Genomic DNA, 60,948 nt, shown 5'->3' with positions numbered 1-60,948 from the left:
GTGGCAGAGTCTCCCTTTGCTCAGTGGTTTTGCAGGCTGTGAGATACCTTTTCAGAGAGACATTGGGGCCTTTCTGAGTTGTTGCCTGGGAGCATTTGTGAATGCAGGGGAGCCTGCCTGCGCTGGGAGCTCGTCCAGAATCACCTGGTGTGCTTCACGCCCGCAGCGCTGCCCGCGCAGGGGACAATCCGAGCTCCCTCCGTCTGCTGCCGGCGCTGGGGCAGCCGCTGAGCGCTCCAGGCAGCCTCTCCTCACCCGAGCCGGGACCCAGGGCCCCCGGGGGCTGCGGGACGCTCCCGCCACTCCCGCACCCCCGGCCCGTCCACCCTCTGTCCCCGGGCTGAGCCGCGCCTGCGGGACGAGGATGGAAGGAGCCGCGGGGTCTCGCCGGCATCCACCTGCCTCCCCCCGGGGGAGAACACGGCCCTGCCCGGCGGCCGCCCCCAGCCCTGCCCTGCCCGGCCCTGCGGGGAGGACGCGGAGCCGCGGCCGTCTATAAAAGGCCCCTGGGCCGGGAGGGAGGGGAGCGGCGCGGCGGGACGGGGCGCGGGCAGCGGCACCATGGCTCAGTCCGTGTGGGGCTACGACAGCGACAACGGTGAGCGGGCTCGGGGCACCGGGGGGCCGGCAGGAGCCCGCCTGAGCAGGGGCGACGTTTCTTTGTCTTTATCCCTCAGGACCCGAGCGCTGGCACGAAAACTACCCGCTGGCCAAGGGCGATAAGCAGTCGCCCATTGAGATCAACAGCAAGGACGTGCAGCACGACTCCTCTCTCTCCTCCTGGCACGCCAGCTATGACCCCGGGGCAGCGAAGACCATCCTGAACAACGGGCGCACCTGCCGCGTCGTCTTCGACGACACTTTTGATCGATCAGGTCGGTTTGGATTTTCTGGGGGGTTGTTAGGAATCAAGGTTTGCAAAGTGCCGGGTATCGAAAAGCATCCTTTAGTATCCAGCCTGGGCAGGCCAGCAGGGAAGTCACTTGGGAACATAAAAAAGGTGCTCCTGGAGTTTATTCTGGTGGGACAGAAAGGCTGTTAGCTGCAGGGGAAACCCTGAAATACAGACTCAGCTGGATGGTGGAGTTCTCTCTCTGTCACCTCCTTCAACATAGATGCCACATCTTCAGGTTTTGTGTAAGGGGCAAGAGTGTTGTCCAGAGGGGTTTAGAATGCTCTGAGGCACTTTGTAAACAAAAAGCTTCTATACACATTTCTACTCACTGTGATCGTGATTTCTTCTGTATGGTAATTCTTTAGGTACCTCAGAGCCTGAAAAAGTTATGAAAATGGCATTTATGCAAACAGCATTTTATAGTTTCTGGAAAACTATGAAATGGCTTTGTTATTTAATTGAGAGTGAGCAATCTCATATCACTAAATTAAATTGTTCAGAACTTGATTGCAGAGGTCTATCTGAGTAGCTCTAGATGCAGATAGGCAACAATTGTCAAAATGAATAATAAATTCACAGTCTCATATAATGCAGACATCTCAAAATCATGCAGTATTGATTGGTCCTTCACCAAGAAGGAAAGCAATCTAATTAATGGAATTAATACAGTTAATTAATGGAATTAATCTAGTTACTTTTCTTTGTATTTCTGTGCATCTGTTTTCATGGCACTTGTATTAAGATTTTGTTTTTTTGTAAGCTATATCACTAAAGAAATATATCCATAGTACATTGAAAGATCATTCTCCTGCTTGTTTATCTTGATGACTCCCGGGTTTCCTTGGATTTCTTTATTTATCATTACAGCTACTTGTTATTGTTCCATGTCTCTCAGATGGAATCTCAACTATTTAGGACCAGGACTGTCTCTAAGTTATGTATTGTTATGGTCCTTTAGTATTTATTACCACAGTGGTAATAAATTTTCTACACAGTGGTCTCATAAATTGCACTTTTATAACCATAGAAACACAGAATGGTCTGGACTGGAAGCATCCATAACGATCATCCAGTTCCAACCACACCCTCATCACCACCTTCCACTAGACCAGGTTACTAAAGGTGCATTCAACCTGGCCTTGAACATTTCCAGGGATGGAATATCCACAGTTTCTTCAGACAACTAGTTCCAGTGCCTCACCAACCTCACAGTAAAAAATTTCTTCCTCATATCCAATGTTAGCATACTCCCTTTCAGTTTGAAGGTGTTCTTCCTTGTCTTGTCACTTCCTGCCCTTGTAATAAGTTTTGTTTATAAGCCAGAATGCTCTTCCAAAAGCTCTGCATAAAATGAATGCCATGACTGAAAGCATGGGAAGGAAATTGGTATTGAACATTTTCACACAGTGGTTCTACTCTATTTTCTTTACAGCTTCCTAAAGGCTGAAATGTTTTAGGCTGCTCAAGAAGTTGCCTGCCCAAGAAACAGTATTGGAGAAAGATCCCAATTTGGCCAAACTAGCGGCCCTTGGTGCAGTGCTTCCTCTAAATCATCTTCCCTCCTTTTCCTCCCTGTCTCTCCCCTCTGTGTCACCTCTGTTGTTTCTTTGGGCATTCAGTGTGTACATCCACTCCTGGTTGCCATTACTTTCTGCAGGTTGCTGGACAGTTCTTGAGGACTCATGTGTTTCATAGGCACGTAACTGATCAGAATCAAATACAATGCTTGACAGTTCTGAAAGACCATGAGGAAGACTTTTGTTGACATTTTATTACCTTCATTTGTTGGCTTCTGCAGTGCTAAGAGATGAGGATAAGTAGTAGTCACTGATTCCATTTTAATTAGAAAAAGAAATATAGTTGAAGATATTTTTTCCAATCACATGGAAAATCTTGAATGTTAAAAAGATTTGGTTTAATGCTAAAGAAATTTGTATACTGTTATGAAGTGCTGTTTTCAAGTGCTTCACAGTATTTTAGCTCTGGAAAGGGCCACCTGTAAGAAATGACTGGTAAATGAGTTTCCAAATCTGACACTGATTCAGCTTCTAAATGTAGGTTGATCACATAAATTCAGCCCCTGCCTCCCATTGATTCCAGTGTGAAATGGCAACCAAGTACTTTTGAGGAGTTGGGCCTTAGATTCTATGCCTTTTTTGTCCTATGTTTGAAAGTTAAATAATAATAATAATAGTAATATTAAAAATATTTTTACATTGAAGGCTTCTACAGAAGGTTTACTCAATATTACTCAATACTGCACTGAGTTATGATTATTTATGTATGAAAAAGTAAAAAAAGTAAGAGGAACTATATGCTTAAGTCTCAACAGTGCTTTTATTCTGGCCCTCCCCTTGATGCTTGTGACACCTGCCAACTAAAAAGAGAAAGTGCAAAGTTAAACCTCTTGCTCTGTGTAGGTATTCCAACTTGTAAGATATCAAGAATTCATTTGAGACCATTGGGCAAAATAGGATTTCAATGTTAACTTTGAACTTCAAAGCTATTGGTAGAAGTTCAAACTTGAATGCTATTTAAACAAGGCCTTCTGGCACAGCAGTTGTGAACTACATTATCAGCTTTCTGTGTAAGGAAACACGACTCATTCCAACCTTAGGTAATGAATGAAAAATACATTTGAGAGCTTATCCTCTAAGCAGTCCCTACTCAAAAGAATCCCCAGGCTGAAAGAGCAGGTGTGATGTTTTGAAAGTCAGAGTTGATGTCAACTGTCAGACTGATGCATGGTCAGCATTATTTGGCTTAGCACAGCAGAAGTAACAGCTTCTTAGTTTCTCTTGTTGGTGGCTCAAGAACAATTTTCTAACTCACTTGACCTAAACTTTATTGTTTTCCCTCACTTTCAAGAAATAGATAATTTTTAAATTTTTTTAAATTTTTTTCTTTAATTTTTTTTTTTTTTTTAAGCAGCTCATTATCTGTAACTGTTGTTACAGATAGTTTACAGGTCAGTTGTCAGACCTGTAAAAGGTATGCCAATCATGGACTGGAGGTACTTTTTGAAGCACCTTTGGGTTAATTTAACAGCCCTAACGCCAATCTTCTTAAGAAAGGCCCTTTCTTGACAAGAATCACCTGTGAATACCCCCCTTCCCTCTCCATACCAGGAACCATAGTATGTCCACTTGCCAGGAGAAGAGAGGCTTGTTGGGAAGCTGGTATTTGATTCTGTGCTTGACTCACAGCAGCTTCCACAGTCTTCACATCAAACAAGAACTCCTAACAGACGTAAACTGGCGAGTGCTGTGGGCTCCTTGCGAGGGACTGGCTCTAGGAGGGGAGCTGCGGAGCGTCCCCGCCGGGTGCGGGCGGGTGCTGCTGCCGTGTCCCCGCAGCGCTCAGAACGGGTGGTCACAGCCGATCAGGGTGCTGATGCCGTGCCCTGCAGTGTTCAGAGCGGGTGGTCACAGCCGATCAGGGCGCTGATGCCGTGCCCTGCAGTGTTCAGAGCGGGTGGTCACAGCCGATCAGGGCGCTGATGGATGCCGTGTCCCCGCAGTGCTCAGAGGGGGCCCGCTCACCGATGCCTACCGCCTGCGCCAGCTGCACCTGCACTGGGGCTCCTCCGACGACCACGGCTCCGAGCACGTCATCGACGGCGTGAAGTACGCGGCAGAGGTGGGACGGATTTTTGTGCTTTGTATAGCAGCATTCACTGCTGACTGGAATTTGACTGATTTTGCATGAGAACGCATTAACCATTCTCCCAACAGCTACTGGTTTTTCTCCGCCTGTGAAGCTCGTGAATGCTGTTTAGCATGCAGTGGGATAAATTGCATCTGCCAACCAATGTATCCCTGCAAGTATCTACTAACACGGATTGCTTTCCCTCGTGCCAGGGTTTTTGCTGGTATCTTAGAATGTTTCAAAAATATTTGCGACAAAGCAATCTGTTATTTCCAAATAGGAAGCTCTGCTGAAATTTTTTTGGCTTTTAGTCATTTCTGGTATAGCTTGAACGAGTTTCAGAAAGAATAGAAAAACACACTAAAAGCGCATTTGATAAGCTGACACTCAAAATTAGATCCATCTTAAAACTGATTCAGAGTATGTTTTAGTTCCTGAACATCTCTGCTTTAAAATAGCTGGGTTTATTTTCAGGAATCACAGAGAACATAATGTTTGGGTTTTGTTGGTTGGGTTTTTTTTTTGATGCAGGGCTGTTGTCCTAGTTTGTTAAAAATCATGAATGCTTTAGGCCCTGAAGACTTCTTCAGATCCTAAATGTAAGTGAATTGACTATTGATCCTAGAGAATTGCTAGCAAAGGCTGCATTCTTGCTACACCTTATCTGAGAATAGGCTCAAAACACATACCTATGCCCACAAAAATCCTGCAGTGGGGTTTCCCTGCCTTCCACCTATACTCTCCAGGTCTGGAGCTTGGAGAAGCTTTGCCCACCTCTCACAGGACAAAACTGAGACAGATATTTTCAGATGTGCACAAACATTGCAGAGGTGACTGTGGGTGATAGCTTAGGATTTTTTTTTCCTGTTCCTTAACCACAGCCAGCCTCTGCTAGTGTTCTGCTTTCTGAGGCCAACGAAAGTGAAAAAAATCTTCTTCCTCAAACTATTTCTTGGCTAGTTCTAGCACAGACTTTTTATGTTACTTTTGTTAGCAGTACTCATGTATTTATTGACAGGAGAAGAAAGCCTGGAATAGATGTACTTTAGCTACATTGAACCAAAGATATATGGTTGCTCCAACTTTATCCTTAGCATTAAAATCCTTATCCTAGAAAGAAAAGAGAACAATAGATTCATTTACATTCAGGATAATTTCTTTTTTGTTGTTATTTTAAATAAACTTTTTTTTAAAAGATTTTCTTCCCTTCCCCCTGTATGACTGTGTTCCAGATGCTCCTTAATCTGAGATTGCACACTGCTGGTTGCAGCATTTGTAGCTATATGCATGAGCTAGAGATTTTCTGGACAGAGATGCAGAAATTTGAAATATATCCTGAAAATACGGCATTATTGAAAGTAGACATGAGAAAGAAATGTCAGATTTTATCCCTACTCCCTTCCAGTACGATGTGCCGAGAGTAGTAAGAGATACAAACCAGTAATGTATGCACTACATACAAGGCAGTGTAAATCCTTGAGCTGACATCTGCATAACCTGAAGATCTAAAAATGTACTTGAGATGAAGTGCATGTCAGTAGGTGCTTTATGCACTGCATGTGTGCATGTCACGTGCTTGGATTAAACTATTTATAGTTGCATTGTCTGATATTGTGTGGTAAACTCCATTTTCTTTGTCCTATGCTTCAATTAAATGCAGAGCAATGCTTTATGGAAAGCATAAGCATATAAAAGCATAGGAACAGCAGTAATACTTACTTGGGTTTTCTTTTTCATGTCCATTCCTTTACTCACTGTGTACTGGAATCTTTTTTTAATTTAATTTAAAGTGAAGATTATGCTTTTGACAATTTCTTGTATTTATAACTGAGGTTTAATTGATTTTTAGTTACATATGGTGCACTGGAATCCAAAACATGGTAATTTTGCTGGAGCTTTAAAACAACCTGATGGCGTAGCTGTTGTGGGCATTTTTCTGAAAGTAAGTGGCAATTATTCAGTCTTTATAATTTTCTCTATTTTTCTTCTTTCTCTACTGCCAGGGGAAAAGTTACCATTGTTTCTGCACTGCAACTCTTCCCTGCGGTGTGCACTGGGTGAGGAGGAGGGTCTGCATAGGCTGTTTCCTCTTGTCTTTTGTCTGCTGGCAGGTGTTGTATCTGCCTGTAAGCAAGGTTATGTTGACTGATTCCCTTCTCTGGTCTCTTGCTGATTCCCACACAATCTAGGAATCAAAACGAGTTCAATGAACATATTCCAAAAAGAAAGAATTGATGGTAAAATAAGATCACTCAACATTCTAACCTTGAAATACAGAAACTTTTAAACAAAACAATACTGTACCACTATTTTCAGATTGATTCTTTATAAACTCAACAGAAAGAAAGTAATCCTTGTATCAAATCTGTATGTGGTCTAAGACATCAAGAAATGCTAACGGGCACACAGCCTAAAAGTGATAAATTACAGAAACTTCAGTCCTTTTAGCTGCAGGTGGGCATTTCAGATTGAACACACCCTCAGGGAATAGGTGTCCTTTTATTGTTTTATCACTAGTAAGTGGCATTTGTACAAGCAAGAGCAAGTGGATGTAATTAATTTTGCTACAGTGTCCCTGGACATACTAGACACAGTGTCATTTTAATTCTATTACACTGTGAGCCAACCTGACCTTTTCTCTTGTGGTTAGTCTAAATTGAAGAGATTCTAAATTATCCAGATTCTCCCCTATGACTATGTCCTTCAATTATTCTTCCTTTGTCATTCCTTTTGGTCTATTTTAGGCTAAAGTTTTATGTTGTAAAACACAACTTACAAAGCACAGCACTATATTCCTATCAGCCATGCTAAGATTGGCCAAAACGTATAGAAAAGTAAGCAGCATCATTGTCTTCTCTGGCCCTCTTTCTCTGTTTCCTTCTTGCTCTTTGGTGAAGGAGCTGCTGTTTTTCTCTGAATTTGTCATGTTCCATTACTGGGTTTTGGGACACTAGTAAAAGAGGATTGAATTATCTTCTGAGGAATTGAAGTTAATCTATTTTGGAACAAGGCATGGTAGTAACAGTCCATCTTACGCATACTGCCTTTACTCTTCTGGGATATCAAAGATTTTGAAAGTGCTAAATGTCATGAACACAAGCAATAAAGTGACCCCATAGCCTGAGGTCATCTAGACAAGACTTTGCCACATGTCTTACATCAAGTCTGATCTGACTGTGTATGTGCTGCAGAATGAAGCATCTGCAGGAACCACAAGCCCTTCAGGCCATCGAGACTTTGCCAAGTGCTCAGACGTCTCACAGTGGCTGTGGGCTGCTTTTGAAGCAGGAGCCAAGGGTTAAGCCCTGGGTAGTGACACTGAGTTGTGCAGTCCATTCCTCAGACAGGCATGATGCCTTGTAGAGTCCTTCAACACATGTTCAAATTGCAAAACTAGCTACTGGAGTCTGCTATTTTGAATGTTCTTTGAATACACACAATTTTCTGTCAGTCTCTGATGGATTCTCTGAGACTGCTGTCGCCTAATGACAGATGGGATGTTCTGAATTTCTTTCAAATACTGTGGAACATGATGAAAAAGATAAAGTTTTGTTCTTTGCATTATAGGTTGGAAACACTCCCAAACCAGAGATGAAGAGAATTCTTGAAGAAATTGAAAACATTAAGACCAAGGTATCAAGACAATTTTTTGTGATATAACATTGCTGGAAAACCACAGAAACAGGAATTAGTAGTTCAGATTCATATTTTGGCATAATTTTGATGCCAAACAGTAGCACCAGAGATGATATATTAAGCTGTGGAGCAGGATACTTTCTTTTGTTTAATTAAATATTTAACTCCTCACTTCTGCAAGTATTCTTGTTGAAGAAAATTTTTTTATCAATCAAACCTCGATGTGTCAATGGTATCTCTTTTGATGGTTTTCTCTCATAATGCCTGTGTCATTTTTTTTTGCCATTTACAAGTAGCAGTTCTGGAAAAAGCAACAGTTGAAGTAAGGCAGAGAAAGATAACTGGATATGCAAAGAATCACTTGTTGTATTTTATCTCTTATTTCTTTTCTGCCATCACAGACATTTTCCAAGATTACTTATTTTTCAGAATAAATTAATGGGTGGTATCACTGGTGTATTTATCACACATGCAGTTTCAGTTGCTCTGATGCATTACAGGCAGAGGAGTTTCTTGGTCACTGTACTGTATTCACTGAAAAAGCACAATTTTGTGAATTTATTTGCAAATTCACATTGAACTTACAGAATTATCTTTTCAGGAAGATATAATTGGAGTCATTCTTTCTGCTCTTAATTTGTGCAAGGATGCATGGAAACAATTTCAGCTTCTGCCACTCACTTTGTTCTGATCTAGAGAAGATTCTCCATGATAGAAGAAGGAAATAGGAATAATATATCTTCCTTCCCAGAGCTGCATCCAAAATATCAATAGAGAAGTGAACTGTATTTCCTCAGTTAGTTTTGGTTGCCCAGAGGAAACAAGGAATACTCATCACAGTCCTGTGGAGTTACTATCCTATTTGGTGGCAGATTTAGCAGGAAATGTTATCTGATGTATGCTTTCTCCCTTGTCTGGTGGTAATCACATCGACTTGTAAGATATTTAGGACCCAGTACTCTTACAGGAAATATTTTAATTTTTTACTAAGTGTAATAGCACCAGCGAAAAGACTGAGAATGTCACCATGAACATATAATTAGAGCACAATCTTGGGAGGAGAGAGGTGCAGATTTAAATTCCTTCAGATAGAAGACAAGGCTGTAATGAATCTGGGATAAATGCCTGGCCACTATACTGTTGGTTAAAAAGGGTAACAGTAACAGCAGTGCCACAGGCTATAACTTTTATCCCAATGTCCCAAAATAAAACACAATTTTCATAATTCTAGACTAGAAAGATGTAAAAATGAATTTGCTTTGATCCCACACAATTCAGTTTGTAATTTCTTTGAATTTATTAAAGTAATCAAAATGTCAGTTATTATTAATTGCTGGGAAAGTTCTTGACAGGAATAAAAGGAGATTGATATCTCCACAAATCTTGGTGTTTAATTACTTCATAGATACTGATGACTTTTGAGATGCATATCTCTGGAGTTACTGCAGAGGATTTTTTTGTTTCCCTAAGGGGAAGGAGGCTCCTTTCCTGCACTTTGATCCTTCAATTCTTTTCCCCAAATCTCGGGACTACTGGACCTACCACGGTTCGTTCACCACACCCCCCTGTGAGGAGTGCATCACTTGGATTCTCCTGAGGGAGCCCATTGAAGTCAGCTCAGACCAGGTAAACTCCAGCCAGCTCTGCTCCTCCTTTACCAGTACTCAGCAGTGTCTCAGTGTGATGATTTGCAAGCCCTGTGTACCCTTGCACTTTTTGGTAGGGCAAGCTTTAGCTGTGGACAGTGAGAAACTGCCTGCAGAATGGACTGTTGGAATGGGCTGTAAAACTGGCCCTGACAGTCAGGTGCTCTTGCAGGACACTTCCTGGAACAACCTCAGCAGTGATGTTCTTGGGATCCAGAAAACCTGCTAAGGCAGAAGTGCCCCTGAGCCACAAAATGCAGCCATCACAGCAGCCTCAGTTCATTCTACATGCTTTATAATTAAGTGGCAAGTGAGACTAATATTTTGCTGATTTCCCGGTTTAAAAAATTGCTGGTCCAGACCTTGACCTCTTAAAAGCTGTCAGTGAGAAAGATCAAACAACCTACAACCTGCAAACCTGAATATTCACACAAATTGATGTACCATTGCATTCACATAGCTCAAATGTGCATTTACAGAGAAAAAAAAAAAAAAAAAGACAATAAAAGAAAAAAAAAGGAAAAAGCCTATCTGGATAAGGTGATGTTTTTAGTTCTTGTGTCAAAAATTTTGGCTATTTATATCACCTTCTGCTTCAGCAATACAAATCAAGGTATATCCTTTCTACTGAAATGGCTGCTTTCAAAATAGATTTGTTTTGCATTTGGATGAAAGGATAACAATTAACAAAGCACCACTGGAATTAAGTTAATTTGAATAACAGCAGCTGAGTGTTGAATTAATGATTCAACTTAATGATCCAGTTGGCGTATCCCTGCCTTACAGATCAAAATACAAACTTCTGCACCAGCTTTTTCTTCCACTGGCTTGGACTGACATAGGTCTGGATCCTCCTTCAGAGATAGCTGTATTTTCACAAGGTATTTGCCTGCAGCTCCAGTAGGGTCACCGTAGGGCCCTATTCTTTTTCCACACTGTGGGCGTGAATCAGAAAAATCCAAAAGAAGGCCAGGCAAGGGTCAGATGATGAACTGTTCTGTGGATGAAGAGTGTGAAGACCCACAGAAACACTGCAAACTCCTGGGCTATAGCAATCTTTACCAGTAATCTCATTATTGTTAGAGACTGCCATTGTCACTGTGTGCTTGTTGCTATATTTTCATCTCAGAGTTTGTTCTGGGCAGTAAGGTCCACAGTGCTTCCACATGGCCACTTGAATTCTTCTTCCTTGCAGATGGCAAAGCTGCGGAGCCTTTCCAAGAACGGTGAGAATGAGCCCGTGAGCCCTCTTGTTGACAACTGGCGCCCGCCGCAGCCTCTGAAGGGCAGGACAGTGAGAGCCTCGTTCAAGTAAAAGCTCGTCTCACTCCACTGAACATGAGTGAGAAAACCCCTACATCACAAAAGTGTAGTTAGTTTTTGCTGTCTACTGCTTTTCCTCTGGATCCAGGTCTGTGTTTCTCAGTTTGAAATTCTGAGTGGTAGAAGTGATTCTGTTTTTAAAGGCAGAAAAATACTGTATGCAAATACTAAGCATAATAAGCAAATGTGAGAAATAATGATTCTTGACCACAAATGCCTCAGCATTTATGGTCACTCCTCTGACTTGTGGTCTTGTAAAAAAATAGGCTCATTTTCAATATTCAAAATTAATTTTGAAGGCAATATAGTAAGGCAAAAAAATGAACCAGTAGTTCAGGAAAGCAGACGTAACAGTAGATGAAGAGGAGAGAAATTCCTGTCTCTACACTGTGATCTTGGTCAGACACACCACCCTCAGAGGAGACATCCAAAGAATAAGCACCCCTTTAACATACCAGATTTTCCCTTCCCTTGTCTTGTTCATAGTTTTTTATCCAAGATTAGATTGGTGTTCTGAGGGTAAAATCAGGCATACTCAGCTTCTGTGTGAAGAAGAAAAGAGACCTTGCTGTCATTTCAGCATTTGCTGCCTTTGCCATATCCTGCTGCTGCCACTGTAGATCTTTTCTTCTTTCACTGCTGCTGTTACTTCACCCATCCAGTGTAGAGTCCTTCTGGTATCGCATTGCTTTGCATTTAGTATATCAGCTTTAGTATTGCTGAGGGGGAAGTGCCTTTCTTCTGCTGCTTTATGTTATCTCCCAGAATGATAGATTCTTGATGCTCTGCCTGCTTTTTATATTTGACACCTTAATGGTTTCAACTATTAGGGATTTTTTTTGCATATGGAAAGGATCTTTCTGGATGATTCATATGTGTCATTTGTCATCCCCACTACTGAAAAATCCAGGTCAAGTCACCTAAGTGTTTATTTGACTCTGTAGCTGGATAAGTGGATTCTGTTTATCTCAGTTCCTTTCTGGGGAGACAAATCAGCTTTCAAATAGGATCCAAGGAAGGAATCACTGGCAGACAGAAACATCTAAATCAACTTCCCCTGTCCTTCATCATGTAAACTCTATCATTTCAGTGTACAAGTACTATCTAGGTTGAACCCACATACAGATAATGTGAATAAAGATCTACATTATATTCAACACCCAGGTAATTATTCAGTATTGGACATAGAGGAGACTGGATGGTCAAAGGTGGTGCATAAATCCTGTGCATAAAGCACATGGAAGCCTCTGGGTTCTCTGTGCTCCTGGAACTCATCAGTAGGTAGCAGTGGGTGTTCTTCTGGAGATATTGCCACAAACATGTTCACAGCAGTGTTTATGAGGGATATGTGAAAGTCTGAAAAAAAAGCCAAGGACTACAAATGGCTGGAATAGGCATTTTCCAGTTCTCCTTAACTATTTCACTTTCCACCTTTAGTAGAAAAATGGTGCTCCAACAGGGAAGTAATGAATGGGCAACACTAGAAAATTCTGCTGCTATTACCAGCACAATTCAGTGAGAATTCAGAAATAAAACTGAGGGCCGATTTTGATCCTTTTTATTCATTTAGAATTGTTCTAAGGATTGCCGAATTCCCATTGAAAGTTAGTATTTTAGTTTATTAGGAATGAATTCTGCTTAGTATAAAGCAGTTTCTTTTTAAAAACTAAGTTCATGTGAGTAGAAGCTAAAGTATTGATTGAATCCCGTTTACAAATGTTTTGGCACTGGCTTAATTTTATCAGAAGATCAGCTTTTGATATTATGAGTGCAGCACTTGCAAGGGTATTGATTTTAGGAGTCCTTTAGATCTTCTTTAAACTCCTGAATATGTAAATCTTCTCAACACATAAAAATGTTACTACAGAAAGCTCATAAGTAACAGTTTTTTTCTACTGTACTGTGTCTTATGTGTAAAATTTCTTCTCATATTCATATGCAGTTGATCTTGGTGATGACAAAATTTTACCAAAAGTAACTGAGATGAGTTTGAGTCTTTCAACCTACAAGCCATTGACTGTGATGTTTTAATCTCTTGTTTTTGAGGCAATAAAACAAGATTAGTTATCTGCACTTGAAATAACTGCTTTTATGTCTTCAGAGAATCAATAAATTGACTTACATAAAAAATAAATTGATTGCTTGTTTTTATGCTAAGTGATGACTGAAAGTATCAAGAACTTAGAAAACCTTGCTGCTCCTTTCTTTGATACATATGCTTGTAATACAAGGGGGACAGACATTTTAGTACTTTTTAGCTACTGGAGTTTAGTACAAGAAGCACATCAGTTACCTGAAATATTACATAATTCTGAAAATTCCTAATTAGTTTATACTCTTGAAGCACACAAACTTGTTAAAGAGTAATTGCCTGCAATATCAGCCAATGAGTGCACTTTGCTTGGTTTGCATGTTTCCTCTACTGTTTCTCAAAGGTAGAATAGGCAGAAGTTTATGAATTACTGAAATAGTTGTTTTGTTTCCAACAAGTAACATTTGATTTGTAGTTGGTAAAAAGGAAAATACAGTCTGAAATTTATATTGCTTCCTCATGCATCTCCTCTAATTCCATTCTGTCTTTGAACTATTACTACACAAAAGCATCAGCCTCACTGCAAATGTGCTTTTAAGTTTTGTTTTTCCCTTGAAGAATAAAGTGCACACAGTTTTGTTCCATTGTCTTTCTGTCTTTGATGAATGACATAGTTCAGCATTGATTACCTTAGTGACAAAATCAGAATATGTGGATTCTAATCCTGCTGCCTCATGTATCTTAGAGAAAAAACAAACAAACAAACAAAAAAACCAAACAGTAAAAATTACCCTAATCATTCTGGGGCACTAAATCCCTACGAATTTAGTGCCTATAAAGTATATATTAACTACAGCAGGGCAGCCATGTGATTCAAATTAACTACCATCTAGTAGGTTTTGACAAATAATTAAACTTTTCCCATTTCCCACACCTCACAAGAGAAATTACTGGAAAAATTAAAAGCCTATTCCTATAGTTACAGAGCTTTTATTAACTGAAACAGGTGTCACCATCTTTCAGTCGTGTTTAAATTCATAACTGAACTGTGAATTCCTGGTATGACCTTCATGTACAACCAGCTATGATTCTGCATTTCTACTACAAAATGATAAGAACATGTATCTTCTTTTTTTCTGTATCTCAAAGATGCTCCTGGATGTCCTTGCTGATGTTTTTCTGCTGAGTAATCAGCGTTGAAGAACATTTATATTGTCAGGGAGTTGGACAAAATGGCACAGTATCTATTTCTTCCCGAGGCATTTTGTCCCATGCCTCAGCAAAGGGAGCAGTTGTATGATGTGTGTTCCACCTTGTCTATCTGCCTTTCATCTCAATGAATTCTGGCATTTATCTTTGTCAATACTGGAGCACAAAACATGTATTCAGGAATTATTTTATTTCCAAGCCCAAGAATTTAATAGAACTTTTTATAACATTCCTCACTCCTCCAAAAGGTAATGCACAACCAACAATGAATTAGAGATCAAATCACACTCAAGCTTGTTTTTTTTTTAAACATATTTTTTAAAGCATCTTCTTTTCAGTTTATGGCTGCTGTACATGTTGATTTGCAAAAAAAAAAAAAAAAAGTGCAATAAAATTAACATATTCAGGGTTATTTATGAGGGAGAGACAGAAAAACTGTAGAGATTTGTGTACATTGAAACACACAGATTTGAATACAGATGGAGAACTTGTGACACTACTGGAAAAATAAGTACAAACTATTGCTATTATAGAAAATTTTAACTATATTTGGACTCGATAGCACAATACTTGCAAGAATGTGCATGAAATTAAATGAGAAAAACACTTGTAGAATCATACGCCTGAGTTGGACCTTAAAGATCATCTAGGTTCAACCCCCATGCCATGGGCATCTTCCACTAGACCATTATTTGGAAAAAAAATACATAGTAGATGGAAAAAATTTCTGTGAAACAGGAGGATGGAGAAGAAAGAAATGCAATTTGTACTGCAAACTAATGAAGTGAACATAAAAGCCCACAGTCTAAATCAATACTGCACTCTCAGTAAGGACAACTGTGAATAACATGAGTGCAAATAAAGAAGGCTTAATAGGAATATATATTTATGTGTGAGAATTAAAATTATCATTAAGCGAGACGGTAAATCGAGTAGGACAGTAGAGCAAACTTCATGCAGATGGAGTTGTCTCTGCTTCAGAAAACAAAAAGATTGGCATAATAAATTGCAACCCTTCTGTTGAGCACTGTTTCACAAGATCTCCCTGGAGATAGCATACTGCCTCTCTTGGGAAAATCCATCAGGAACGTTGGAAGGAATGATGCCATCAGGTATGCAAAAGAAAGGTTTCAGTCACTAATAGACTACACCAGTAATTAGCACAAGCAGGAGCATAACAGAATGTTATCTGCGTGGGAATTCTCAAAGTAAGTCTCACTGATTCTACCACTAATTCTTAAGTCAGAGGTTGACATTAACTCATGCTTCTGCAGTTCTGTCATGCCATCAGCAAGCAGAACATGCAGTAGGTGTTAGGAAAAAAATATGCCTTTGGTAAATTTGATAGCACACTGTCACTCTTTTACTGTTACTAATATCTTGCAGAAGATCTGTCAGAAAACTGTTGAAGAACTTGAAATCCTTCCTGGAGTTAGACCAGTTTCCTCACTGCACTAGACCAGCAAGCCCAGGGACCAGTTGTCTCAGACCTTTATGGTGGAGATAATACATCTTTACTAGACTAAGATTTTTAATTCTTACAATCCCCATGATTTTTTTTTCTTTTTTTTTTAACTGACATTCCCACGATTCATCCTACCTTCACCCCACAGGCAACACAAACATCCCTGCTGAAAACTGAAGTGAAGGATGCTGCTTCTTGCTTGGCTTGAAATGGTCATTTTCCAGAGCCCACACGGTGGAGCCAGTTCTTCAACAATCACCTTCCTGACACCACTTCCAGCTAACAGAAGGCCTGGGCAATGCAAATTCTTCTAGTCCTGCACAAGTAGCTGAGCAATGAAACAAGTGCAGCTTATCCAAGTTCTTCTTGAGCTACAGGATCTGGTGTTTAAATAAATTTTGATTGTAAAGGACTGGTATTTATTTCTATCTTAAAATATTCTGTATTTTGTCTGCATGTTATTCATACAAAATCAATGCATGGAAGCGCTTTTGCTTTTATAGGCTGAGAATAGTCTGGATAAATCCTATTCCTAAAGTCCCAAAGAATCCTATCAACAGGTAAGAGGAGTTACAGGTGAAAATCTCCCACTGCTATGTACTGAATTGGTTGCTGGTTTGAGTAATTATGAGATCAAGACTGCAGGATACGTTACCCTCCACACTAGCAATACCCTGGCTGAATAGCAATTTCAGTCTACATAGCCCTTTTCTCTCTGCACGTCTCAGTCATCCTTCATGGTTATGATAATTTCCACACTGAATTAAAAAACAAAGACATTTTCTTTAAGGTTAGCTTCTTTCAGAGAATAGTGACTTTTTTTCTTAACACTGCAGGGTACCAGCCATTAAGCCCTAATTTAAGAGCTCCCACAATGTTGTGAATTGTCTGTGTAATAAATCTCTGCTGGAGAAAGTGTATAATCATCAAATATTTTTTTTAGTCAGACATCATTGAGCAACAAATGGCAACAGTGTCAGCAGCCTATCTAAATTTACAGCTAAGCAAATGCTACTGACCCTTGAATAAACAGATGAAAGTTGATTTGTTGCCCAATAGTGTGTAAGACCTATAATTGAAACACTGATTTCATTGTCTCTGTTGGGAAAGGTAGGGAATGCAAGTTTAGAAACAATACTTGCCATGCCTAATGTCTTGGAGCATTTTGCTGTAACTTCCAGCACTGAAAAATTCTATGAAAGGGATAGAGTCAGTGTGATCTAAATAAAGCTGTGGCTTTGGGACATTTCTTCTGCCTTTAAGGTAATAATTCTGCCAGGACTTCCATGAAATTACACACCATAAATATGGCATAGTATTAATTAATAGTGAATCTAATTATGTTCTTATACTGGTGTCCATCATCAGATTATTTCAATGCCACTGTAAGAAGTCCCATAAAATGTTTTGAACATTTCCAACCAGATTTCCTGCATGTTCTTCCCATAGCCTCAAACCCCCAAATTCATAATATTTGCTGGGTATCTTCTACAGATATCTTCTCCTCCTCTTAAAGGTGATGGGAGGTATAAGTCCACTGCAGACAATCTTGACTGGCAGTTCTCTGTAAAACTCCTTGCTGGACTCTTTTACCCTGGGTGTGATCTGGGTTATAGTGAGGTTTGCTTTCTGGTTTGTTTCAATCAATTTGATCTTTTAATGGTTAATAACTAATAGTATACAACAATTAAAATTGTATTAGTTAAAGTTAATAAAAGTAAGCATTGCTATTACTCATTTTTGGAATCCTGACAAAAATCTGCTGCTTTTGCTACTTTGCTGAGTTTGGCTGTCCTAGTTATCCTAGTCCTAGTCTCTGTCATCCTAGCTGGAAGCACAGCGTTCCCTTTTCACAGAATCTGACTGAAGGGTTTGCCATTTTTACAGAAGTTTTCGGTGTTTGCTGGTGTTTTTGTTTAAATGCTGAACAAAAAGCAACAGTAGATTAGAGCTCTCTTTTTTTTTCTTCTCACTGTATTGAAATGTCTTTAATCAAGAAATGAAGTCTCATGACTTGGAAAAGATCTCCCTGGAACAACTTCACAATAGCATCTAGGCAACAATATGCATAGAACTATAAAACTTCAAGTTAAACAGTGAATCCATGTCCTGGGTTGAAGTATATTCTATCACCATCTTCAAGAACTGTTGAAACCAGGTGAGGCAGTGCTCCCTGCCTCCTCCACTCTGGCTTATCTTCTGTTAATGGGCCATCAGCACCTTTGCTACACAGCTCACAGATAACCCCCTCCTGGACTACCTCCTGTTAATGGGCCCATCAGGCCTTATCACATGACTCACCATCCCATTGTGAGATGCTCCGCCCAGAGGGAAGAACCAAGCATTCCAGCCTGGATATAAGCTGAGACTCTGAACACCAGAGGGGCGCTTACCCACTGGATTCCCAGAGGACCCGAGCTACCAGACTTTTCTACAGGATCACTGCTTCAGGAAGACCACCTCATCTGGACTGCTTCCATCACTACGCTCAGGTTGTATTCTGACTCTGTCAGTGGTCTTTTGTATTATTGCATTGATTTTATTTTACTTTCTTTCCTTTTTTTCTTTTTTTCCTATTAAATTGTATCTCTGACTTGGAGCCTCTCATTTGTTTTGCCTTCAAACTACTACATTTTTGGCGCCCAACGTGGGGCACAAGGCACTGAGAAAAGTCAGAATTACAATTTTGTATTGAAGAAGACACCTGTTCGCTATGATGCTCAACATGCTTACATGTGTCTTATATCTATCTCTCTATATTTTTCCACAACTGGGGTACTATCTGCCAGTCTTAATGCTCCTGCGTAGACCAGGGTATGGTACTAAAATTGCTTTAGTAGTCTATTATGTCCATTGCTTGATAAACTCTGAGGCAATGAACATTATTCAGAATATACACCCAGTTTTGTTTTCTTGTTCTGGTCTAGGATGCTACATCTGGGGCCTCAACAATCTCACCCAGCCCCTGTGGGGAGGGGTGAAGAATGATTTTTTCCAGCTTTTTAGGCATGACACAGCAGTTTTTGAAAATATGGAATACCCTCTGGATGCCAAGGACAGCATGATGTTGTTGTTAGTCCTGCTTTGTCTTCTCTGCACGGCCCGCACCATGCTTAGAATCAAAACACTACATGGTGTGATACAGCGTGTTCTGAAGGAAGAGGAAGAAGGAAAAAGAAGCAGAGCAACGATATCAGTGTCTACACAGAGTGTCACAGAGATGAAAGGAACCAAAGGCAAGGCAACAGTGTCCTCATCTACACAGACCGTCACAGAGGAGAAAGAAGCCAAAAGTGAGGCAACAGTGTCCACATCTACGCAGACTGTCACAGAGGAGAAAGGGACTAAGGGTGCCATCAGCATCTCCACACAAACCATCACCGAACCTGAACAGCCTAAACCAGTAGCAGTTGCCCCCGTTCAGAAGAAGAAATCAAGGACCAAATCAGTCCGCATAGTGACTGATGAGGGTGCAGCAGGACCTTCACAATCAGCAGAAGAGACAGAGCCAGAAATCGTCACTCGCTCTCTATCCCTGGGTGAGCTGCGTGACCTGCGAAGGGAATTCACCCGCCAGACCAACGAGTCCATCCTGACCTGGCTGCTCCGCATCTGGGACGCTGCAGCCAATGACACCATTCTGGATGGAAGTGAGGCCAGGCAACTGGGATCGTTGTCCCGGGATGTGGTCATTGACCAGGGGATTGGGAAAAGCCAAGAACCTCTCAGCCTCTGGCAGCGACTGCTAACAAGTGTGAAGGATAGATACCTTTGTAAAGAAGACCTCCAAGTGCACCAAGGAAAATGGAACACAATAGAACAAGGTATCCGATGCCTGAAGGAATTGGCTGTGTTGGAAATCATTTTTTCAGAAGATGAGAGATTTCCTAAAAACCCAGATGGTGTCCAGTGCACATCACGGATGTGGTTGAGATTTGCACGGCTTGGACCCGAGATGTACTCACGTTACCTGGCAACACTGCAATGGAGGGAAGGTGAGGACAGGGTAGGTGTCTTGGCTAATAAACTAAGAATTTACGAGGACACTGTCACTGCCCCAGTTCGTACCCATGTCTCATCTGTGGAAACAAGACTGGCTGAGCAAGTCCGGAACTTGATTGAAGAAGGCCATCAGAAACTGAAAAAAGAACTTAAAGAAGAAATTTACCATATCCAGCCAGAGCCAATGAGAGTCTCTGCCATTAGGAGCAGGCGCTCCCCAGCCAGGGAGAGAAGATACACACCCCGAAGTAACCTCTAGTCTTTTCTTCGGGAGCATGGAGAAGACATGAGGAAGTGGGATGAAAAACCCACCTCCTCCTTAGCAGCCCGGGTACGTGAACTGAAAAGAGAAACACCTACCACAAAGAGCCCATCTAGAATCAATGTTGCTCCGGTCTCTCGTGCACAGAACTCCAGACGGTACAGGAATGACGATATGACTGATCCTCTTGAAGGAACCTCAGAAACATATTTACAAGAAGAGAGCAATGTATGCCATGACCAAGAATAGGGGGGCCCTGCCTCTAGCCAGGTAGAGGAAAGGGACAATCAGATCTACTGGACTGTGTGGATCCGATGGCCTAGAACATCTGACCCACAAAGATATACGGCTCTGGTTGATACCGGTGCTCAGTGTACTCTGATGCCATCAAGGTACGTGGGAGCAGAACCCATTTCCATTTCTGAGGTGACAGGAAGATCCCAGGAGCTGACTGTACTGGAAGCTGAAGTAAGTCTAACTGGGAAAGAATGGCAGAAACACCCCATTGTGACTGGTCCAGAGGCCCCATGCATTTTGGGCATAGACTATCTCAGAAATGGGTATTTCAAAGACCCAAGAGGATACCGCTGGGTTTTTGGCATAGCTGCTCTAAAGACAGAAGGCATCAGACAACTGAGTACCTTGCCTGGACTCTCAGACGACCCCTCTGCTGTGGGACTACTGAAAGTTGAAGAACAACAGGTGCCGATCGCCCGAGCAACAGTGCACCGTCGGCAATATCGCACCGACAGAGACTCTGTGGTCCCCATCCATAAGATGATTCGTGAGCTAGAGAGCCAAGGGGTGGTAAGCAAGGCTCGTTCACCCTTTAATAGCCCTATATGGCCCGTGCGTAAGTCCAGTGGAGAATGGAGACTGACAGTAGATTACCGTGGCCTGAATGAAGTCACACCACCACTGAGCGCTGCCGTACCAAACATGTTGGAGCTTCAGTATGAGCTGGAATCCAAGGCAGCAAAATGGTATGCGACCATTGATATTGCAAATGCCTTTTTCTCCATTCCTCTGGCAGCAGAATGCAGGCCTCAGTTTGCCTTCACCTAGAGGGGCGTGCAGTACACCTGGAACCGACTGCCCCAGGGGTGGAAGCACAGTCCCACCATTTGCCATGGACTGATCCAGGCTGCACTGGAAAAGGGTGAGGCTCCAGAACACCTGCAATACATTGACGACATTATCGTGTGGAGAAACACCGCAACAGAAGTCTTTGAGAAAGGAGAAAAGATCATTCAGATTCTCCTGAAGGCCGGCTTCGCCATCAAGAGGAGCAAAGTCAAAGGACCTGCTCGAGAGATCCAGTTCCTGGGAGTGAAGTGGCAAGATGGACGGCGTCAGATTCCCACTGAAGTCATCAATAAGATCACTGCAATGTCTCCACCGACCAACAAGAAGGAAACACAAACTTTCCTAGGTGCCATAGGTTTCTGGAGGATGCACATTCCCGAGTATAGCCAAATTGTGAGCCCTCTCTACCTAGTCACCCGCAAGAAGAACGATTTCCACTGGGGCCCAGAACAGCAGCAAGCTTTCGCCCAGATCAAGCAGGAAATCGCTCATGCGGTAGCCCTTGGCCCAGTCAGGACGGGATCAGAGGTGAAGAATGTGCTTTACTCTGCAGCCGGGAGCCATGGTCTGTCATGAAGCCTTTGGCAGAAGGTGCCGGGTGAGACTCGGGGACGACCACTGGGATTCTGGAGCCGAAGCTACAGAAGATCCGAAGCCAACTACACTCCCACAGAGAAGGAAATCTTAGCCGCCTATGAAGGAGTCCAAGCTGCCTCAGAGGTGATTGGTACTGAAGCACAGCTGCTTCTGGCACCTCGACTACCGGTGCTGGGGTGGATGTTCAAGGGAAAGGTTCCTACCACACATCACGCCACCGACACCACGTAGAGCAAATAGATCGCCCTGATCACGCAGCGCGCCCGTATTAGAAACCTGAATCGCCCTGAAATTCTGGAAATTATAACAAACTAGCCTAAAGGTGAGACCTTTGGATTATCCTCTGAAGAAGAAGAAGAGCAAGTGACACGGGCCGAGGAAGCCCCACCATATAACGAGCTACCAGAGAGTGAGAGACGATATGCCCTTTTCACCGACGGTTCCTGCCGAATTGTAGGTGCTAACCAGAAATAGAAAGCTGCTGTATAGAGCCCCACACGACGAGTTGCACAGGCTACCGAGGGAGAAGGTGGATCGAGTCAAGTCGCAGAGCTTAAAGCTGTCCAGCTGGCTTTAGATATTGCTGAACGAGAGAAGTGGCCAAGGCTCTATCTCTACACTGACTCATGGATGGTAGCTAATGCTCTGTGGGGATGGCTGGACCGCTGGAGAAAAGCCAACTGGCAGCGCAGAGGAAAACCCATCTGGGCTGCTGAGATTTGGCAAAACATCGCCACCCGAGTAGAAAGGCTGACCGTGAAGGTTCGACACGTGGATGCGCATGTACCCAAGAGTCAGGCTAATGAAGAACATCATAACAACGAGCAGGTGGATCGAGCTGCCAAAGTGAAAGTATCTCAAGTTGATCTAGACTGGCAGCACAAAAGAGAATTGTTCCTAGCTCGTTAGGCTCATGATGCCTCTGGTCATCAAGGGAGAGATGCAACATATCGATGGGCTCGTGACCGAGGAGTAGACATTACTATGGACAGCATCTCCCAGGCTATCCATGACTGCGAAACCTGTGCTGCAATCAAACAGGCCAAGCGAGTGAAGCCTCTGTGGTATGGCGGACGATAGTCAAAGTATAGGTATGAAGAAGCCTGGCAAATTGACTACATCACCCTTCCCCAAACCCGCCAAGGCAAGCGCTACGTGCTCACCATGGTGGAAGCAACCACTAGATGGCTGAAGACCTACCCTGTGCCTCATGCTACTGCCCGGAACACCATCTTAGGCCTGGAAAAGCAGGTCCTGTGGAGACATGGCACCCCTGAGAGAATTGAGTCAGACAACAAGACTCATTTCAAGAATGGCCTCATAAGCACTTGGGCCAGAGAACACGGAATCGAATGGATATACCATATCCCATACCATGCACCAGCTGCCGGAAAGGTGGAACGCTGCAATGGACTGCTTAAAACTACCCTTAAGGCACTTAGTAAAGGAACCTTCAAAAATTGAGAACAGAACTTAGCGAAGGCCACCTGGATGGTCAATACCCGAGGGTCCATCAATCGAGCTGGTCCTGCCCAGTCTGAATCCTTGCATACAGTGGATGGAGATAGGGTCCCTGTGGTACACATGAGAGGTATGTTAGAAAAGACTGTTTAGATTAATCCCACCTCGGGCAAGGGCAAACCCATCCGTGGGGTTGTCTTTGCACAAAGACCTGGTTACACTTGGTGAGTGATGCAAAAGGATGGAGACACCCACTGTGTACCACAAGGAGACCTTATTTTAGGTGAGAACTGTGTGTAGGATTTCATTATATATATATATGTGTGTGTGTGTAGTTTAAGGAAGGTATTGATTTGGGATGATGTAGATGGTAATAGAATAAGGGGTGGATAATGTCCTGGGTTGAAGTATATTCTATCACCATCTTCAAGAACTGTTGAAACCAGGTGAGGCAGTGCTCCCTGCCTCCTCCACTCTGGCTTATCTTCTGTTAATGGGCCATCAGCACCTTTGCTACACAGCTCACAGATAACCCCCTCCTGGACTACCTCCTGTTAATGGGCCCATCAGGCCTTATCACATGACTCACCATCCCATTGTGAGATGCTCCGCCCAGAGGGAAGAACCAAGCATTCCAGCCTAGATATAAGCTGAGACTCTGAACACCAGAGGGGCGCTTACCCACTGGATTCCCAGAGGACCCGAGCTACCAGACTTTTCTACAGGATCACTGCTTCAGGAAGACCACCTCATCTGGACTGCTTCCATCACTACGCTCAGGTTGTATTCTGACTCTGTCAGTGGTCTTTTGTATTATTGCATTAATTTTATTTTACTTTCTTTCCTTTTTTTCTTTTTTTCCTATTAAATTGTATCTCTGACTTGGAGCCTCTCATTTGTTTTGCCTTCAAACTACTACAATCCATTACTTGAATTTGTATCTTCACATCGCAGAATGTAGGGTTCCTGATATACCTCTTCAAGTGACTGATCTCTGCACTTGGCAGTATTTACTGTGACCAAGCTGTTGAACAAAAGACACGCACTAAAATTTGTTGCCTGGATGGACTTCATGAATGTGGGTGCACATATTTCCATGTCAGCAAGGGAACTCAAGGAGTAGATGAATTTCATTTATGCAAGCATGGGGAAAATTTTGTGACCAGTAAATAAGCACCACAGCAGTGCCTGGTTGTAACTAGACAGAAGAAGACAAGCTGTTGAACATCTCCTTGCTCCAGCTTCTGATTCACCGTGTGGTCTCTCTGATGCACAAAAATGTCAAGCTTCCCTAGTTGGAACTGGTGAAGTGAATATGTGAGAACATTCACATAATCTTAAACTAGGATGTGGAGTTTTGCCAAACAGCCCAGATGGAGAGGGCACAAGGCAGTATTACCTGCAGAAACTTTCCCATCTGTGCCTTGTCACAGGGAATCTCTGTATAATCCATCTATCCTCTTAGCAGTTGCTGAAATTTATGATCTAGTTGTAATTTTTCCATTACTGCATGGACACTTAATTAAAGCATGCAAATTACTTATTTACACTTACTTCACTTGGAAAACACCTCTGGTTGCAGCTGGGGAGGGAAATGACAGAGTCTTCACCACAAGGCTTAAACCCATCTCCACATACATGATTATACTGGCCACAGCCCAGAAATCCCTCTTGTTTTCAAATCCCTCTTACGTTTCTAAAATAATCTGTGAATCAGTGTTATACACCAAGCATCAGGTCTTGCTGTGGATGTGCTTCCTCCTTGTGCTTCTTTTGTATGTACTTGGTAAGATCTACAGAGAATATGCCAGCCTGTCTTGATGGCTGGCTTACTGCTTGACTTATCCCAGGGTTGTCTCTAGCAGCAGGGTCTGATCCAGAGTTTGGCTCATGGATGAAGGATTTCCACCTTTCTCCTGGTGATGCCTTCTTGCTTACCCACGTCTGGTCCAGAACAGACTGCTTCTCTTTGTGTGGGAGGTGGTCACTGCAGGCTGCAAACTGAACTGACATAGCCTATGTGGATCTGTTGGATTTTTTTGTCCTAGCAGGCGGACAGAGTTGCAAAACTTCCTGGAGTTCTTTAGAAGTTCCCTGTGCTAGGCAGCTGTCTGGTTGACCCATCTCATAACCAGACAGACTTTTGCAGATGCAATCTTTCTACAGAAATGCATGCTTCTGGACTATCCTGTACCGCCATCTCAGCTCTCACCAATGGCACAAAGCTGTTATCCCTAAGATGGTTCCTCACCCATCTAGTAATGCGCCTCTTGGGCACACTGCAGGTGTTCCACCTAAACTGCTGCAGTCACTGCAGTAAACCTCTTGGCTTCACAATTAAACATGGGTAATGTGCGTGTGTGTGCGCACGTGTGTGTGTGTGTGTGTGCTTGCAGAAGCAAGTATTTTCCAGAGCTTTGAAAGGAATTGAAAGGTAGCAGGCAAAACAATGCAGTTGACAGAAATGCCTGGGTGGCATTCAGAAAGTATCCAAATGAGCTCACAATTATGTGTTGTAGCTGCACTGCATTACAAAGTGGGTAGATGGGAACACATGCTGAAATAGGCCAAGTGTTTTACCCACATTCCAGCCAAGAGTGCCAACACATTTTTAACATTCACCTAGATAGGTTTACTTGGGCTTTTATTTCTAGCTTATCCATGTATAAAAACTTTTACCTACAAACGTGGCAGAAATACCAATACTAACTAACTAACTATGCTCTTTTTTTCCTTGTTTCAGTACAGATTTTTGTCAATGTGGACTCTTGAATAATGTAAATGGTGGAGCAGAGTGTGACATAGCAGCTCTTTGATTTTGTAGATGAGTAGCAAGAAAACCACACTAAATCCTGGCAGAAAGATATTTTATAGAGCTATCTACTTCTAGTCTGTAAGTATCAGTTCCTTGATACTAGAAACTGTGGGGGGAAAATGGGGATTGTGACATAATAACAAAGTAATTCAACCCAGTATGCTGTTTTTCTTATTTTGGCAGACAAAGATCACGCTGTTGATAGGTTTCCATTCATGCCTACCATGTTTTCCATTGCCTGGCACAAATTTCAGTGAAGTGAAAGGCATATGACAAACTATCTTCTTGGCTGTAACATGCCACACCAACTATGGCATGCCCAATGAAAAACACTGTGTGAATCTCTTTTGCACAGTGCCAGGCACGCTATGTGCAACCTGCTGCAAAACAATATGGTGCTTTCTTCTTTTTTTGCTTTTTTTATTTTCCACACATTTGTTATTAAAACAGAAGGTAGATTGTATTAATATTTGCACAAGGCACAAAACAGTAATTCCAAAACACTTCTGTAATTCGGTGCAATTGCTCTGCAGTCTGGCACTGCGCTGAAACACAGTTAATGCAGGTATATCTTAGCCTGCTCTACTGACTGAACAAATCTAGACAGCCCTGCTTCTCCTTGCCTGTGGTGCTCCGGCACACCATCTTGCTGGCCCGCCATTGCACTTGCAATACTTATTCAACTTCCTTCCAGAAAAAGAATGGATACTCTGGTGGACCAAATCTTGTTCATCATATCTGAATAAAGTTAATCTAAATTGTCATTATCTGTTTGACTTGTCTCTTTTTGATCATAGGTGTACAGATTTCAAGGATGGGGACTCTGTGTATGCTGGAGCATTTTACCATTGCATCAGTACTTGTACAGGACATATTTATTGACCTTGCCATCTAGTCTTGTAACTTCTCCACTCACAGACATTGTAATCTGCCTTCATTTTCTCCTCTTTGTTTTATGGATTCCTAGCACCCAGCCTATCTTCTGTCATGCAAATAAATCTTGTACCACAAATATTTTTTTCACTTTCTTTCTTCACTGTTTTTCCTTACCACTTGCCCCCTCCTCTCTTTTCTGCCTGCCCCAAGGATTTATACCAGTCTCAGTAACACATTTACCACGCTTAGTTCCCACTCTTACACAAGAAGGGCTTCATATCCCTCTTCTTCCCTTTATTTCCTTCTTCTGCCTCATCACTTGGCCAATAAATCACTCAGTGATTTATCAGTAAGTATGCCTAATTGAGAAGATGAATAGGGAAGACATTCAGTTTATAGCTGGGCAGAACAATATTAACTGGTGTGACCAGCTGGCTGTTTATTTGATCTGCAGAAAACTGTAGAGTTATTTAGGCTACTGGAGTGCTATGGTGCTGCCCATTCCACTGTTATCACATTACTTCCAAGCAAAGAGAAATGTCATCAACATGATGTCATAACATTCACCCAACTGGCTTATGTGATGCTGACCCCAACACTTTTTTGAAATATGCTGTAGTTCTGAGGTTGGATCTTTCTAGGTTAGTTTTAGGCAAGCTTTTATATATATATATATATCATACTAAAATGCCTCCCATTTGTCACCACATTTCCCTCATATCTTTATTCTATTGCTTATGCATATTTTTTAGGCTGAATAGCATGCCTACTGTAGCACTGCAACTGACCACCAGTTCAGTAAGAACTAACAACACTGGGATTTTATTCCAATTGGTTGATTTTCACAGATAGATGCAAGACTAAAATGTCACTTTCTGAGTACATCCTTTTGAAAAGCAGTGTTTCATTCACTTTCCTAAAAGATCATGTCATTGCTAACAGCAATATTCCACTGTGTTGACTCATACTAATGAAATGACAAATATCTGCTTAGTATTTTTTTAAGCCAATCGCTCTTCTGGCTGTGATGAGCTGATTTTCAAGTTGTGTGTTTATATTCAAAAAAGGTCAAACAACTGAACTATTTCTGCATTTTCCTTTCTTCAAATAAAACTATAGATAACTTTGCCTGCTTCCTTTAGAAGCAGCTGATAACCATTCTTGTCCAGTGGGACTTCATTCCTTTCTCCTGGTGATACCTTAAGTATGACTTTTTTGCTCTCTCCTGGTGATCCACAAAATATTTAGGGGACTTTCAAATTTTCTCTACTTAAGCTGTTATGTATATTCATCACAAAACTTAACATTTAAGAGGTCTGGATGCAACCTCTGAAGATAGTGCGAAATACCTGCTGTACCCTCTTTACTTGCAATTTGGGAACCACAGATAGGTTGCAGAATTTTCCCACAGATCTCTTCTCTGCTCCTTCTAGTCTGTGCTCCATTTTGTAAACACTATATTAAAAGTTTGTTTTAATAAAATAACTCTAGAGAAGCAAGCATGGCCTTAGTAAGCAAAGCCTTTTGGCAAAGGCTCAGCCCTGAGATCAGTGCTTTTCCATCGCCTTGTTCTCCCTTCTACAAACAATGTAGGATAAGGAGGAACAGGCAAAGAAAAAAAATAAAAAATACTATCTGGGAGAGAATACTTGAATTAATGACAGAGTTTGTATCAGTGTTTTTATGAATAAGCTAAAACTGGAGTTGGGGTATGCTATATAAGTGGCAGCACGTGATGAAAAATAGGTCTGATCTTGCAATTGCTATTGATATGACTGGTAATGGAAAAAGCAATTTTTTTCTGTTTTAATAGTGGACTTTCTCAATCACTGTATTTCTTTCTTCACTTAGTTCTAAATAAAAACAATAACAACAACAACAACCAAAAATAAAAAACATGGAAGGAACAAGATTCTTTGGATGAGCATCCTGTAATAACCTAATGCTGCAGGAGCTGATTCTTTTAAGACCTCATAAACTACAAAAGTGCCACAGAACTTTCTTAAACTTTACTCTTTTGTTGTGCAAGGTGGCTGGTATTCATTAACTTCTATGGTTACACATTAAAAGCCTTTTCACTGACTCTATAACTTGACCCTCTGTGTGGTTGGCTTGTGTCAGAGCTTTGTCTCTTTTTTTCTCATTTTCTCAGCAAAATGATAGTATGTGGAATTTTTGTAGATAGAGATGAAAGCATCATAGTTGCTGAGATTTCTGGGAGATACAGAGATAACCTGAAAGAATAAATTTATATTTATAATCAAAGCAAAATATATACATTCTGATCTGATGAGTTTTGGAATTACACGTCTAAATCCAGGAATGATGACACAATTACACAACAGAGAAATACAGTCATTCTTAGATTAAGGAAAGTGTCAATCTAATTTGAATGAACAGCCCTTTATTAAAGCATATTTGTCTATGCCTTGTATCTAAATTCAGAATAACCTTCAAACATTTCTCCATCCCCACTGACAAATCCCTAGTTTTAAAGGTGATTAGCATTATGTGGAAAAATATCTATCTAAAGTGTAAAGTCCAAGCATATGTCTGAGAAGTAAATATAACTGCCCAGCCTAAGTCTCCTGGCCAACTATGTGCCTTTGCCTCTTTGAACAGGAATTATCCTTGTACTCAGTCAAATGAGACTATATGCTCTTGTGTTAATGATCTTTTGTCTTATGCATCCGAAAGGAGGAGTGAATAATCATGAAGGATGGAAACAATATAGAGAGGTGATAGTCTGCTAATCAGTCAAGGATCTTGCACTAATTCCTGGTCCCTTGAGCAAAGCCTAAATAAAGTCATTTGGGAGGAATCGCTATGTCAGGATTGCTAGAAATAGCAACCTCCTCCACTCTCTGGAAGTGAGTTATGAAACATGAGCAAACACAACCTCTTCATCTATTTCTGGAAGTAATTTTCGTATCTTTGTCCCCAGCACCATCAGTAGTATCAAGGCTTTGGCTGATGGATCCTCACAATTGCAGATCTACCCGCCCACCATGTTGCTCAGAGTTTTAGTTTGCTGACACAAGAGAAGCTTTTGTGAGCACTTCTCCATGACATGTAAGGGAAGGGGATTCAAGCTGCATTTTCTGTCCTAGGACTTTGCCTCTCACTAGCTATACTGCAGAACTATTTAAGTTCTGATATATTTCAGCCCTTTCAGAAAGGTGGGTAAGGTGCAGAATTCGGACCATAATCTTGAAGTGCTGAGGTTCATCTTACATCAAAACCATTTCATGGAATATTTAAAGGCATTTGAACCATAAATGTCTTCTGATAAAGACATGCTACAGTGAACGTGGTCAGAGGAAGAGCAAGAGCTGGGACATTTTTAGACTGGAAAGTGGGACTGCTGTTGAAGTTTATAAGGATTGTGAGTTTCTCTTTGAGACCTTCCTTATGCGTGTTTGGATATTAAGACTAAGAATTTTATCACATCACTTACTACTGAAGATTGAGAATAAATGGTTTTTATAAACTTTAGAAAATTATCCTGGTAAACTTAATCACCTGTTTAACACTGGACTAGTCCTTTCCATTTCTTACTTACATTTAAAATTCAATGCAAATTAATATAAACTATACCTAAGTGAACAGGAGTGACCAAATTGTAGGATTTTCATAGCAGACATGCAGACTTTGCTTTTATGAAGTGATGACATCATTCTTACTCAGTGTCAGAGCACATATGAGCAGATTGATTCACACTTAAATGGAGACTCACATTTCAGGAAAAATACTATCTAGGTAATGCTTGCAGCAACACCATAAAGGCTAACTAACTAGAAACTTCACAGGAATCTATGTATTGAATTTATGTGTTTATTTTTTCATGGACAGATGTTGTCTGGTGAATTTTAATCTCACTTCCTGAATGCTTTTCATTTCTCAACTCAATGATTATCCTTTAAAACACTTTAAAATTAGGGACCAAGCCTGTCTTACATTTTGTTGATACATCTGACTCTAACATTATCTAAAGCAGCAGCAGATTTATTAGTTACAACCCAGAGAGGGGACCCACCAAATTGTGACCTGTGGTCTGCCTTGAAATAACTTTCTGTATTTCATCAAGACATAAGAACAACAAACTTGTTAGAAGTCAAGGTTCTAGGGATTTTTGTGCATGGGGTGAATTATCAAGAATCCTGGAATTCTATTTCTATCTCCCTCATTATTCTGCCTTGTAACCATGAACTAGTCCCAGTGTTCCCAGTGTTCAGAACTACCTAGCTGCTTCCCTTCTCTTTTCAGACCACCTCTGCTTGAGACCAAATTCATTCTTGACCATTGTCTTCTATGCCACCTGTGAATTTTCTTAAAACACTTCCCTTGTACAGGCCATGTTCAATAATGAAGAGCCCAGCAAAGACTTTTAAAGGTTTTCTTTTTACTGGCAGAGAAGAAGAGTGTTTTAAAGGGATTCTACAGAGATCTTTTCTGAGAACTGAGTGAGTATTTAATCTGCAGTGAGGTGTTGATGGGCACAGGATACTCAAGCTTGGGTAAAGGAGTGAAATTCAGAGGGAAGGGGTAAGAACACTGTTTTGAGGAAGGAAGAGGATCAAAGTAGAAGCCAGAAAGCCTCCTGTCTCACTTGGTTCTCCTGATGACCCTCAAAGTCCTAGAGAAAAAGAGCTCAGTGAAGGCAGATATACAAAAGTCATTTCTTTTTCCTCAGAAATAACATATTTATTTGATTTAAAGGTCTGAATTAAAGTGTCTAATGTTAAAATGTTTTCTTAGACTGCTTTTTCTTTCTTTCCACAGTCATTTTTAGGTTATCTAAATGTCAAGGAGTTCAGAACAAGCACTGACTCTGAAAAATTGCTGTGCCTGAGAGCTCAGGACAGAAATTCCAGTATCTAAAAATTTCTGAGTCTTCCTAGCCAGGCCATAGAGTACAACCTTAAATCTGTCCATTAAGGTCAGTTTAAAAGACACAGTACTTTTAAGTCACCTGCTCTCAATCTGGAGATTTGTCTCTAGGTCACGGCAGTGAGAAGATGCTCAGAAATGGAAGTGAAAACTGAGGAAGAGATGGGAAATAGTATGTGCTCCTTCAGACATAAATACAAAGCTCCTGTGTATCTTGTTCATGTCTCCACTTTTTAATATTTCAAAGTCACTGGAATACCTTGGGTGGTTCCAAACTTTGATTTGTTATCTTGCCTCAAATTATTTATGACAAACTTATATGTAATTGTTCATTAGCTAACACTTCTCTTTAGCTTCAGTAACTCTTACAATTTGTTGGTGTTTACCTCTCTGATGAAGTGCATAGAAAGACAGCTGTCATTTACCCTCTTACCATTTGTTTGCTATGCAAAGCACACCAAGCTTTTATAGTCTCATCTTATGAAAGAGGCTCTTTAATGGCCTTGTCTCCCTTGCACCTGTTGCAATTCATCGTAATTCAGCTTCATGAGGCCAACAGACCTGTCTCAGAGGTCATACCAGGGTCTCTTCAGCTCCAGTGACATGTCCTTGGTTCGTTCCTAGGTTTTTCTGTGAGCAGTTCCTGCCTGGTAATGCCTATTGACATGTTAGCACCAACAGCTCCATTCTTCTTCCTTCTCTTTCACTTCCTCTTCATATCAGAAAAAAAATCTATCAGCCAGGGCTATGATTCAAAACCATCATGTAGCACTTTCAGCTACTAAATTTCACCCACTGTAGTTTACACAACATTCAGGGATACTGATTTTTTCTGCACGATGACTCCACGTTTCTGTCCTGTGCAATTTGCATTTTTCTCCAAACAACTTGTACTTTTATCCCTCACTTCATTACTAGCAAGTAAAACAAGCTCACTCCTTCTTATACATAATGTCTTCTAACATTTAAATCACAGTAATTCACCTTTTTGTCCAGTGTTTTGTCTTCTACTTAGTCAGCCCCTCATCCATTTTACACCATTGGTGCTAACCTCTGTCTTCTTTACCTCATCTGGCAATTCCCAATGTGTCAAAATAACAAATATTTTTAGAAGTCATTTGATTTCTGTGTATCACATAAGGAACACATGCCTGCTAGCAAGCATGCTTACAATTTTAAGTGCAATCTGGTGGATAACACTCTGTTAAATGAAAGGAGAATTAGAGCTGAAGCAAAACAAACAAACAAACAAATCCTCTGCTTAATTTGATAATAACGATTTTATCTGGAGCTGGCAGGAACTGGATCTTCAGCTAGTTTAACGATTTCCATTTACCAAGAAACCTTACAGTAGAGGAAGCAGCACCTTTTTAAAGGCTGGAGCAATGAATGCCACTGAATTTTTGCAGGGAGGCTGTTTATGAAGGCAACGGGAGACCGCACAGCAGGGAGCAGCGCGTTGGAGCGCAGGCGAATACACGGGAATTTTCTAGGGAAGGGTGTGAACCTGTGATAGCCAAAAGCTGTTGGACTCATCCATCCTCTCACCCTCTGCTGGCCCCGGGATCAGGGCTATGCCGCACACCCAGGAGGGAAACGCGGCTGCAGCGCGGCGTCCCGGGGAGGCACGCAGCCTCTCCGAACCGGACAGGCCTTACGCCAGAAGAGGCTTCCTACAAACAGCCAGAAAGAGCCCCGCCAGCCTGCCTGCGACCTGCACATTTCATTAAAGCTTCCTGCGTGATCTGGCGGCGTGTCCGCGCATGGATGCGTACATATCTCACTTGAATTTGAAAACTATTCCTACATTGCTTGTGCCTAGTGCTGGACGTTCGTGCTGTTCTATACTCCCATCTCCTCGGCGCCGAGGCAGGCGGTGGCAAGCCCTTTGCCCTCGCTGGGCACCCGGCGCCTTCCCCCGTATTCCCGGGGGACAGCGGGAGGCGGGCGGGCGGCGCGGCTCTCCCCGCCCCCGGCTCCCGGGGCCCTCCCGGCCCTCGGGCGGCGGGGACGGGCACGCGTTTGGCGGGAGTCTATAAAAAGCCGCCGTGAGACGAGGCCACCGTCCTGCCTGAGCCGCCGGCAGAGGCTGGGGCGCGGCGCCGGCACCGCACCATGATCAACCCCAACTACTACCCCTGGGGCTACGACAGCGACAACGGTGAGCGAGGGCCGCGCCCGGCCCGCTCCTCCCGGCATAAACCCGGGCGGAACGGGGCCGCACTTCCCCGGGGAGCATGGCGGGGAATACGGGCTCCGGGCGGGCCCGGGGCTCTGCAGGTGGCGGGGCTGAGGCCGCTTGGCTGTCGCTCGCAGGCGCTGAAGAGGCGAAGCTGGTGGAAGGAGAGGTCAATGGCAGGGGGTGTTTGAATTAAATAAAGTCAGTTTTCCTACTGTTAATGTAAATTAAAATTTGACGTACCGATAAAATCCGGCTTTGGGCTAGCGCCAGTGCAGGAAGAGAAGTGCTGGGCTGCAGGCCCCGCCTGCCTGGAGAGGTTGGGGTGTTGGTGGTCTCTTGTTCCTGCTCTCCTCTGCTGCAGGAAGAACAGTTCAGCATTGGTCAGGCTTTTTCCACGTGGACTTCTTGGTAAAACCATGGTGATAATCAAATCCACATTTCAAATTCTTGGCATGTCCAGGGATCGGTGGCCTTTTCTCCTTGCATATGGCTACATTGTGCCACATTTGAATCATCTGGGTATATCCCATCATGTTTCTAGCCACTACTGGACTTGGAGTATATACATCTCTGGTTTTCTTCCTTGGCATATTATCAGTCTCCTACAAGTCAGTCTTGAGGCTGCTATAAGAGTTTGGGACTTGAAGTATCCAGTACTCTAGCTAGAAATCATCTGGTTGCTTTTTATACACTGAAACTCTTGATAGGGCGTGAAGAACAACCAGTCAATTACTTATTAATACACTTAAATGATGTTCTGTATTTATGCAAAGCCAAGCTTGTGTTAATTGTAACAAGTATAATTCATATCTCTCTGGAAAAGATTTTCATGCTACTTCTCTGTACTTTTTTGTAGGACCAGATCAGTGGCACAAAAATTACCCTTTTGCGAAAGGACGCCATCAGTCACCGATTGAAATCAATAACCAAGACGTGCATTATGACAGTTCTCTACTACCATGGTTTGCCAGTTATGATCCAGGTGCAGCTAAGACCATCCTCAATAATGGGAAAACCTGCAGAGTTGTATTTGATGATTCATTCGATAGATCAGGTCGGTTTTGTTTTCATCTCTAACTATCATTATATATCAGTGGCTTTCTCAGTCTGCATGGAAGAGCCTGCTCTGAATGTACAGGCTGTCAGAAGCATTCTGTGTACTGCCTGTGCGTGATGTACAGGTTTCTCTGACTGGCTACTCTGTACTACTGCTGGGAAAGGCCTGGGTCTCCTTTTAAAGGTCATCAGTAAAATCCTAGGGAATGGACACAACTGCAAAGAAACTTGGTACAGGGTGAATTAAGGTGCAACATAAATTTCTGGGGCTGCAAAAAGTCATTGCAGTTGTGTTGCTTTCCAGGATGTGGGAGGCCCAGGCTTCCGTCTGTGAGAACTGTATTCCATTTAACCTATTTGAGATGCCCAGCAGAACATCTTCAGTTACAGTGTTTAAAAACTCTTTCCATGTAATTTGTGATAACTGAAGTAACAAGCCAGATGTTGCCACAATGTCATGGTATTTAATCAGTTAAAACTCTTTTTGGCATTCATGAGGTTTTGCCTTAACGAAGATTATAGGGCTGATAAATTTAATTGTGACAGGTTTAAAGTCCAAAATCTTTTATCCACTTGCAGCTGTGAGAGCATACAGTGTACAGACTTATTTCTTACCTGCATTAAAACTCTCACTTTCTATATAATTAAGACTGGCAGCTGTAATTACTAGGAGAAATTTTACTAATAGATTGTTTCATGTTAAGTATATATGGACATGGATTTGATTTAATTTAATGGATTTTTAACTAATTACTTGGGTTTCATGAAACTGAGGATCAAAATGTATGTAGGCTGGACTAGTTAATATACTACCAAAACTCACAAATTACTATGAAGTCAAGAATTTTGTAACTTTTCTAGCAAAGTGGGAATTTTCAATGTTATTTGAAGAAAAATATTGATGTCAGATAAAATGATACACAAGTAATGTAGCTTTGGCATATGGGATCTCCATGACTATTACCATTTTTTACCATATGTTGTATCTGTTAGAACAGCATCAGATATACCAATGGTAGCATCTTCTGCATAAAAATAAAAGCGTAATAAAATAACTCAGATTTTGAATGGGAGTGGGTATCCAGGCACAGCAATCTACAGCATGGATGAAACACTCACCACAAAGAGCAGAAAGTTTCAGAATGTTCTGAAATTTTTTTCAGATGAACTTCTCAGTAACTGTTGTGTTTTGATCTCAGAAATAAAAAGCAACTCTGCAAAAAAAGTAGGTGTCTATCTCAACTCTTTGAAGTCAAGAAACATTCAGTGTTTGTTGTTATGTCTCCTTTGTTATACCATTGCCTGCAGAGTCTGTGGGTGGTGTTCTTTCTCTAATATAATGCTAATTGCAGGACAAATTCCACTGTGCATACTCATACTGACTTGAACACATTTTCAGTTTTTTAGAATATGTACAGTGGCTTATTTTTTATGTGAAAGAACCACCAGCTGCACAAAGCATACATATGCAATAGCAACTATATAGGAATGACGCTTTTATTCCTTTGGAACAAAGACGTTCTTTCTCTCTATGTCTGTGTATGTGTCTGTCACTCTGTTTATTTGAATTATTTCTGAGTTAACCAGAAAACTAATGGCTTCATTTATTTTTCTGACTTTTTCAGTTATAGTGGTCATACCCATATCTGTACTTCTGTCTACATTTTCTTTAGTTTGGATAAAATAGATTGCTGAATAAATTGCCAAGATGAGTGATAAAATTAATTACTTTGGATGTCTCCAAGTTTTACAACAATGGTATATCCTGCCAAGAACACTTGGAGTATTCACAACTGGGGACTGTCTCTTAAATTCAAACAATTAGAGTGCCATTCAATATAATTCAAGTATTACGTTGAAAAAGGCTTTATTACTTTTATGTTTGGGGTTAGCCTTGTGGAAGTAATTTGAGAATTTATTTCCAGTTATTTATAAAGTCTAATTGACTTTGGGAATCTTCTACAAAATTGAAAGCTTTGCTGACTTTGCTGACAGCTAGAGTTGCTGTAGGAGCAGTATCATGCCTCTGCTGGCTGTCCAAACAAGTTAATGGATTCTTGTGGACTCAGTTTCCTGTCTTACCTTACCCATGTAGCTGGACCTCATGCACTGTAAAATGATTGCAGGTGGGGGCTGAAGTCTGAAAATTAAGGAAAGAACTGGGAATTAAGTCAAACCTTCTAGGAGGTAGCTGGGGCCAGTAAAACACACCAGAACTTGGGTACTTTGGCAACCTACCACTGCTATGTTTTTTTTTGCCTGATTGGCAATTCAGATACTCTTTTAGATTCAGAAGTGACCCAGTGTTGGTTTGAATTAGGGCTGAAGTCTTATTTTCCCTGTCAGAATCCATTTATTTCTAAAATTCAAAAAATATTCATATCAGAGTTTTCTGAGAGCTTCTAACTGCTGGGACTATTGTCATGATGCTCTTTGAGATATGTAACTTCCTTACAGTTAATGACCCTTTGGCTTTTGTTGTAATACCTTGCTTAGATGGTTACACCAAAGTGTTTGTTTGAGAAACAGTAAAGATACAAAAGCCTGGATACAGAGGAGCTGGGGAGAGATACACTGAGGCTACATCACATGGATGCCTTCCTTCATCTTCCCTCTTTGTTTGTTGTTTTTGTTGGTACTTCCTATGGATGTTCATTAACCAAACAGATTCCTACTTTTACTGGCTTTCAGATGGGTGGCATTTAAGGGCTTGGAGTACCTCAGTGCAGGCACACATTCTTACAGGGTTACCCTGATGCTGTTTCCAGAATTGTTCCTATTGAAGAAGTGTGTGGCTTAGAAAGTGGATGATACAAAAAAAAAAAAAAAAAAAAAAAAAATTAGTGACAGTTACTGTAAGAAGTCAGAACTTGTTGCTAATCAGCTCTTTTAGCATGACTAGGGCTTGTGGCAGCATTTCCTCAAATACCCCTTTGTGGGAAATCTCATTTATTTTTGCAAATGAAATTTGGATTATCAGCTTCTGGTAAATGAAACATTCATTTATTCAGCGGTTATTATAGAGTGAGGACAAATCCCAGTAACTTTAATTCAGACAGGGGCATGTCTGTCCAAAGACATTCCAATTTTGCTTGATTCCTGCAAAACATCACTTAACATTTTACCTGCTGATTTTACACTGGAGAAAACCAGTAGCTCTTACAAGAAGAGCTCCACTAAATCCCAGTACTTTTATAGTTGTGGTACCACTCAATAGCTGTACTGCGTAAGGCAAAAAAGTTAAATTCTTCTTCAGTGTAACAACACATCTGTCATTTGTGGTGTCTGCATAAAGTTGTTACGAACTCCTGTACTTGGGTACAGGGAATTTAGGATTTGAGCTTCTGTTAACTTCGAATTTCTATTGTTAGAAGTGCTTGAGTTTTAATTCTAGTCAAGGGCCTGCTGAGGCGACAGCTACACAGAGGACAGTCAGTTTTCTGCCCCTGGAGGTGGGGCAGCCGCCTATTCAGCCCTACACAGATCATAAAAGAGGATAATTTGGGAGCTCACTGATGAGCAGGCTCTGATCCAGGGGCACAAAACTGGCAAAGATGTGTTGCAGTGTAGGTGAGGGTGGTGGTAGGTTGACAGACTGTCTGACACTTCTCTTTCCCAGTCTGTCCCTAAAAGAGTACAAAGTTCAAATAGATACAAAAGTAATCCTGCTGCATATCTATTCAGTGCTTGCTTAAAGAACATTTCAATGAGAACAGAAACTTGATTTCCAAAAGCTTTGAGGAAACACATTTTATCCCTGCAGTTAGCCAGTTTCAGTACAGAAATTCTCTTCTGAGCAGAGCTTTTTCATGACTTAAAACGTGACACTGATGTGAAACAGCTGTGGTTTCTGTACTGCACTGTTAGATTCTATTATGAAGCAGCATAACAAAGGTAATGTATCTTTTCAATTGTCATAAAGGAGTACATATCTAATTTAATTTCATTGTGGTTTATCAGTTCATTTTATGGATTTGGCAGGATGCAAAATCATAAATCTTCCTAGAACAGTCATTTCTTCTCATGTTTATAAACACAACTCATCTCATGAGTCTGTTTTGTTCTCTGTTGGTTTTTCCACCTGGCTTTCATGGTATGCCTTTACAGCAAACAGGAAAGGCATTTGTGCAGGATAACTTTGCCAGTTTTACTTTAGTGAGGGCAAATGACAATTGACCCTAGCACAGATTAACAACCAGGCCCCTACAGAAGCTGCTCAGCAAGTAGATGTACATATTTGAAAAGCTTCTTGACACTTTTCTGTTGTCAAGGGCACGCAGCTAGCTAAAGTAAAGTGACTGCAGCAGCCATCTCCACTCAGCTGCGTGACAGCTTCATTTTGCCGTGTCACAGAGTGAGAGACTGGGTTTTCTTGCCTTAGTTACATCCTTCTGTGCAACACTTGCCCTAGTGATTACTTTGAAAGTGAAAAAAGCCCATTCTTTTATTAGCTCGTTTAGTCTCATGCTGCTCAGCTGATGACAGATCAAATAAAAGGTGAACTTCTTTCCAGACCAGATGTCCATGTGTGTGTCCGTGTAGGATTGTTCCGTAATAGATCATTCTTCAGTGTAGATATGTGGGGGGCACAGAATTTGGGAAAGATGGACGTGACATTTTTATGACTGGTATCAGGCACTGATGGGTCATTGGGGGTGATGTGCAAACCCGTTTAGAGTCAGTCACTGAGCAATGGGATGAGAGTTTGCAACAATAAGGCACCAAAAAAGGAGTGAATGCTTTTCTCCCGTCTTCCTGAGCTGCTTTGTACATTCCTGTACCTGGGCCATGTTACTTTAATGACAGCGAGTTTAAGGCAGTTACATTTTGGTAATTCTGCTGTGACTCGCAGATATTTAAGGTGAAGAATTCCTGTGTAATAATTGTCAGAAAAATTCCCTGTTACATGTAAATAATATACACTAACATTGCTGAAAAAATAATGTCAAGATACCATATCTTCTTTATTTATAAACTTTTATTTTATATTCTTTTTCTGTTATGTGAGTGTGCATTTTAATTTTTGTGGTATTGAAAACAAAAGCCCAAGAGGATAAAGATATGTTTAGAATTTGATTTCCAAAACACATGCTTAAAAAAAAATCTTACTGATTTTGAGCTATGTAGACATAGTTTGGGGTTTTTAATGTTTTAAGAATTAGAGAACTTAATTCTTGTAATGGTTTTGTTTACTTTTTCCATTTTCAAAAATGCAGGAAAATTTCATTTGCTTACATTGTCGGTTTATGTATTTACATGTTCAATACTACACACTTGTATTTAAAAAAAAAGAAATACCTTTTTGTCCTTCAGGAGATGTTGTTTGCATCATTCTTTCTGCCTAAAGTGTGCTAGGTAAAAGTTACTGTCTATTTATAGATGAGTTAAGCTGGAATGTTTTGGCATGAGATAATGCAGAGCTTCACCTCATGCCCAGTCAAAATGTCTTGCTGATAGCCCATTAGTAGAAATAATGACATATTTTTACCTTAAAGAGGATTATTTGGCCTTACAGATCTATTTTAATGGAGAATTGATGGCCTTGTCAGCTACTACTCTTACCCTGATTGTGTTCACCATAGTCCTGAATGTCTGTGGGAAGAAGTAAAAGGAATTGGTTGAGAATAACACTTTGCTCAACTCTTAATGCTGCATTTTCTTGAGATGATAATGGATTTCATCATTTTCAGATTGAAGGATGTTTTTCTCTGGCATATAAAGACCTGCTATTAAGAGCTGCTGAATGTTTTATAGGAATGCTATAACTTCTATTCTCAAAAAAAGTGAATGAGAATTGAGCAATTTTTTTAGTATTTGGTGAATGTAAAGATGTTTTTTTCTATTTTATTGATCCTTTCTAATTGAACACCCTCGTTTACAATATTATTTAAAAATGGTGACATTATTTAGCATAGTAGATACCATTCATCATCACAAGCTGAACTTTTCTTTAGGAAAATAGCTTGCATTCTAAGTGATTGCTTTTCTGGTTTATTTGCTGTTTTCTTTCTCCCATAACTGGAGGGAGCAGCCATTAGTGCAGAAGCAGTATCAGTAATTTCACAACTTTATAAACAAATAAATCATAGCCTGCAGTAATATATTTATAATTTTGTAGTGTTTTGTGGGAATTTTTTTATCATCTAACACTTCAGTTGTTGATCTTAATCATGGTTATGTTTGTGTACTTTCACATCAGCAAATCCTAGATTCAATTCGGGGGGAGATGAAGACATCTAAATTTAGGTGTCTTCTTGTGGGATTTTAAAAGTTGGTGGGTAATATCTAAACTGCCTTTTGAGGCAACGGAGTTGGAGTTCCAGGAGTCCAGAGAGCAATTCAGGTCTGTCTGTTGAGTGTCTACTTTAGGGCAAGCAGAATTACTCTAGAGGCTTGACTGTTCTGATTAGGGGTCAATTCAGTTACCCAAACACAGGCATCCTGTGACATGTTTGATAACTTAATCTATTTCCCCTTGCCTCCAGATATTGGTTTAGAATGTACAGTTCTTCCACAGATTCTGGACACATCTCTCAGTCCTGCCCAATGTCTCTGGACTGTTCCAGAAAGTACTAGGTTCACATTTATGCAGCTGAATTCAATCAGTGATCCCTAGTGACTGTAATGGAAGCCGAGGCACAAAAGTTTTTCTCTGCCTGTAAGTGCATATAGCTGGTGGTTGCCTGACGTGCGGCTAAAATCAGTGGAGATTTTCAGAACACAGGGCATCTGTACAGGAAATATGTAAATACATGTGTAAATACTGTAGATACTTAAATTTTATTGTAGATATGTAAATTTAAATGTGTAAACGTAAAAGAATCGGGAGATCCTTGGGTCTGATGCTGTTGCAGATTTTCAATTGCAGTGCTGAGAGGTGGGCCACTTCCAGGAGTCTTCAGGCTGCGGCAGCTGCACTTCCACTGGGGCTCGTCTGATGACCATGGCTCGGAGCATGTTGTGAATGGAGTGAGGTATGCAGGAGAGGTAAGACTCACCACTTCTTGCTTTTAAACAGTGTTTGAAACAAAATCTGTTGCTATTGTTCTGGTGGGACAAAATTTGTCATTTCTCTGCTTTTCAGGGTGTTCTTCCTATTTATTTATCTGTGCCTTTTTATTCTTATTCCCATTGATTCTTATAAACATGAATCAGACTGAAATCATTCTCACAGCATGAGAAAAGAAAAATATTGTGTGAAACAAAAGTTTCCATATTCTCAAACAAGTGTGGTGTGAAACAGCACAGCAAGACTGAATTACTCAGAAGCAATGCGGACTTACTAAAACAGTATTCTGAAAATACAGAATTATAGTAGAAGTATGAAATAGAAGTGATAGAAAGGGGTGGGAAGAATGAATTACCTTGGTTCTTTAAAACTTTAGGATTGTAAAGAAAATGAGAAATGTAGACTAATAATATACATGAATGACATTCCTATGGATTCTTTGATAGAGTTGCTGTAATTTGAATGCCAAATGGAATGAATCACGTATCAGTCAATGATGTCTCAGCTACATGTTCTACCTGCTTACTTAAGCAACTTTTCTTCAGCTTTAAGATGAGATTCCAGTTATTTTTTTTCAATTTCTCATTCAGATATTTATAGTTTATTTTAAAGCAAATAGTATAATTATTAATGTATGACAGATATAACTAATATATGACTTTGCTGTCCCTTGTTTTTCCTCTTTTTTGGAAGGCCTCATTATCATTCCTTGTTGCCTCAAACTCACAAAGTTATGTGAAGATCTGTAAATTCAGCCTCTGATGGCTTGCTGTTGAATAATGGGGGGGTTTTGCATGTTTTTCTTTGTTTCAAGCTACATTTGTTACACTGGAATCCCAAATACAGTAATTACCTTGATGCTAAGAGAAGAACTGATGGGATAGCTGTTTTGGCCATATTTTTGCAAGTAAGTAGAAGCATGCAACCTTTCTTTACATTGATACTATGGAGTTTCTATTCTTAGAGGGTTAAAAAAAAGCAAAACTCTCTGGGTATATTTTCTAGGGATCCTACCACATCGATGGGGTTGACTTTCAGTAATGTATCCTTTTCAAGTTACAGAGCATGAGTCATATTATCTCAAGTGGTATCCAAAACTACACACACTTGTCCCTGCAGCTATTGTGTCACTATGTGGTTCATGGAATGGGGGCATGTGTCAGAAGTGGCCCTCTGACCAACAGCAGTCAGCTGTCTTTTTTGCTAACTGGGGACAGATTTAAAGGACATGTATCTCTTCTAGGTTTTTCATGAACTTTCTCTCAAACAAAACTGTCTCACAGGCAATATGTATTACTCATCCTTTTTTTTAAAAAATCCTTTTAGGGGTATGCAGCTTTAGCCTGAAATATTAGCTGTTGTTCTCTCTTGTGTAATTCATATTAAATAGAGACAGCACTAGAGATAGAAAGCTGGATGTCTTTTTTGAGATCAGCAATTGTAAACAATATATCTGATCATGAAACCTGTGTTGTGAAATTACCTGTTATGCAAAAGTTTCTGTACTGATATAATTTCCCCCTTTGTATCATAATATCTGTTGGGATACAGGCAGAGGTAACAGATGGAGGACATAGCTTACCAAGCTGGTAGGGGTGATAAGTTGGGCTAATGCATTATAATTTTACAGTTGATATATGTTTCAATGCTCTTATAGAAAAATAGGAGAAGGAAGAAACCTGGTGAAACAGAACTCCTGACTTAGCTCACGCTTTCTTCTTTACAGGTAGGGGAAACTCCCAAACCAGAGATGAAGAGAATTCTTGAAGAAATAAATGCTATCAAAACAAAGGTAATGATGTTGGGCTTTTCATTATAGGAAGATGGCTCAAAGTCTCAGGAAAAAAAAATCATTGTGTCTGACTTTCTAGTTTTCAAATTCTGCTCTGCAACATTTCCAGAATATATTTGGGAATAAAACCATGGGTAGCTTTTCCTTAACATGAAAAATCCTTTCTTCCATTTATGTATGAGCCTTCATTGACTTTAGTGAGGCTTATGAGTTTGCGAAAATGAGTAATTTCCCCAGTCTTTACTCACCTAAAAACTAGGCATGGAACCTTATTGCCTCAGTGGGCAGTGCCACATAAGAGGCATATTTAGAAATTGGTCCATTTAGTCTTAATATATAGGCTGCCTAATGGATCTCTGGAAATGCCACTGACTAGACATTTGTGTCTTGGATAACATTATGTGATAAATCTCACATTTCAGAGGCTGTCTTGCTTCTAATTAGCACAAATATTATAAAAGTAGTGCCTGTCTCACTTTTTTATATGGTGACCTAATGCAATATTCAGTAGATAAAAAAGAATTTCCATAAGAAGGGAGGCCAGAAGAAAGAGTATTTCTGCATAGAAATGAGTGAAACACATTGGTGCTGGATGCTCCTTCACATGAGTTAGCTCAGGTACAAGAAATATGGAGTTTCCAGTTTCATCATGCTTCTCTGGGCCCATCTGTGAGGGTCATTCAGTCCACCTATCTGACTGCAACATTATATCTCATGTAGTATCTGTGCTTGCTTTCCTCAGTTCATACATTGGAAGTATCTGAGTCACTCCCTGTTTCTTAAAATAACAGAGCTGCAAACTAATCTTGGCTAGATTTGTTGAAGAGTTTTCTGTTCAGTTTTGTTGTGTTTTTGTTTTAATTTTAAAGGGGAAAAATGCTCCTTTTCCAAACTTCGATCCTTCAATTCTTTTCCCTAAATCTCATGACTACTGGACATACCATGGATCTGTCACTACTCCACCTTGCGAAGAGTGCGTTACCTGGATTATTCTTAGAGAGCCCATCATAGTCAGTTCAGACCAGGTAAACTTCCCCCTTCATTTTATTTACATGCCATTACCTGAATTTATTCTTTTGACAAGGAAAACAGTCATTGAATTTGTGAGAAATTACAGGATTAAAAGGAGAGTGAAGAACTATTCCACATCTAACACCATGGTAGTTCAAGCCCTCAGACATCAGAAAGCTTTTTAATAAAAGTATACCACAGCATAGATGGTAAGAGTTTTATTTCAAAAACATCCTTTATCAGAATACAAATGTAATGGGATTGGTGATTCTGTCTGCCCTGTATTGCCAGATGGGAGTGCAAGTTGGAAGTATTGAGTTACTTGTTTCTGGAAGGCATATCAGCTTAAATTTTCACAAACTGGAGAAACATCAGCTAATTATAATTTATTGTTAATGTCAAAAATTTCTTTGGTCACTTACTGTAAAGAAGTATTTCTTGTTCATTTCCCCTCCTAATTTCTCCCCAATGAATTTACAGGAATTTGAATGCCCTCTTTCAGCACATTTCAGCCTATGATTCTACTCTTACCACACCAGTCAGTTTTTCCATCTGAGGTTACTCCTCTAATCAGCAGATTATAATGATACAATACCTCAAATTTCAAGGCTCCAGGATACAAAGCACATGAATATTAATCAAGGGACTGACGTATTAGGTAGATATTATATTTAGACACATAACTTTTCATTTTAGGTTTTCAGGATAATATGTTTAGTGTATTCATTGATGTGCATGTTATCACAAAAAGGATTTTTTTTTTATTTTCTAGTATTTTGTATTTCAGTGGTCTTTGTCTTTTAAGTAATACAACTCAGGTATGATGAGAACCTTAGCTGGCAATAAATATGATAATGTGTTCATAAAACTTGCAGCTTAATTTTCAGAGCTTATTGAATTGCTCTGCCTCCTATTTCCTTGTCCATACAAAAATTAAAATACAGAGGCTATTTTAAAGTGGGTACTTGTGTGAAAAATACAAAAATGGTCTGACTGGCTTCCACAAAATGAATCTCATCTTAGATGTTTGTATTACAGAAGATCAGCTACAGATTATATTAGAAAAAATGTAGTCATTATTGAGTATCTCTGATTTAAAATGCACTCTTAAAGAAATAACTAATCACATTATTGATCGAGCTTTATGAAAACATTTTTTTTGACTACAGTTGTGTTTGGGTCATGGTTTTTTTTCTTAGCTGTTCTAAAATTAGTGAGTTTTGGGAAACATACAGACTGTTCTTTAACTATCCCTCCTGTGGAAAAAATGGAGCATTTAAGTTAAAGATTAAATTACTACCTAAAGACGAGACATTGGCTCTTACCCTGAGGTAGCTGCTTTTCAGGCAGAATTGGCAGCATGTGTGAGTTATTGTCTAGAAATACAATAGAAATACTTCCCTCACTCCAGAGTGCCTGCCCTCTAAATAATGTCTTCATAAGAGGATTGTGTTGCCAATTATTTCTAATCCTAGACAGTGTAGTACCATGGCAGCCTCATTAATAGTGATTATTTTAAGTGTGTGTGCATTTGTGGTGGATTTCTTGGATGCTTTTGCAGCCAGATGGTAACTGTGTGTTAGCCACAAGGGGAAGTGCAGTCACTGCAAATCAGTGCTCTGCAGGAAAATCAATTCACCAGAAATCCCAGTGAGATAAAGTGTGGGTGGCCTAGCTGCTCAGATTACTTTTAATGAAAGAACAGGAATTTAACTGTGGAATAACTCTGTCTAATTGCAGACTAATTTTTTCATCTTTATGTAATCATAGCCTGAATACATGTTAGTTTTTTACTGAGTAGAGCAGATCTTCCTACAAATAATCAACCCCAGAACTCTTCTCCAATAGTAATTTATCAGTATTAACAAAACTGATGAACAATTTTCATCTCTTCCTGTACAAATCATTCTTCATCTGAAATCTGAAATTTAATTTCAGAATATTAATCCATCGGATACATATTATGCTGGTTATAAGTATGACCTCATCATTTTTCAGACAGACTGAGATGGCTGGGTGGCTTTTCTGAGCTGTTCAGTGAGGAGTAATGTTGAGATGCCCAAGCTAGCTCAGTCCATAAACTGGAATGAGTTTAATCTCAGTGAGCCCAGGTTTTACAACTTAGACAGATGTTCTGCTTGTATTTGCCTTAAATTGGCCTCTTCTGTACTGAAGAGTAGATACATCAGCATATTGAAGCTCCTGGCAAACAAAGATGGTGTGTGCCCTGCATGGGGCTATGTTTTCAAGTTTACATGGGAAATGTCTGTGTGCTTTTCACAGTAAGTCATTCAAACAGGGACAGGTTCAAGTGTCTGAATCACAGCTGATGTGCTTTGGGTCTAGTGTAGTGTGTGGTAGTGACAAAAAGTGAATATAGGGTATCTGTATATGTGTTGTGTCCTTTAAAAAGCAGAAGGCAGTAGGAAAAGAGTGTTAAACAGTTTTGATGTGTATGAAGAACCCTTCATATGGCATCCCTCAAAAAAGGAAACATACCTTGGTATGGCCAAGGAGAGTCAAACTACAGACCATGTTTACACACAATTTGAAACCTTGACCAAGTCTTTATCCAGATCTAAATTCCAATTCCTGTTATTAATAATGAACTTCTTGTGTCACTGCAGCAAAATATATCCTCTGTTGCAGACCCACTGTGGAAATGAACAATTAATTTATAATTCAGCTTTAAACCTTGGTAATTCTAAAGGATTCTTAACAGTCAAGCCCTAAGACAGGGTTAGAGTAGGAAAGGTTTATTACAGCACATGCTGCTGTATTCACATTTTCTGAGTACTTCCCACAGTTTCTGTGGCTGTACGCAGTTCTGTAGACAGTACCTAAATGACACTTTTTTTCACAATCCTGTTCAAATAAGGCCCATTTTCCTGTTTTGAATATTCCTAAGAATATCACTGCTAGGAAAAGAACAGAGTATAGTTCTTGTGGTGGTGGGGTGAAGGACATCACAACTTTGAAGGAGGTTTTTTCCACAGCTGGACCAGCCTCCTTAGTTTAATTGTTGGGCTGTGGATTTGATCCCAAAGGATTTCCATCAGGACAGTTGAATTTTTGCTGTTCTGCAGATGGCGAAGCTCCGCAGCCTCTCCAAGAACGCCGAGAACGAACCTGATCACCCCTTGGTTGACAACTGGCGCCCGACTCAGCCGCGATACTTCAGGATGGTGAGCGCGTCCTTCCTCTAGGACGTGGCTCCCGCTGGGTGGCCCTGAGAGAGGCAACCTCTAGAAATGAGAGCTGGTTTTGTTTTGTGTCCTTTGCTGCATTTACACAGAACTCCACCTGTAGGTCTGGAGGCTGAAACTTGAATTGGGGAATGAGAATTTCACTTTCAGTGGACAACATTTATTTAGGCAAATCCAACTAAACGTATTAAAATGGAAGTAGAGAATGTGGTTCTTCATAACTGCTTTGACATTAGCTTTTGTTAATAGTTCAAAGGAAGAAAGAAGATGCTACTAATAATTACAAGACAGTTTCCTACTGTGGACATGTCCCTTGATGCTTTCTGATTGCATGCTAAAGAGGTTTCAGTTAAGAGAAATAATTGTTTTCACCATTAAAGACATATTTTTCAGTAGATGTTTTCAGCATTATCCATATCCAGCTCTGACCTACACCAGTTAATCCACAAGGCATTCTTGGAAATTATAAACTCTTTTGGTCTTTGGTACGTAAAATATGAAAGGATAGGAAATTGTGTTATAATCATTGATAAAGACCTAAACTTTTACTTTCTTAAAACAATAGACAGGTGAAACAAAAGTCTGTTCTGAAAATTGTATTCACCGAATTATATGTAGTTAAAACTATGGGAAGGGGGAAGAGCTATTTCTTTTTGTGTCACAACTGGTTCCCTTTATTAAAAGACTAATTTCCATTTTAATATTGTAGCAGTCAAGTTGACATAAATTTTGTGAAGTTGGTCTTTGTATCCTTCTTATATATTTTATTCATGTATGCAAATGGCTTTTCTGTGTAAAAAGGGTGTTAAAATAAGAAGAGTCCTTAGTCTTTTTAATTTTTTTGAGACAAATTCTCATTTCATGTACAAATGTAATCAATCCTACTGCCAATGAAACTTGTGCATAAACATCTGAAACCGCAGTTGGACTCTTAATCAAAATACAATTGACCAATGTGTTCTTGTCTCTTGTTTTGACACAAAGAACAATGAAACAGGATTGTAAACCTCTAATTGAAATAATACTTTTCTGCATTAAAAAAATTCCAACAATAATAAATACATTTACTTAGGATTTTTTGTTCTATAGTTTTTTACTATTTAGAAACATGTAGAAGTAACAGAATTTTAAAGCAAGACCTGTCAGTGTCCTCTGTATTATATCTTAGTAGAAACTGATGATGCCTAGTATCTTTTTCAGATGTTTGTTTGAACTACAAGAGTACTGATTTCACATGACACCTAAATAGCTACATCCTTGAGACATCCACATCTCTTCTTTTAGTGAGATCATCTCTATTCTGACAATGGCTTTCTTGCAACATCACATGAATCAACTTCACAAGTTGATTGGAGAGTGGAAAAGTTCAGTCTGTATCCAGACTCACTAAATTGAAAGGTAATTTACCCTTGAACTCAGGAAATACAAAGCAGGTGCTGCTCTGGATTCTTGGTTGCCATGTTCTGTGGTAGGAGGACATTGCTGAGCTGTTGATGGGAGAGGTGTTATGTTCCTTCATTACAAAAAGGAAAACTGAAGCAAAAATTGACTTTTCAAAATGCTTAGTTTGTTGTGAGTTACAAGGTAAAGTTGTTTTATAAGGTGCTTTATTAAACTGAGTTGCATATTCTAAAGTAGGCCTTTTTTTTTTGCCTTGCAATTTATGGTATTGCAAATTTGGAATATGTAATCTGAGGGGTTTTTAATGATATGGTGGTTTCCTAGTCATTCTTTGCAAAGGAGCTGTCTGGGTGCTATAAATGCAGCTGGGGTAAGCCTCATCCTCCAGAGCCACGTTTATTAATTTGGAAACTCAAAAGTTGAATTAATCTCTCAAAAGAATCATTTGACTCTTCCATGCAGTTGATTTCATTTTATCTGTATTTATAATTAGTAAAAAGTAGACTAAATTCGGCCCAGGAGAGTTGAAGATAGGAGGAAGTGGAATAGTAATGAAAGAGGGTTTTGGCAGTTGTTTTACAGACCCTGTCCCTATGTTCAGGGACTGCTGGAAGTAATGATGACAGATCTAGAAAACAATGGTACAGCAGTCATCAGGGGAAAAATGGAAAGAGTAGGAGTAGAAGGAAAATAAAAAGCAAAAGAATGGGGGTGGGGTGTTTCAGGGACCTTGTGAATCACAAACACAACTGTAAGCTGAACATATGAGGAGATTAGGGAGAGTTTTGAAGGCAGCAGGGAGAAATGTGGGGTGCTGCGAGTCAGCATTTAGAATGTGCTCATGTATCTTGCAATTTTCTGCTCTCTGGCTGTGTTCATTGTTATTCTGCAGAGGTTACCTCTTGCTTTGCAGTTTTCCCCAAGTACAAGAAAAATTAATCACTGGTATGACTGGATTCAGATCATGTAGTAGTAACATCCGTCATACCTCACTTCTTACCTTCACATTCCACTATGTGGCCTAACTGCACTGCAGGAGCAGGGAGCACTGGGTTCAGAACTACCTGAAGGAAAGACATCCAATTTTCATCTTGGTGGGGTAGAACACAACAAATTACTACTGTATTTGACTTTCATACCATGTGTGCCTGACTACACTTGGTGACATCGGTGCTAATTAGGACCAGCCCCTCTGAAACAGAAATGAGACACGCAGCCACACTGCACAGCTCATTGGCAGCCCCTTCTCCAAGTTACTTTTCATCTACTGCAGAGGTCAGAGATGACATGGCCATGCTCTTCGGTGCTGTGAGTCCTCCTGACACTTGAAACATTTTAATGATGTGGCTCTACCTGCATCTGTGTCACTGATTGTCATGAACATGAGCAAGAAGGTGCTGTAGAATGAAATGGCAGCTGCAGTAGCACCAGAGATATGCTCTTCCACAATCAACTTTAGATAGGATCTCCCCTTCTAAACTTCATCAGACTAAAAGATATCCCTAGTAAATGTGTGGGGAGTCAACTTTCTTATGTTTCTCATTAGGAACCTTTTCTCTAGCCCCAACATGTTGATCACAGAAGTTATCTCTGGGTTACCTGTCTGCAGCTGGGCAGGAAACCATCAATCTGCAGTCTCACTTTGTGGAGCTCTCTGAGACAGGCAAGAGGAGGTAGATATAGATAATCTAAAATTTTATATAAAAGTCGGCATAGATTTTAGTGTTGAAGAAGAGTCAAAATTCAGGCGATGAATATTTTTGAAGAATTTAGACTCATTGAATCTTTAGAGCAGGACAAAACTTGATTAAATCTGATTTATATCCAAATTTGTGCCTATTCTCTATTTCATTAGAGTAATTATAGAAAAATGAACAGATCTTAAGACCATTTTCTTCATAATAAATAAGACAGTATTTTGCAACCTGTGTGCATAGCTGTTAATACCATGAGAAGAATTCTGAATTTCTTTGCTCAAGTTTCAGATGTGGGATTACAAATGATTATTGAGACAGATGCTCTGTCCTGTTGCCCAGCTGTATGACAGTGGTGGCAGCTCACTGGAGCTGAACTCCAGTCTGTCAGCTGGGGAAGGCCCCCTGTCCAGTGTGGAGACCCCTGAGCCTGTCAGGGAAACTTCTAGGGCTTTGCCCTGGAAGAATCTACCATTGGCTCTGAGAATACTTCATAGCTTAAGGTGAGCAAAAAGGCTTCCCCCCAGGGTGCTCTACGGCATTATGTTAATCTACCTCAGTTTTGCTTTTCCCATTGGCCTGTGGGCCTTGCCCACCTCTATTGTTCATATATGTCCCCAGTTTGAGAAAGTTTCTCCTTTCCCTGTTTTCCCATTGGTTGTGGTATGGTTGATGGGCTGCCCTTATGTCCCTTATAAGTCATTGCCCCTTTGCCCTGCCCTTGTACCGCCCCTGTGTTCAGACCATTGGTTCCTGACCCCATACTTAACCCTGAGCACTCCCTTGATCTTGGTCTTTCTGTCCCTAAAACCGTCTGGTGTGCGTCTGCACAATAAACCTCACTGGAACCTTATACAGAACACCCTTCCTGCCTTTCTTTGCTGAGCATGGTGTGTGTGTGTTGACTTGAGTGACTGCCTGTGTGAGGCAGCAGCAACCACCATCCATATCCACACTGCTACAGTCCAGAAGGACACACAGCAAAACCCTAATCACAGTCATCAGGACGCATCATACCTTGAACAGAACATACTGAAGTTTGGCTTGGTTTGGAAAATGTTTCATTCCCTGGCCTCAACGCCTTTTTGCCACTGAACAGACCTATGCCTCAGTGTTTTTACAGTTTACTGGCTATCTGTGTATATGTATATATGTGTATCAATCAATATATACACAAAACGTGATGTATAAATGGACATTCTGCTGCTGATTTTGGTTAATGTGTGATAGTATTTTGACTGAAACTACAACTGATTTCAGACTCAGGAGAAAAAGCATCCTTCTAGAGAAGTTAGCATGCTTTTAACAAACCTGTCTCTCTCTGGTTGGCTGCCTGGCACACCTAGCTGTCTTCCAGAGTAAAGTAGTGGAAGAAACAGCTCCCTTTCCCTCCTTTCCAAGAATAAAAGAACTCAGTTTGGAGCAGGTATGCTTATTTCTGACATCACTGGGGCCATTTATCACCTTGTCTTGCTTGAAAATGCTTGCTTAAAAACCTAAGAGCACACTTGCTGGTCAGAAACTAGAACTGGCACTTGGATTCCCAGTTTCAGATAACGAGTCCAGAGAAAGAAGTTTGTGAAGGACCTTGAAAGTAAAAGTGAGTTATGTGTGTTTAATGTGACAAAAAAAGGATTCATGGAGGTGGTGACACAATATAAAGGACAGAACAAGAAAATGATGTGAGCAAACAGTGGAAAGGTTATGTTTGCTGGTGCTGGAAGAAAGGACATGGCAGCAGGGAGGGTATGAGACATTGAGATCCTCAGCTGATTTTAAGATGGTTGGAATAACAGACTTTGCACCCAATATTTTCTAAACACCAATGCTATTACTGAATAATATTTGGTTCTTGCCTCAATTTCATTTCAGAGCTGTCCTTCTGACTTGATTTTTGGTTTTTTTCAGTTTGAGCTTCTCTTGTAGCAGTTCCAACCTATCCGTCAATTAGATTTTATTTTTCTCTAGAACTAAATCTTACCACACCTTCAAACCACACTTAGGATGTTACTACTTGGCGTTACTGTAAAGAATCATGTTCTTAGGCATCGTCTTCTGTTCAAGGCAGAAATCCTTAGTATTCCTTTATTTACTGTTCCACTGCTTTCTTCTGTATTCCCACACAAATCACGTGTAGGAGGGACATTCAAAATCATGATTTCATTTAGCCAGTTTTACAAATACCTCCAAATTATTTCTTCCTTCCCATTCAAATGCTGAGAAGGACATAGAAATACTGTCAGTTGAGAAGGAGCTACTTGCTTTAATGACTATATCTGAGCCAGGAATACTGGGAGGTAAGTCAGTTACTTAATTGGAAGTTCATGAACCTTTCAACAGTGGTCCTGTTCCTGCTTGAAATGCTCTGACCTTTGCTATCATGTTTCTTCTGCAAGGTGCCTTATTAGATAAGATCCTGCTTTAAATCTTTGATGGATTTAATGAAACAAAGAAAATGCTGCAAGTAGATGCTAGTTTCTACTTAAATTGACTATTTTGGTTCATTCTGCTAATGATACCGCCTGCAGTAAGACGGCATGCAGGATGGTATTCCTAAGTGTATTAAAATTGGGTAAAGTAGCTTCCAGTTCCAAAGTAACTTTTAAGCTTTAGAAAGAGTAGCTGAAGAAATACTTGCACAGATACCCTAGGAGAAAAACTGTAGGTACCTGTGTATACAATTTAAAGTGTCATGTCTTTATTTTGCCCATTTAATGATAAAGGCAAAGCCAGAGACACACAAACTGATAAACACTCTGTCAGTGCTGCCCATGGTGACCAACCAGCCCTTATAAACTTCCTTACTGCTTAGATATTGATTGGCTTTTTGTACATCTCCAATGAAAGCTAACACTATTGGGCCACTTGTAAGTAATTCATTTTGCAGTGAGTCAGGGTAAAATCCATGGCACACAAATTTCAGAGGCCTCTGTGACCTGTGAGAATTGTCAGTGGGAATGATTGCTCTGTCCTCCTTGAAATGGCTGCACAGCAAACCCAAGGAAAATCATAGCCCTTCCCCAGAGGGGGCCTGGATGGGTCTCCTCCCATCTTCCTGGCTGCTCCATGCAACCTGCAGGAGAGAAAAAATTTTGAGACAATTTCTTACTTTATCAAATGTGGTCAATAGATTAAAACATGGAGGGGCCAACTGCCACATATGGATATACAAAAGAACATTTTGTTCTGTTAGACAAAATGACATGTCAGCTATTAAAAATCAAAATGGCCTTTAGAAAGAACAGAAAAATATGAGCCTGCCCACCTGAAATTTCATGACTGCAAGTATGTTTCTATCTCTTATAAGATGAAAAAGACACTCTTTCTGTGGGCTTATTGTTTTGCTAAAATTTATGAATAAAGACAAGAATAATACAACTTCTGTAGATATGAGCTGAACACAAAGCATGAGATAATGCATTTTTAATTGATGGCATATAATAAAGAGTGAGCTTGTTTTGCTTAGTGGTTGTTTGAAACTGGTAAATTCCTTTTCTTTTTTACTGAGATTTTAAATCACTCTCATTTCCCCCCTGCCTGGTTCTCTTGTAAGGAAATAAAAATAATGATGTTCTTTAGAAGAGATTGACAATAGACACATCTTTCTAGATCAGTGTTTCAGGATATGATACTTTCTGATATAATTTTTTTTAATAATAAAAATAATAACATCAGGGCAGATTCTAATGAAAGCACATACTTCAGCAATATGAAATTGTGATTGAAATGCTTATTTTTTTGTGGGGGTCATCTATTTTTGACTTTTTCATTAAAAAAATTCTAACTATTTGCATCTGAATAAGGCCATTAAGGAAGAGGAATGAGTATCAGTAGCTACACTCTCTTCCCTATTACAAGCCCTTCCAGGCTGCTATTTGACCCTCCAATCTGGCAGACCAACTCTTTTATAGCTTTTTACTCATGACATTGGTGTGGGAGGTTTCTGAGGCCAGGGCCCAATGTGTCTGAGCAGCTGTTCTTCTAGGGATCACTGATGATCTTTGCGTGAAAAAAGGTGATTCACTAGAAGATTAAGTGTATATTTGCCCTACATACAAGTCACATAACTGACATCCATCCCTTTGTTTATTCTGGCAAACCTATGAAGAGATGTTGATGGGTTTCACCTCAGATACTTCAGTGGCTCCCCAGTGTCTTGCTCTGTCCAACTAGGCCAGGATAAGTTCCCACAGTGTCTTTATGGAGTGTAACATAGCCTAGAGGCTAACACTGCTACTAGTCTTGCCTTGCAGAAGTATTCAGTCAATGAGTGGAGTGCAGTGGCTTAAGCCACTAAGGTACTTCATGGCCTTCAGCAGCTTCTTCTTTTCATCTTTACAGTGGAAAACAGAAACTAGTCTTAGGAGAAGGAAATGTAGATGCTGCCAGTGTTTGGCCCAAGAAATGACTTAGAATAAGCAGTTACTGTGCATAATGAATGCAGCATCTCTGGGGACTGGGAGATGAGTCTCATATCCATGTGAAAATCCCAACTGTCCTGCTAGGGGAGTTGAGCATCCTTTTGTCTCCCTCTCTCTACTTTAAATCCCTGAATATTTCACATTTTTCTTCAGTAACCCATGAGCTTCAACTCTTGGAGGACAAAGAATCTCCAGGACATAGTCAGTAGCATAGGAACCTTGGCTGGCAAAAATCGTTTGTCTGAACACTCTTTGGCTGGACAGCTGCAAGGTCTCACACATGCAAAGTGTCCCAGCAAAACTTTTTAAAGAGCAGTGGAAAAAGCTGCTTAAGAGAAGGTTTTGTTCTGCACTTTGTATTAGTTTTGCATGAAAAAAAAAAAATGCTTACTTTATGGCTGCTTCTTGGGTCTATCAAGAAATACAGTAAAATTCTGAGCATAGGGTATGTTTATTAATTTGCATACTGTTGAAACATTAGGTGCCAGAGTAGCTGTCAGTCCAGACATGAAGACTTCTTTATTTTCTTTGCAGATTTTTTAAATTTAATTTTTGTACTTCTGCATCTATAATTTGCTAAGATTTGTTGGATGTTTAGCTGTAAACATCAAATATATGAGAAGAAAATTTATCTTTGATCTGATAGCAAATAATCTCACCTACTAGAATTGCAATTGTATTTTTCCAAGATATTTCAAGTTATTAGTTAATGGATTTTATCTTCTATATGTCTAGGCAAGATGTGCATTTAAAGTTGTTTGCCTCATAAATAAAGTTGAGATATTAGCACCCATCTTTTGGGTCCAACCCCTGTCTTCTGAGCACAGTCCCACAGAAAGTCTTTAAGCAGAAAAGCTATTTCAGGGTTTCGAGGAGTTTTCTCCTGCTCCACTCTCCAGTGATGAGCTCTGAATGTGTAATCAATTTCAAGAATATGCACACTGTGATCATTTGTTGAAAATGGATTCTTTGTAACAATAACACAAACAGTGGACATTTTCACCTCTAGAAACACTGGGGTTTAGCTTTTGTGCTCCCAGTTTCTTCAGAGGTGCACTACATTGAGAGGTTTTCCACAGCAAGTCGAAATACCTGGCCCAAGTTAGGAATGTGGATTCACTTGTTACCAGCGAGGCTAGAACTGGTAGATCTGATTTATTACAGCCTTCTCTATTCAAAAGTTAAAAAACAACAAACAAACAAACAAACAAACAAAACCAAAAAACAAACAAACAAAAAAACAAACAAAAACCCCCCACCAACAACAAAACAAAACAAAACAAAAACCAGAAGACGTATACATTGGTGTGCCTTTCTGGTTTTCTGTTTGCATATAAATTCTACAATATAAATTCTGCATGTCTCCTGAGAGATATTGCACTGAAGATTACCAGCTACACTTCTTCTGATAGAAAACATGGATATGGGCAAATTATAGAAATAGATTAAAATTTCTGATCATTTCTTGAGTTTAAAAAGGTTATTATTATATTAGTCTCAGTAAGCTGCATAGTCTTCAGCCTGTCCTGACAAATCAATTGATTTTTAAGACTGTGAAGAAATTACAGCCTTGCTTGCCCTATTAGCCTTGAAGTTTCATCCTAGTTGTTTTCACCCCTCCTTTCCTCTTTTCTTCCTTTGAGCTATTCCAGTGTGGCTCCATGTTCTCTTCAGACTTCAAGGGAAGGTCAGTATCTGTCAGACTTAAACTTTGCCTTGGGAGACTCACCAATCTGCTGGAATTTCACAGTGAGTCTGGAGTTGATAAATAAGCTTAGGTCAAACTTTCAATCCTGGATTACTCCCAGCAGGCTGTGCCAGAGCACATTTGTGCAGACAGATCAGATCAGATTTTCATTCTTTACTGGAGCCTTGAGTTTCAGCAAGCACGTCATTCAAGTGAGTTCATACAAAAGCATGACAATAATCACCTAAGGAAAAAGAGTATGCACTATGCACGAGCCCTGCATGCTTTTGTTTTAAAGGAAGCAATTATAACTGGAGTGCAACACTTTTTTATAGAAAGGTTGGGGGTCAGTGACCCCATGAAAGAGAATGAGATTGAATAAATGTTTAATGATAATTCGGGTCTTTAGGAGGGTTACCCGGTACTGACATGTACAGTGATTTATGTAGTGCATGGCATAACAAACCCCAGATATAAATTTTCTTCTCAGACACTTAGCAACATAGCAATGACAGATCATGTTATTGCCAGCAGAATTGCCACATTGGGATGGCAACATTTATCATCTCAGCTTGCAATTAAAAAAGTTAATGCAAACATATATATAAACAGAAACATATTAAAGCACACAATCTCATTGAAATCCATGGTTTTAAAAAGATAAGTCTCTAGTATCTTTATAATAATTTTATTTACTTGTTTAAGGTCACAGCAAACTATTGAGCAACAGTTACACCTGCCTTTCTTTCTAATTTATAGATCCCATACCCAGAGAGAGAAGAAGAGATGGAGGGAGGCAAGGAGATTCAAACTCAGATAATTATAACAACATGTAAGCCGACGGATTTGATTCTCTTGGATGATTTTCAAGGGCCTGGTGTAGTTGGATCAGAAAATGGAGTACAAAAAGTAGAATAATGCTTTTTTCCCGTTACATTTAAAACTCATATGGAAAATCCAGCAGAGAAGCAGAGAAGGTTCAGCTGTCTGAGCTGGCTGGAAAGACAATTGTGCATATAGGATCCACTGTTTCTTCTTTACACATGGAGACAGAGGGAACCACTGGGCTTACCAGGTACCTTAGCTGCAAGTCTGAAATCTGTTCCTTGGCAGCTCCCTTTTTATGTGCACAGCTTTGTTGTTGTGCCACTTTGAGCCCTCATCATTACCAGTCTCAACACAAAACCCTTCAGGCACTGAGATATCCCCTTGATGCAGTTTCTTTGCATATCACAGTGCTGATAGTCTTGCCACATGTGGTGGAAATCTCACTAGAAGTCAATATAAAAAAAATAAGTGATTCAGATTGTGATTCATCTGCAAGCACTTATCTAGTATGAGGCAGCTAGCTTGAGTTGGTTATTAATAAGTCACATCTGTTTCTGCAATAGGTGGGCCTACCAGAGGTCTCCAATACTCGGATCCAGGAGGCAACTTTCATGCCTGCTTGCCTCCAGTATTTTGGTTAAGTTTATGCCATCTCTCATTTCTCTGACACAAAATGATTGTATCTCAAAACAGAAAATTCCATCTGCTGAATGGGAAACTGAATCATATGGTAATGTTAATGCTATTGCTCTTGTCCATGCTTAGGGAGGGAACTGCCATTCAAAAAGTACTGTTGCCTAGAGAAATCCATTAAGGCTGTTAGTTTCACTCAGAATCCTTTGCACTAACAGTTAGTAGCAAGAGAGGAAAAGCAGTTGATACTGCCATGAGTCCCACACAAGTAGCCCATTGGGATCCCTATTGTCCCAGGGGTATGTAGCCAGGCAGGTTCATGAAGGGACTCTCATTGACTTCAGAAAATCTGGATCAAGTCGGAGGGCCATGCACAACTTCCCTGATGATCAGTTTTCCACAGAGCAGCCTGGAGGAGACAAGCAGACTGGTACAGGACGATGCAAGGCTGTCCTAGGGACGTCACTGCAAAAGCTTAGACATTACACTTCAAATAGCTCCCCAATGGAATACAGATCCCACTCTATGATCACCTCCTTTGGTGACTCACTTATAGCCACAGCTCATTAGTTTTTCCAGTATTTTCCATTTTCTGCACCCCTAGTCTCTCTGGCTCTTCTCACTTGCACACATCTACCCAGACACATTCCCACAGAGCCAGGCACAAGGCTGCTGTGAGCTGGGGAAGCTGGTGGTGAGGGGAAGGTGCCACGACCATGTGTCAGAGTGGGACAGGCTTTTCCCTGCCCCTGGCATGCAGGAGTTTCTGGCACAGGGGGGCAAGATGCCAGGAGTGGGCAACACACTGAGACTGTCTGGGACGTCAGCAGTGTGCTGGGTCATCAGGGAAAAAAACCCTACAGTATCCTCTCAATAAATCTGTTTTATAAAAAAAGAAAAAAACCCTAAATAATTCATTACCATACTACAGAACTACAGAAAGACTCCACAGCAGTCAAAGTAATGGAGCTCAAACCAAAGAAACAGTAACTAGTGGAGATCAGCTGGGAAATAGACCCTTCTGCAAACACAAGATGAAGGAGAAATCTGACAACTTAATATTTTATTCTGGGGCTTCAGGAAACTTACCTAGTGCCTGACATCTAAAATATTAAACAACTTAAGAGATTTCAGATAAAACAGCAAAATACAATCAGTGAAATTTTTGTCAGAATATCAAAGTTGTTTTTTAATAAATTCCTTGACACTGCAGCATTTTTATGATCCTTTCAGTGGCCTGGTATCTACACTTGGGTTTTTTCATCTGGTGCATATCTGGGAAGAGATGAGGAAAACTCTACATTCACCACAATGCTCACAAAGTTTTGAATATTGTCATCCCAAGTTAAAACATATTCATTGTCCTATGCTATCTCACAGAATTCAGAAGGGTATTTTACATATCTTATACACGTCTGAATGCTCCAACTGAATGTCAGGGCATGCACTCCATCCCAGCCCTTCACCTGATCCAGGCTGTGATAGGGGCTATGGTATGATATGCAAAGGTGTTCCAGAAACCCCATAGGGCACTGTCTGCTCACTGCTTCCAACAGTCTATCTAAATACCTGGCTACAAGATTGTGAGATACACTCATAAAACACTTTTCAGGGACAACAGCTTGCTTAAACACCTTATTGCTTTTCCTAAGTTATTGTTACAGAGTTTGTTGTCAGGAGACAGAATCTGAGGATTAAGAGTTTTCAAAGATTCATTAAACAAGCTGTAAAACAAAACACAAAACAAAACAGAACAAAAGAGCTAGCTAATAAAAAACATTTAGAAGTAGATTCCAGGGAAAAAATGCTGCCCTGCTACAAGAACAGCATTTCCAAACTGTTTTTAGACACAAGATCAATGCTGGCCAATTAGACTATGCTTGATATTTGGAAAATAAAATTGTTTTGTTGTCCTTTACAATGAGTATCTTATGCACAGATGAATGACCTATACCCTCATGTTTGCTCTTATGCCAAGATGTCAGACAAAGTGCTACAGTACAAACAGAACAAGTACCAGATTTGCTTTTTACCTGGTTTTAAGAAAAGTACATAAAGAACCCCAAATAAATCCTTAATTTGTTACTTTTCTTAAGATTAATGAGAAAATAGTTTAGCACATGGAAAAATTAGTTTGCAGGTCCTGATAAATACTGGAGAAATTCCTTTTACCTAATGGAAAGCT

General features: G+C 40.4%; 2 protein-coding genes across 2 annotated transcripts; both read left to right on the top strand.

Annotated features, from left to right (window-relative positions):
- The first annotated feature begins 538 nt into the window (after window positions 1-538).
- On the top strand, window positions 539-13,589 carry LOC136287008 (carbonic anhydrase 3-like). Its single transcript, XM_066179306.1, has 7 exons — window positions 539-598; window positions 678-875; window positions 4,416-4,534; window positions 6,393-6,485; window positions 8,111-8,176; window positions 9,650-9,805; window positions 11,021-13,589. The coding sequence occupies exons 1-7, from the start codon at window positions 562-564 to the stop codon at window positions 11,138-11,140; spliced, it is 789 nt and encodes a 262-aa protein (XP_066035403.1). The 5' UTR covers window positions 539-561; the 3' UTR covers window positions 11,141-13,589.
- Window positions 13,590-33,774: 20,185 nt separating this feature from the next.
- On the top strand, window positions 33,775-49,223 carry LOC136287007 (carbonic anhydrase 3-like). Its single transcript, XM_066179290.1, has 7 exons — window positions 33,775-34,004; window positions 34,882-35,079; window positions 41,950-42,068; window positions 42,905-42,997; window positions 43,817-43,882; window positions 44,752-44,907; window positions 47,980-49,223. The coding sequence occupies exons 1-7, from the start codon at window positions 33,959-33,961 to the stop codon at window positions 48,097-48,099; spliced, it is 798 nt and encodes a 265-aa protein (XP_066035387.1). The 5' UTR covers window positions 33,775-33,958; the 3' UTR covers window positions 48,100-49,223.
- The last annotated feature ends 11,725 nt before the right edge of the window (window positions 49,224-60,948 follow it).

Source organism: Chamaea fasciata, unplaced genomic scaffold (assembly GCF_029207755.1).
Source record: "Chamaea fasciata isolate MVZ Bird 193981 ecotype frontalis unplaced genomic scaffold, bChaFas1.0.hap1 SCAF_1, whole genome shotgun sequence".
NCBI classification, from domain to species: Eukaryota; Metazoa; Chordata; class Aves; order Passeriformes; family Sylviidae; genus Chamaea; species Chamaea fasciata.
This window is presented reverse-complemented; position numbering and strand designations above follow the sequence as displayed.

Coding starts and splice junctions, on each gene's coding strand:
- LOC136287007 (XM_066179290.1), top strand. CDS start 33,959: ATGATCAACCCCAACTACTACCCCTGGGGCTACGACAGCGACAACG. Junction 43,883..44,751: donor TAAATGCTATCAAAACAAAG/GTAATGATGTTG, acceptor TTAATTTTAAAG/GGGAAAAATGCTCCTTTTCC. Junction 44,908..47,979: donor TCATAGTCAGTTCAGACCAG/GTAAACTTCCCC, acceptor GCTGTTCTGCAG/ATGGCGAAGCTCCGCAGCCT.
- LOC136287008 (XM_066179306.1), top strand. CDS start 562: ATGGCTCAGTCCGTGTGGGGCTACGACAGCGACAACG. Junction 4,535..6,392: donor GCGTGAAGTACGCGGCAGAG/GTGGGACGGATT, acceptor ATTGATTTTTAG/TTACATATGGTGCACTGGAA. Junction 6,486..8,110: donor TTGTGGGCATTTTTCTGAAA/GTAAGTGGCAAT, acceptor TTTGCATTATAG/GTTGGAAACACTCCCAAACC.